This window comes from Dendrobates tinctorius, unplaced genomic scaffold (assembly GCF_039654945.1).
Source record: "Dendrobates tinctorius isolate UK_male_01 unplaced genomic scaffold, ASM3965494v1 ptg000029l, whole genome shotgun sequence".
NCBI classification, from domain to species: domain Eukaryota; kingdom Metazoa; phylum Chordata; class Amphibia; order Anura; family Dendrobatidae; genus Dendrobates; species Dendrobates tinctorius.
Window position 1 is genome coordinate 28613009 of NW_027361697.1, and position 72089 is coordinate 28685097.

Sequence of the window (72089 nt, forward strand, 5' to 3'; positions counted from 1 at the left end):
CTTGCCGAAATATCTCGAATCGCTTTAGCCATTTATCCCAAGATACTGCCAGGTTTGCTTGGGACTGATGCACATCAAAAGCAGGAAATGCGGGTAGACAAGCCATAGTGAGTGCTGATAGCCTTGTAGACTGTTCGTGGGACTGAAATACCTGTGGCTGATGAATGAACGCTTCCTCGTCGCCAGTTGTAGTGTCGTGATGTCGGCGATAAAGAATTCAGAGACATACACGGATGTGCTAGTGCTTGGCTGCCAGGCCGTGCTTTTCTTTATTCCTTACTTCCTCCTTCCTCTCCACGTCCCTCCCCCGACTCCTCCTCTCCCCTACATCACTGTTACTAGGCAAAGAAAGCAAACAAGGGCAACAGCCCACAAACAGCAGGAGATGTGACAACATCACAGTGACCACTTCCATTGACTATATAATAGGTACAAGTTCTAACCGTAAAAGTGACATCTGAATGGTTCCCAGGGGCTGCTCTGCGGTGAGAATAGAGTAACTTTCGAAGTACCTGCCATTCGCTATACACTTTAAACACCAGATGGTGCCATACTATGTAAATAAATGTGATCAATCTTCACTCGATCATGATTCTAACTCCATGTATAATGAACATATTGTGCATTAATTTGTGACCTATTCATTGGAAGTAATATGAATTGGTGAGTGTGCAAACTCTTTTAAAGACTAAGCATTTTTTTCATCCTCCCCTTCGAAGAGCTTCAGCTTTTACTTTTTGTTTTTCCTATTAATAGAACGTTTTTTGCTTCCGATAATGAGGTTTTTTTTTTCCCCATTGACATAAGTTTATGGTGGATGTAATTTAGTAATTGTGTGACTTTTACTATTTTATTTTCCTTACATTTACTGCACTAGGTGGGCAACATCTAATTTATTGTCTAATTCATAAACTTTTTTTCTGTGAGGGAGAATGAAGAGGGAGGAAAATGAAATCAAAGCAACCATTTTTTTTTGTCACTGATGCCATATTACAATAACATACTTTTCATATTTAATCTTTTTTTTTTTTTAAATGATTGCATACCTAGTGATTTTATTTAGACCCCTGGGTACCATGTTGTGAGGTTCTCATGGGTTGACAGAGGAAACTTTCTCACTCTGTCATCCGCTTTAGACGCCATGGTCACAATTGACCGCAGCATCTAAGAGTTAAAAGTAACTATGTACCCTCTTACTGAAAAGTAGCCATACAGTTGTCATGTACAGTCACCCCATCTGGTGCCTGCAGTTTTCTTCCCACTGCTTCTTCCACTAAATCCTCCTACAACCAATAGGATGAGGAGCTAAGTGGTTCTTCTGAACTATGCCTCACCTGCTACTTTTTTTGAGAGGGATGCATGGCTCGGACTTACAACAGTGTGGTGGCCATCTTGGAGGCAGGAGGACATGAACGCCAGTCTGAGTAGAGCAGGGGTCTCGAACACACGACCCGCGGGCCACATACGGCCCCTGAGGGAGGCGGTGCCCCATATGTCTCATGCTAAAGAGGAGTGCGCTGCTCCGTAGTGACTAGACTAGAACAACCTCTTGACATCAAAACATACCATCTCGTGACTCCTCCCTTCCATGTGACTGATCACATGACTGTGTCATCACTGCAGGTCCTGTGGGAGCAGTTTGCACCTTTCTCGCAGCGCGTGTGAGAGGACTCCAGGTACACTTTATACAGCACTGTGTGCTGGCGCCGACTGTGGACTGCTCTATGTTAGGCTGGTTTCACATTAGCGCTTTTGTGCGCAGCGCATCGTGCGCACCCGTGTGCATGCACACTGCGCACCTATGTTCAACATGACATGCGCATGGTCTTGCGCACACTTGCGTTTTCGTGCGCATGTGGTTTTTTGTCTTTCGCGCTAGTCGCGCCAGACGCAACATGTTGCATTTTTTGGTGCGCCCTGTCTCGGCAAAAAAAGCGCATGCGCACGCTTGTGCACAGAATGCGCAAAAACAACACATTGAAGTCTATGGGAACGCATGCATGCGCATGGTCTTGCGCACGCTTGCGTTTTTTTGTGCATGTATATTTGAGGTAAACAAGTCTGGAATGTGGTCTAGACAATGGAAAAAATGTCACACCTAAAAACGCATGCGCATAAAAAATGCAAATGCATGCAAAAACGCATGTAAAACGCATCAGCGTACGCTTGACGCTAAAAAACGCGCGTTTGTTTTGCGTTTTTTATGCGCACGATGCGCTGCGCAAAAAACCGCTAATGTGAAACTATCCTTATATAGCGGGGCGGCTATGGAGGGGGTAATAACTGCACACTTGTGTAACCCGCGCTGCACTGTGTCACGTGTGCTGCTTCTGCAGAGCTGTGCTGCTGCTCACTGTCGGGAATAGTGACTAGGTGTAAAGTTCTGTCTGTGGGTTGAGCAGGAGCAAATCAGCCTCTCATCACAGCAGGCTCACTGCTGACTGCTGCCTGCAGGGGTTGTAATACCGCTCTATAGGCGACGATTGTCCGATCAGTGGGGTCTGTCGGCATTGTTTGTATGTGTGTGCTGTGGTCATAAAGGTACAGAGCCCCCATACCTGTGTTGTAAATGCCCCTACATACAGGTACAGAGCCTCCATACCTGTGCTGTAAATGCCCCTACATACAGGTGTAGGGAGGAGGGCCCCCGCAGAGTGTCCGGGTTGGAACCAATGGGACCGCCATCTAGGTTGCTAAGGGAACAGTACCCAGGGAACGAAGGAGGAGAGTGGGCTGCTGAGAGTGACAGGACGGCAAGGGGAGGGGCGTGAATAAAAGGGACAAGGAGCGCGCAGGGGATTCAGTTGGCTGAACAGCAGACACGAATCAAGAGACTATGGGACTTTGGGAGAACCAGAGTGACAGACGTTGATCTGAGAAGAAACCAGCGGCAGAGCGGAGACTTTCAGTGGCCTGCGGAGAGTAAGCGACAAACCTACCAATCAGAGACTTGCACTTTACTCCAATCAGGGGTTGCTCACTGCTCACGGTCTTCCGCAGCTATTACCGCTGTGCTTCAGCCTGTTGCGGCTGGGCCGCCGCCCTTTGCAACCGCTGCCACTTCACTCCAGCCCGCGTCTGCAGCCTGCCTGCTGCCGCCCCGCCTCAGTCTGCGACTGCGGCCTCTTCATCGGCCACAGTGGACGTCACCCCGCCGCAGTCGGCAGTTGAGGCCTACTCCCCGCCTACAGGGGAACTCTTCGCCTAGGCCTAGGCCGTGCACGTGGCTGGCCAACCGCCACTCCTGGGAACTGCGACACAACACTGCTGGGAGACTGGAGTCTCATTAAACTCGCTCACAAGCCGAACTCCGCTGTGTCTACAGGGGGTCACCTAATCAAAGGACTCCTTCTGGGCCTGTTGTGCCCCAACTCCTCCTGGGGCATGGGGCACCCGAAGACTACGACAGATCTTCAGCAGCTGGGTCCAGCAGCTGCGACGCCCACGCAGCCTCATCAGAGATGCCGAGGGACGTCAGGACGGATAAGTGACACTGTAGAAAATAAGGACCCGTAGTCGGCCATATCTCAGCCCTATAGCAACCGGCTGTTGCCGGATTAGTCGTGTTCTCATTTAGAGTGCTTGTTTGTGCATAGTCCCTGCAAGGACAATATCTGTTATAGTTTTGGTTTGGTTGCTTAGCATAGCCCTAGCGGCTCAAATTTATAAAAGTTTCTTTAGTCAAAGTTCAACCCAGTCTCGCGTCTCGTCACTGAATCCTGCATACCTTCTGGTACCTACACAGGTACAGAGCCTCCATTCCTGTGCTGTAAATGCCCCTACTTAAAGGTACAGAGCCTCCATACCTGTGCTGTAAATGCCCCTACATACAGGTACAGAGCCCCCATACCTGTGCTGTAAATGCCCCTACATACAGGTACAGAGCTTCCATACCTGTGCTGTAAATGCCCCTACATACAGGTACAGAGCCTCCATACCTGTGCTGTAAATGCCCCTACATACAGGTACAGAGCCTCCATACCTGTGCTGTAAATGCCCCTACTTACAGGCACAGAGTCTCCATACCTGAGCTGTAAATGCCCCTAAATACAGGTACAGAGCCCCCATACCTGTGCTGTAAATGCCCCTACATACAGGTACAGAGCCCCCATACCTGGGCTGTAAATGCCCCTAAATACAGGTACAGAGCCCCCATACCTGTGCTGTAACTGCCCTACATACAGGTACATAGCCCCCATACCTGTGCTGTAAATGCCCCTACATACAGGTACAGAGCCCCCATACCTGTGCTGTAAATGCCCCTACATACAGGTACAGATCCCCCATACCTGGGCTGTAAATGCCCCTACATACAGGTACAGAGTCTCCATACCTGAGCTGTAAATGCCCCTACATACAGGTACAGAGCCCCCATACCTGTGCTGTAACTGCCCCTACATACAGGTGTAGGGAGGAGGGCCCCCGCAGAGTGTCCGGGTTGGAACCAATGGGACCGCCATCTAGGTTGCTAAGGGAACAGTACCCAGGGAACGAAGGAGAAGAGTGGGCTGCTGAGAGTGACAGGACAGCAAGGGGAGGGGCGTGGATAAAAGGGACAAGGAGCGCGCAGGGGATTCAGTTGGCTGAACAGCAGACACGAAGCAAGAGACTATGGGACTTTGGGAGAACCAGAGTGACAGACGTTGATCTGAGAAGAAACCAGCGGCAGAGCGGAGACTTTCAGTGGCCTGCGGAGAGTAAGCGACAAACCTACCAATCAGAGACTTGCACTTTACTCCAATCAGGGGTTGCTCACTGCTCACGGTCTTCCGCAGCTATTACCGCTGTGCTTCAGCCTGTTGCGGCTGGGCCGCCGCCCTTTGCAACCGCTGCCACTTCACTCCAGCCCGCGTCTGCAGCCTGCCTGCTGCCGCCCCGCCTCAGTCTGCGACTGCGGCCTCTTCATCGGCCACAGTGGACGTCACCCCGCCGCAGTCGGCAGTTGAGGCCTACTCCCCGCCTACAGGGGAACTCTTCGCCTAGGCCTAGGCCGTGCACGTGGCTGGCCAACCGCCACTCCTGGGAACTGCGACACAACACTGCTGGGAGACTGGAGTCTCATTAAACTCGCTCACAAGCCGAACTCCGCTGTGTCTACAGGGGGTCACCTAATCAAAGGACTCCTTCTGGGCCTGTTGTGCCCCAACTCCTCCTGGGGCATGGGGCACCCGAAGACTACGACAGATCTTCAGCAGCTGGGTCCAGCAGCTGCGACGCCCACGCAGCCTCATCAGAGATGCCGAGGGACGTCAGGACGGATAAGTGACACTGTAGAAAATAAGGACCCGTAGTCGGCCATATCTCAGCCCTATAGCAACCGGCTGTTGCCGGATTAGTCGTGTTCTCATTTAGAGTGCTTGTTTGTGCATAGTCCCTGCAAGGACAATATCTGTTATAGTTTTGGTTTGGTTGCTTAGCATAGCCCTAGCGGCTCAAATTTATAAAAGTTTCTTTAGTCAAAGTTCAACCCAGTCTCGCGTCTCGTCACTGAATCCTGCATACCTTCTGGTACCTACACAGGTACAGAGCCTCCATTCCTGTGCTGTAAATGCCCCTACTTAAAGGTACAGAGCCTCCATACCTGTGCTGTAAATGCCCCTACATACAGGTACAGAGCCCCCATACCTGTGCTGTAAATGCCCCTACATACAGGTACAGAGCTTCCATACCTGTGCTGTAAATGCCCCTACATACAGGTACAGAGCCTCCATACCTGTGCTGTAAATGCCCCTACATACAGGTACAGAGCCTCCATACCTGTGCTGTAAATGCCCCTACTTACAGGCACAGAGTCTCCATACCTGAGCTGTAAATGCCCCTAAATACAGGTACAGAGCCCCCATACCTGTGCTGTAAATGCCCCTACATACAGGTACAGAGCCCCCATACCTGGGCTGTAAATGCCCCTAAATACAGGTACAGAGCCCCCATACCTGTGCTGTAACTGCCCCTACATACAGGTACATAGCCCCCATACCTGTGCTGTAAATGCCCCTACATACAGGTACAGAGCCCCCATACCTGTGCTGTAAATGCCCCTACATACAGGTACAGATCCCCCATACCTGGGCTGTAAATGCCCCTACATACAGGTACAGAGTCTCCATACCTGAGCTGTAAATGCCCCTACATACAGGTACAGAGCCCCCATACCTGTGCTGTAACTGCCCCTACATACAGGTGTAGGGAGGAGGGCCCCCGCAGAGTGTCCGGGTTGGAACCAATGGGACCGCCATCTAGGTTGCTAAGGGAACAGTACCCAGGGAACGAAGGAGAAGAGTGGGCTGCTGAGAGTGACAGGACAGCAAGGGGAGGGGCGTGGATAAAAGGGACAAGGAGCGCGCAGGGGATTCAGTTGGCTGAACAGCAGACACGAAGCAAGAGACTATGGGACTTTGGGAGAACCAGAGTGACAGACGTTGATCTGAGAAGAAACCAGCGGCAGAGCGGAGACTTTCAGTGGCCTGCGGAGAGTAAGCGACAAACCTACCAATCAGAGACTTGCGCTTTACTCCAATCAGGGGTTGCTCACTGCTCATGGTCTTCCGCAGCTATTACCGCTGTGCTTCAGCCTGTTGCGGCTGGGCCGCCGCCCTTTGCAACCGCTGCCACTTCACTCCAGCCCGCGTCTGCAGCCTGCCTGCTGCCGCCCCGCCTCAGTCTGCGACTGCGGCCTCTTCATCGGCCACAGTGGACGTCACCCCGCCGCAGTCGGCAGTTGAGGCCTACTCCCCGCCTACAGGGGAACTCTTCGCCTAGGCCTAGGCCGTGCACGTGGCCGGCCAACCGCCACTCCTGGGAACTGCGACACAACACTGCTGGGAGACTGGAGTCTCATTAAACTCGCTCACAAGCCGAACTCCGCTGTGTCTACAGGGGGTCACCTAATCAAAGGACTCCTTCTGGGCCTGTTGTGCCCCAACTCCTCCTGGGGCATGGGGCACCCGAAGACTACGACAGATCTTCAGCAGCTGGGTCCAGCAGCTGCGACGCCCACGCAGCCTCATCAGAGATGCCGAGGGACGTCAGGACGGATAAGTGACACTGTAGAAAATAAGGACCCGTAGTCGGCCATATCTCAGCCCTATAGCAACCGGCTGTTGCCGGATTAGTCGTGTTCTCATTTAGAGTGCTTGTTTGTGCATAGTCCCTGCAAGGACAATATCTGTTATAGTTTTGGTTTGGTTGCTTAGCATAGCCCTAGCGGCTCAAATTTATAAAAGTTTCTTTAGTCAAAGTTCAACCCAGTCTCGTGTCTCGTCACTGAATCCTGCATACCATCTGGTACCTACACAGGTACAGAGCCTCCATTCCTGTGCTGTAAATGCCCCTACTTAAAGGTACAGAGCCTCCATACCTGTGCTGTAAATGCCCCTACATACAGGTACAGAGCCCCCATACCTGTGCTGTAAATGCCCCTACTTACAGGTACAGAGCCTCCATACCTGTGCTGTAACTGCCCCTACATACAGGTACATAGCCCCCATACCTGTGCTGTAAATGCCCCTACATACAGGTACAGAGCCCCCATACCTGTGCTGTAAGTGCCCCTACTTACAGGTACAGAGCCCCCATACCTGTGCTGCAACTGCCCCTACATACAGGTACAGAGCCCCCATACCAGTGATGTAAATGACCCTACATACAGGTACAGAGCTTCCATACCTGTGCTGTAAATGCCCCTACATACAGGTACAGAGCCTCCATACCTGTGCTGTAAATGCCCCTACATACAGGTACAGAGCCTCCATACCTGTGCTGTAAATGCCCCTACTTACAGGCACAGAGTCTCCATACCTGAGCTGTAAATGCCCCTAAATACAGGTACAGAGCCCCCATACCTGTGCTGTAACTGCCCCTAAATACAGGTACAGAGCCCCCATACCTGTGCTGTAAATGCCCCTACATACAGGTACAGAGCCCCCATACCTGTGCTGTAAATGACCCTACATGCAGATACAGAGTCCCCATACCTGTGCTGTAAATGCCCCTACATACAGGTACAGAGCCTCCATACCTATGCTGTAAATGCCCCTACATACAGGTACAGAGCCCCCATACCTGTGCTGTAAATGCCCCTACATACTGGTACAGAGCCCCCATACCTGTGCTGTAAATGCCCCTACTTACAGGTACAGAGCCCCCTTACCTGTGCTGTAACTGCCCCTACATACAGGTACAGAGCCTCCATACCTGTGCTGTAAATGCCCCTACATACAGATACAGAGCCCCCATACCTGTGCTGTAAATGCCCCTACATACAGGTACAGAGCCTCCATACCTGTGCTGTAAATGCCCCTACATACAGGTACAAAGCCCCAATACCTGTGCTGTAAATGCCCCTACATACAGGTACAGAGCTCCCATGCCTGTGTTGTAAACGCCCCTACTTACAGGTACAGAGCCCCCATACCTGTGCTGTAAATGCCCCTACATACAGGTACAGAGCCCCCATACCTGTGCTGTAACTGCCCCTACATACAGGTACAGAGCCTCCATACCTGTGCTGTAAATGCCCCTACATACAGGTACAGAGCCCCCATACCTGGGCTGTAAATGCCCCTAAATACAGGTACAGAGCCCCCATACCTGTGCTGTAACTGCCCCCACATACAGGTACATAGCCCCCATGCCTGTGCTGTAAATGCCCCTACATACAGGTACAGAGCCCCCATACCTGTGCTGTAAATGCCCCTACATACAGGTACAGATCCCCCATACCTGGGCTGTAAATGCCCCTACATACAGGTACAGAGTCTCCATACCTGAGCTGTAAATGCCCCTACATACAGGTACAGAGCCCCCATACCTGTGCTGTAACTGCCCCTACATACAGGTACAGAGCCCCCATACCTGTGCTGTAAATGCCCCTACATACAGGTACAGAGCCTCCATACCTGTGCTGTAAATGCCCCTACATACAGGTACAGAGCACCCATACCTGTGCTGTAAATGCCCCTACATACAGGTACAGAGCCTCCATACCTGTGCTGTAAATGCCCCTACATACAGGTACAGAGTCTCCATGCCTGAGCTGTAAATGCCCCTACATACAGGTACAGAGCCCCCATACCTGTGCTGTAACTGCCCCTACATACAGGTACAGAGCCCCTATACCTGTGCTGTAAATGCCCCTACATACAGGTACAGAGCCCCCATACCTGGGCTGTAAATGCCCCTACATACAGGTACAGAGTCTCCATACCTGAGATGTAAATGCCCCTACTTACAGGTACAGAGCCCCCATACCTGTGCTGTAACTGCCCCTACATACAGGTACAGAGCCCCCATACCTGTGCTGTAAATGCCCCTACATACAGGTACAGAGCCCCCATACCTGTGCTGTAAATGCCCCTACATACAGGTACAGAGCCCCCATACCTGTGCTGTAAATGCCCCTACATACAGGTACAGAGCCCCCATACCTGTGCTGTAAATGCCCCTACATACAGGTACAGATCCCCCATACCTGGGCTGTAAATGCCCCTACATACAGGTACAGAGTATCCATACCTGAGCTGTAAATGCCCCTACATACAGGTACAGAGCACCCATACCTGTGCTGTAACTGCCCCTACATACAGGTACAGAGCCCCCATACCTGTGCTGTAACTGCCCCAACATACAGGTACAGAGCCTCCATACCTGAGCTGTAAATGCCCCTACATACAGGTACAGAGCCCCCATACCTGTGCTGTAAATGCCCCTACATACAGGTACAGAGCCTCCATACCTGTGATGTAAATGCCCCTACATACAGGTACAGAGTCTCCATACCTGAGCTGTAAATGCCCCTACATACAGGTACACAGCCTCCATACCTGTGCTGTAAGTGCCCCTACATACAGGTACAGAGCCCCCATACCTGTGCTGTAAATGCCCCTACATACAGGTACAGAGCCCCCATACCTGTGCTGTAAATGCCCCTACATACAGGTACAGAGTCTCCATACCTGTGCTGTAAATGCCCCTACATACAGGTACAGAGTCTCCATGCCTGAGCTGTAAATGCCCCTACATACAGGTACAGAGCCCCCATACCTGTGCTGTAACTGCCCCTACATACAGGTACAGAGCCCCTATACCTGTGCTGTAAATGCCCCTACATACAGGTACAGAGCCCCCATACCTGGGCTGTAAATGCCCCTACATACAGGTACAGAGTCTCCATACCTGAGCTGTAAATGCCCCTACTTACAGGTACAGAGCCCCCATACCTGTGCTGTAACTGCCCCTACATACAGGTACAGAGCCCCCATACCTGTGCTGTAAATGCCCCTACATACAGGTACAGAGCCCCCATACCTGTGCTGTAAATGCCCCTACATATAGGTACAGAGCCCCCATACCTGTGCTGTAAATGCCCCTACATACAGGTACAGAGCCCCCATACCTGTGCTGTAAATGCCCCTACATACAGGTACAGATCCCCCATACCTGGGCTGTAAATGCCCCTACATACAGGTACAGAGTATCCATACCTGAGCTGTAAATGCCCCTACATACAGTTACAGAGCCCCCATACCTGTGCTGTAACTGCCCCTACATACAGGTACAGAGCCCCCATACCTGTGCTGTAACTGCCCCTACATACAGGTACAGAGCCTCCATACCTGAGCTGTAAATGCCCCTACATACAGGTACAGAGTCCCCATACCTGTGCTGTAAATGCCCCTACATACAGGTACAGAGCCTCCATACCTGTGCTGTAAATGCCCCTACATACAGGTACAGAGTCTCCATACCTGAGCTGTAAATGCCCCTACATACAGGTACAGAGCCTCCATACCTGTGCTGTAACTGCCCCTACATACAGGTACAGAGCCCCCATACCTGTGCTGTAAATGCCCCTACATACAGGTACAGAGCCCCCATACCTGTGCTGTAAATGCCCCTACATACAGGTACAGAGTCTCCATACCTGTGCTGTAAATGCCCCTACATACAGGTACAGAGTCTCCATGCCTGAGCTGTAAATGCCCCTACATACAGGTACAGAGCCCCCATACCTGTGCTGTAACTGCCCCTACATACAGGTACAGAGCCTCCATACCTGTGCTGTAAATGCCCCTACATACAGGTACAGAGTCTCCATACCTGAGCTGTAAATGCCCCTACATACAGGTACAGAGCCTCCATACCTGTGCTGTAACTGCCCCTACATACAGGTACAGAGCCCCCATACCTGTGCTGTAAATGCCCCTACATACAGGTACAGAGCCCCCATACCTGTGCTGTAAATGCCCCTACATACAGGTACAGAGTCTCCATACCTGTGCTGTAAATGCCCCTACATACAGGTACAGAGTCTCCATGCCTGAGCTGTAAATGCCCCTACATACAGGTACAGAGCCTCCATACCTGTGCTGTAACTGCCCCTACATACAGGTACAGAGCCGCTATACCTGTGCTGTAAATGCCCCTACATACAGGTACAGAGCCCCCATACCTGGGCTGTAAATGCCCCTACATACAGGTACAGAGTCTCCATACCTGAGCTGTAAATGCCCCTACTTACAGGTACAGAGCCCCCATACCTGTGCTGTAACTGCCCCTACATACAGGTACAGAGCCCCCATACCTGTGCTGTAAATGCCCCTACATACAGGTACAGAGCCCCCATACCTGTGCTGTAAATGCCCCTACATACAGGTACAGAGCCCCCATACCTGTGCTGTAAATGCCCCTACATACAGGTACAGAGCCCCCATACCTGTGCTGTAAATGCCCCTACATACAGGTACAGAGTCTCCATACCTGAGCTGTAAATGCCCCGTACTTACAGGTACAGAGCCCCCATACCTGTGCTGTAACTGCGACTACATACAGGTACAGAGCCTCCATACCTGTGCTGTAAATGCCCCTACATACAGGTACAGAGCCCACATACCTGTGCTGTTAATGCGCCTACATACAGGTACAGAGTCTCCATACCTGTGCTGTAAATGCCCCTACATACAGGTACAGAGCCCCCATACCTGTGCTGAAAATGCCCCTACTTACAGGTACAGAGCCCCCATACCTGTGCTGTAACTGCCCCTACATACAGGTACAGAGCCCCCATACCTGTGCTGTAAATGCCCCTACATACAGGTACAGAGCCCCCATACCTGTGCTGTAAATGCCCCTACATACAAGTACAGAGCCTCCATATCTGTGCTGTAAATTCCCCTACATACAGGTACAGAGTCTCCATACCTGAGCTTTAAATGCCCCTACATACAGGTACAGAGCCCCCATACCTGGGCTGTAAATGCCCCTACAAACAGGTACAGAGCCCCCATACATGTGCTGTAAATGCCCCGTACTTACAGGTACAGAGCCCCCATACCTGTGCTGTAACTGCGACTACATACAGGTACAGAGCCTCCATACCTGTGCTGTAAATTCCCCTACATACAGGTACAGAGCCCCCATACCTGTGCTGTAAATGCCCCTACATACAGTTACAGAGTCTCCATACCTGTGCTGTAAATGCCCCTACATACAGGTACAGAGCCCCCATACCTGTGCTGTAAATGCCCCTACTTACAGGTACAGAGCCCCCATACCTGTGCTGTAACTGCCCCGACATACAGGTACAGAGCCCCCATACCTGTGCTGTAAATGCCCCTACATACAGGTACAGAGCCCCCATACCTGTGCTGTAAATGCCCCTACATACAGGTACAGAGCCTCCATATCTGTGCTGTAAATGCCCCTACATACAGGTACAGAGTCTCCATACCTGAGCTTTAAATGCCCCTACATACAGGTACAGAGCCCCCATACCTGTGCTGTAAATGCCCCTACTTACAGGTACAGAGCCCCCATACCTGTGCTGTAACTGCCCCGACATACAGGTACAGAGCCCCCATACCTGTGCTGTAAATGCCCCTACATACAGGTACAGAGCCCCCATACCTGTGCTGTAAATGCCCCTACATACAGGTACAGAGCCTCCATATCTGTGCTGTAAATGCCCCTACATACAGGTACATAGTCTCCATACCTGAGCTGTAAATGCCCCTACATACAGTTACAGAGCCCCCATACCTGTGCTGTAAATGCCCCTACTTACAGGTACAGAGCCCCCATACCTGTGCTGTAACTGCCCCTACATACAGGTACAGAGCCCCCATACCTGTGCTGTAAATGCCCCTACATACAGGTACAGAGCCCCCATACCTGTGCTGTAAATGCCCCTACATACAGGTACAGAGCCTCCATATCTGTGCTGTAAATGCCCCTACATACAGGTACAGAGTCTCCATACCTGAGCTTTAAATGCCCCTACATACAGGTACAGAGCCCCCATACCTGTGCTGTAACTGCCCCTACATACAGGTACAGAGCCCCCATACCTGTGCTGTAAATGCCCCTACATACAGGTACAAAGCCCCCATACCTGTGCTGTAAATGCCCCTACATACAGGTACAGAGCCCCCATACCTGTGCTGTAAATGCCCCTACATACAGGTACAGAGCCCCCATACCTGTGCTGTAAATGCCCCTACATACAGGTACAGAGCCCCCATACCTGGGCTGTAAATGCCCCTACATACAGGTACAGAGTCTCCATACCTGAGCTGTAAATGCCCCTACTTACAGGTACAGAGCCCCCATACCTGTGCTGTAACTGCCCCTACATACAGGTACAGAGCCCCCATACCTGTGCTGTAAATGCCCCTACATACAGGTACAGAGCCCTCATACCTGTGCTGTAAATGCCCCTACATACAGGTACAGAGTCCCCATACCTGTGCTGTAAATGCCCCTACATACAGGTACAGAGCCCCCATACCTGTGCTGTAAATGCCCCTACATACAGGTACAGAGTCTCCATACCTGAGCTGTAAATGCCCCGTACTTACAGGTACAGAGCCTCCATACCTGTGCTGTAAATGCCCCTACATACAGGTACAGAGCCCCCATACCTGTGCTGTAAGTGCCCCTACTTACAGGTACAGAGCCCCCATACCTGTGCTGTAAGTGCCCCTACTTACAGGTACAGAGCCCCCATACCTGTGCTGTAAATGCCCCTACATACAGGTACAGAGCCCCCATACCTGGGCTGTAAATGCCCCTACATACAGGTACAGAGCCCCCATACCTGTGCTGTAAATGCCCCTACATACAGGTACAGAGCCCCCATGCCTGTACTGTAAATGCCCCTACATACAGGTACAGAGCCCCCATACCTGGGCTGTAACTGCCCCTACATACAGGTACAGAGCCCCCATACCTGTGCTGTAAATGCCCCTACATACAGGTACAGAGCCCCCATACCTGGACTGTAAATGCCCCTACATACAGGTACAGAGTCTCCATACCTGAGCTGTAAATGCCCCTACTTACAGGTACAGAGCCCCCATACCTGTGCTGTAACTGCCCCTACATACAGGTACAGAGCCCCCATACCTGGGCTGTAAATGCCCCTACATACAGGTACAGAGTCTCCATACCTGTGCTGTAAATGCCCCTACATACAGGTACAGAGCCCCCATACCTGTGCTGTAAATGCCCCTACATACAGGTACAGAGCCCCCATACCTGTGCTGTAAATGCCCCTACATACAGGTACAGAGCCCCCATACCTGTGCTGTAAATGCCCCTACATACAGGTACAGAGCCCCCATACCTGTGCTGTAAATGCCCCTACATACCGGTACAGAGCCCCCATACCTGAGCTGTAAATGCCCCTACTTACAGGTACAGAGCCCCCATACCTGTGCTGTAACTGCCCCTACATACAGGTACAGAGCCCCCATACCTGTGCTGTAAATGCCCCTACATACAGGTACAGAGCCCCCATACCTGTGCTGTAAATGCCCCTACATACAGGTACAGAGCCCCCATACCTGTGCTGTAAATGCCCCTACATACAGGTACAGAGCCTCCATACCTGTGCTGTAACTGCCCCTACATACAGGTACAGAGTCTCCATACCTGTGCTGTAAATGCCCCTACATACAGGTACAGAGCCCCCATACCTGTGCTGTAAATGCCCCTACATACAGGTACAGAGTCTCTAAACCTGAGCTGTAAATGCCCCGTACTTACAGGTACAGAGCCCCCATACCTGTGCTGTAACTGCGACTACATACAGGTACAGAGCCCCCATACCTGTGCTGTAAATGCCCCTACATACAGGTACAGAGCCCCCATACCTGTGCTGTAACTGCGACTACATACAGGTACAGAGCCCCCATACCTGTGCTGTAGATGCCCCTACATACAGGTACAGAGCCCCCATACCTGTGCTGTAAATGCCCCTACATACAGGTACAGAGACTCCATACCTGTGCTGTAACTGCCCCTACATACAGGTACAGAGTCTCCATACCTGTGCTGTAAATGCCCCTACATACAGGTACAGAGCCCCCATACCTGTGCTGTAAATGCCCCTACATACAGGTACAGAGTCTCCATACCTGAGCTGTAAATGCCCCGTACTTACAGGTACAGAGCCCCCATACCTGTGCTGTAACTGCGACTACATACAGGTACAGAGCCCCCATACCTGTGCTGTAAATGCCCCTACATACAGGTACAGAGCCCCCATACCTGTGCTGTAACTGCGACTACATACAGGTACAGAGCCCCCATACCTGTGCTGTAAATGCCCCTACATACAGGTACAGAGCCCCCATACCTGTGCTGTAAATGCCCCTACATACAGGTACAGAGCCTCCATACCTGTGCTGTAACTGCCCCTACATACAGGTACAGAGTCTCCATACCTGTGCTGTAAATGCCCCTACATACAGGTACAGAGCCCCCATACCTGTGCTGTAAATGCCCCTACATACAGTTACAGAGTCTCCATACCTGAGCTGTAAATGCCCCGTACTTACAGGTACAGAGCCCCCATACCTGTGCTGTAACTGCGACTACATACAGGTACAGAGCCCCCATACCTGTGCTGTAAATGCCCCTACATACAGGTACAGAGCCCCCATACCTGTGCTGTAACTGCGACTACATACAGGTACAGAGCCCCCATACCTGTGCTGTAAATGCCCCTACATACAGGTACAGAGCCCCCATACCTGTGCTGTAAATGCCCCTACATACAGGTACAGAGCCCCCATACCTGTGCTGTAAATGCCCCTACATACAGGTACAGAGCCCCCATACCTGTGCTGTAAATGCCCCTACATACAGATACAGAGTCTCCATACCTGTGCTGTAAATGCCCCTACATACAGGTACAGAGCCCCCATACCTGTGCTGTAAATGCCCCTACATACAGGTACAGAGTCTCCATACCTGTGCTGTAAATGCCCCTACATACAGGTACAGAGCCCCCATACCTGTGCTGTAAATGCCCCTACATACAGGTACAGAGCCCCCATACCTGTGCTGTAAATGCCCCTACATACAGGTACAGAGTCTCCATACCTGTGCTGTAAATGCCCCTACATACAGGTACAGAGTCTCCATACCTGTGCTGTAAATGCCCCTACATACAGGTACAGAGCCCCCATACCTGTGCTGTAAATGCCCCTACATACAGTTACAGAGTCTCCATACCTGAGCTGTAAATGCCCCGTACTTACAGGTACAGAGCCCCCATACCTGTGCTGTAACTGCGACTACATACAGGTACAGAGCCCCCATACCTGTGCTGTAAATGCCCCTACATACAGGTACAGAGCCCCCATACCTGTGCTGTAACTGCGACTACATACAGGTACAGAGCCCCCATACCTGTGCTGTAAATGCCCCTACATACAGGTACAGAGCCTCCATACCTGTGCTGTAAATGCCCCTACATACAGGTACAGAGCCCCCATACCTGTGCTGTAAATGCCCCTACATACAGGTACAGAGTCTCCATACCTGTGCTGTAAATGCCCCTACATACAGGTACAGAGCCTCCATACCTGTGCTGTAAATGCCCCTACATACAGGTACAGAGCCCCCATACCTGTGCTGTAAATGCCCCTACATACAGGTACAGAGTCTCCATACCTGTGCTGTAAATGCCCCTACATACAGTTACAGAGTCTCCATACCTGAGCTGTAAATGCCCCGTACTTACAGGTACAGAGCCCCCATACCTGTGCTGTAACTGCGACTACATACAGGTACAGAGCCCCCATACCTGTGCTGTAAATGCCCCTACATACAGGTACAGAGCCCCCATACCTGTGCTGTAACTGCGACTACATACAGGTACAGAGCCCCCATACCTGTGCTGTAAATGCCCCTACATACAGGTACAGAGCCCCCATACCTGTGCTGTAAATGCCCCTACATACAGGTACAGAGTCTCCATACCTGTGCTGTAAATGCCCCTACATACAGGTACAGAGCCCCCATACCTGTGCTGTAAATGCCCCTACATACAGGTACAGAGCCCCCATACCTGTGCTGTAAATGCCCCTACATACAGGTACAGAGCCCCCATACCTGTGCTGTAAATGCCCCTACATACAGGTACAGATCCCCCATACCTGGGCTGTAAATGCCCCTACATACAGGTACAGAGTATCCATACCTGAGCTGTAAATGCCCCTACATACAGGTACAGAGCACCCATACCTGTGCTGTAAATGCCCCTACATACAGGTACAGAGCCCCCATACCTGTGCTGTAACTGCCCCAACATACAGGTACAGAGCCTCCATACCTGAGCTGTAAATGCCCCTTCATACAGGTACAGAGCCCCCATACCTGTGCTGTAAATGCCCCTACATACAGGTACAGAGCCTCCATACCTGTGATGTAAATGCCCCTACATACAGGTACAGAGTCTCCATACCTGAGCTGTAAATGCCCCTACATACAGGTACACAGCCTCCATACCTGTGCTGTAAGTGCCCCTACATACAGGTACAGAGCCCCCATACCTGTGCTGTAAATGCCCCTACATACAGGTACAGAGCCCCCATACCTGTGCTGTAAATGCCCCTACATACAGGTACAGAGTCTCCATACCTGTGCTGTAAATGCCCCTACATACAGGTACAGAGTCTCCATGCCTGAGCTGTAAATGCCCCTACATACAGGTACAGAGCCCCCATACCTGTGCTGTAACTGCCCCTACATACAGGTACAGAGCCCCTATACCTGTGCTGTAAATGCCCCTACATACAGGTACAGAGCCCCCATACCTGGGCTGTAAATGCCCCTACATACAGGTACAGAGTCTCCATACCTGAGCTGTAAATGCCCCTACTTACAGGTACAGAGCCCCCATACCTGTGCTGTAACTGCACCTACATACAGGTACAGAGCCCCCATACCTGTGCTGTAAATGCCCCTACATACAGGTACAGAGCCCCCATACCTGTGCTGTAAATGCCCCTACATATAGGTACAGAGCCCCCATACCTGTGCTGTAAATGCCCCTACATACAGGTACAGAGCCCCCATACCTGTGCTGTAAATGCCCCTACATACAGGTACAGATCCCCCATACCTGGGCTGTAAATGCCCCTACATACAGGTACAGAGTATCCATACCTGAGCTGTAAATGCCCCTACATACAGTTACAGAGCCCCCATACCTGTGCTGTAACTGCCCCTACATACAGGTACAGAGCCCCCATACCTGTGCTGTAACTGCCCCTACATACAGGTACAGAGCCTCCATACCTGAGCTGTAAGTGCCCCTACATACAGGTACAGAGTCCCCATACCTGTGCTGTAAATGCCCCTACATACAGGTACAGAGCCTCCATACCTGTGCTGTAAATGCCCCTACATACAGGTACAGAGTCTCCATACCTGAGCTGTAAATGCCCCTACATACAGGTACAGAGCCTCCATACCTGTGCTGTAACTGCCCCTACATACAGGTACAGAGCCCCCATACCTGTGCTGTAAATGCCCCTACATACAGGTACAGAGCCCCCATACCTGTGCTGTAAATGCCCCTACATACAGGTACAGAGTCTCCATACCTGTGCTGTAAATGCCCCTACATACAGGTACAGAGTCTCCATGCCTGAGCTGTAAATGCCCCTACATACAGGTACAGAGCCCCCATACCTGTGCTGTAACTGCCCCTACATACAGGTACAGAGCCTCCATACCTGTGCTGTAAATGCCCCTACATACAGGTACAGAGTCTCCATACCTGAGCTGTAAATGCCCCTACATACAGGTACAGAGCCTCCATACCTGTGCTGTAACTGCCCCTACATACAGGTACAGAGCCCCCATACCTGTGCTGTAAATGCCCCTACATACAGGTACAGAGCCCCCATACCTGTGCTGTAAATGCCCCTACATACAGGTACAGAGTCTCCATACCTGTGCTGTAAATGCCCCTACATACAGGTACAGAGTCTCCATGCCTGAGCTGTAAATGCCCCTACATACAGGTACAGAGCCTCCATACCTGTGCTGTAACTGCCCCTACATACAGGTACAGAGCCGCTATACCTGTGCTGTAAATGCCCCTACATACAGGTACAGAGCCCCCATACCTGGGCTGTAAATGCCCCTACATACAGGTACAGAGTCTCCATACCTGAGCTGTAAATGCCCCTACTTACAGGTACAGAGCCCCCATACCTGTGCTGTAACTGCCCCTACATACAGGTACAGAGCCCCCATACCTGTGCTGTAAATGCCCCTACATACAGGTACAGAGCCCCCATACCTGTGCTGTAAATGCCCCTACATACAGGTACAGAGCCCCCATACCTGTGCTGTAAATGCCCCTACATACAGGTACAGAGCCCCCATACCTGTGCTGTAAATTCCCCTACATACAGGTACAGAGTCTCCATACCTGAGCTGTAAATGCCCCGTACTTACAGGTACAGAGCCCCCATACCTGTGCTGTAACTGCGACTACATACAGGTACAGAGCCTCCATACCTGTGCTGTAAATGCCCCTACATACAGGTACAGAGCCCACATACCTGTGCTGTTAATGCGCCTACATACAGGTACAGAGTCTCCATACCTGTGCTGTAAATGCCCCTACATACAGGTACAGAGCCCCCATACCTGTGCTGAAAATGCCCCTACTTACAGGTACAGAGCCCCCATACCTGTGCTGTAACTGCACCTACATACAGGTACAGAGCCCCCATACCTGTGCTGTAAATGCCCCTACATACAGGTACAGAGCCGCCATACCTGTGCTGTAAATGCCCCTACATACAAGTACAGAGCCTCCATATCTGTGCTGTAAATTCCCCTACATACAGGTACAGAGTCTCCATACCTGAGCTTTAAATGCCCCTACATACAGGTACAGAGCCCCCATACCTGGGCTGTAAATGCCCCTACAAACAGGTACAGAGCCCCCATACCTGTGCTGTAAATGCCCCGTACTTACAGGTACAGAGCCCCCATACCTGTGCTGTAACTGCGACTACATACAGGTACAGAGCCTCCATACCTGTGCTGTAAATTCCCCTACATACAGGTACAGAGCCCCCATACCTGTGCTGTAAATGCCCCTACATACAGTTACAGAGTCTCCATACCTGTGCTGTAAATGCCCCTACATACAGGTACAGAGCCCCCATACCTGTGCTGTAAATGCCCCTACTTACAGGTACAGAGCCCCCATACCTGTGCTGTAACTGCCCCGACATACAGGTACAGAGCCCCCATACCTGTGCTGTAAATGCCCCTACATACAGGTACAGAGCCCCCATACCTGTGCTGTAAATGCCCCTACATACAGGTACAGAGCCTCCATATCTGTGCTGTAAATGCCCCTACATACAGGTACAGAGTCTCCATACCTGAGCTTTAAATGCCCCTACATACAGGTACAGAGCCCCCATACCTGTGCTGTAAATGCCCCTACTTACAGGTACAGAGCCCCCATACCTGTGCTGTAACTGCCCCGACATACAGGTACAGAGCCCCCATACCTGTGCTGTAAATGCCCCTACATACAGGTACAGAGTCCCCATACCTGTGCTGTAAATGCCCCTACATACAGGTACAGAGCCTCCATATCTGTGCTGTAAATGCCCCTACATACAGGTACAGAGTCTCCATACCTGAGCTGTAAATGCCCCTACATACAGTTACAGAGCCCCCATACCTGTGCTGTAAATGCCCCTACTTACAGGTACAGAGCCCCCATACCTGTGCTGTAACTGCCCCTACATACAGGTACAGAGCCCCCATACCTGTGCTGTAAATGCCCCTACATACAGGTACAGAGCCCCCATACCTGTGCTGTAAATGCCCCTACATACAGGTACAGAGCCTCCATATCTGTGCTGTAAATGCCCCTACATACAGGTACAGAGTCTCCATACCTGAGCTTTAAATGCCCCTACATACAGGTACAGAGCCCCCATACCTGTGCTGTAACTGCCCCTACATACAGGTACAGAGCCCCCATACCTGTGCTGTAAATGCCCCTACATACAGGTACAAAGCCCCCATACCTGTGCTGTAAATGCCCCTACATACAGGTACAGAGCCCCCATACCTGTGCTGTAAATGCCCCTACATACAGGTACAGAGCCCCCATACCTGTGCTGTAAATGCCCCTACATACAGGTACAGAGCCCCCATACCTGGGCTGTAAATGCCCCTACATACAGGTACAGAGTCTCCATACCTGAGCTGTAAATGCCCCTACTTACAGGTACAGAGCCCCCATACCTGTGCTGTAACTGCCCCTACATACAGGTACAGAGCCCCCATACCTGTGCTGTAAATGCCCCTACATACAGGTACAGAGCCCTCATACCTGTGCTGTAAATGCCCCTACATACAGGTACAGAGTCCCCATACCTGTGCTGTAAATGCCCCTACATACAGGTACAGAGCCCCCATACCTGTGCTGTAAATGCCCCTACATACAGGTACAGAGTCTCCATACCTGAGCTGTAAATGCCCCGTACTTACAGGTACAGAGCCTCCATACCTGTGCTGTAAATGCCCCTACATACAGGTACAGAGCCCCCATACCTGTGCTGTAAGTGCCCCTACTTACAGGTACAGAGCCCCCATACCTGTGCTGTAAGTGCCCCTACTTACAGGTACAGAGCCCCCATACCTGTGCTGTAAATGCCCCTACATACAGGTACAGAGCCCCCATACCTGGGCTGTAAATGCCCCTACATACAGGTACAGAGCCCCCATACCTGTGCTGTAAATGCCCCTACATACAGGTACAGAGCCCCCATGCCTGTACTGTAAATGCCCCTACATACAGGTACAGAGCCCCCATACCTGGGCTGTAACTGCCCCTACATACAGGTACAGAGCCCCCATACCTGTGCTGTAAATGCCCCTACATACAGGTACAGAGCCCCCATACCTGGACTGTAAATGCCCCTACATACAGGTACAGAGTCTCCATACCTGAGCTGTAAATGCCCCTACTTACAGGTACAGAGCCCCCATACCTGTGCTGTAACTGCCCCTACATACAGGTACAGAGCCCCCATACCTGGGCTGTAAATGCCCCTACATACAGGTACAGAGTCTCCATACCTGTGCTGTAAATGCCCCTACATACAGGTACAGAGCCCCCATACCTGTGCTGTAAATGCCCCTACATACAGGTACAGAGCCCCCATACCTGTGCTGTAAATGCCCCTACATACAGGTACAGAGCCCCCATACCTGTGCTGTAAATGCCCCTACATACAGGTACAGAGCCCCCATACCTGTGCTGTAAATGCCCCTACATACCGGTACAGAGCCCCCATACCTGAGCTGTAAATGCCCCTACTTACAGGTACAGAGCCCCCATACCTGTGCTGTAACTGCCCCTACATACAGGTACAGAGCCCCCATACCTGTGCTGTAAATGCCCCTACATACAGGTACAGAGCCCCCATACCTGTGCTGTAAATGCCCCTACATACAGGTACAGAGCCCCCATACCTGTGCTGTAAATGCCCCTACATACAGGTACAGAGTCTCCATACCTGTGCTGTAACTGCCCCTACATACAGGTACAGAGTCTCCATACCTGTGCTGTAAATGCCCCTACATACAGGTACAGAGCCCCCATACCTGTGCTGTAAATGCCCCTACATACAGGTACAGAGCCCCCATACCTGTGCTGTAAATGCCCCTACATACAGGTACAGAGCCTCCATACCTGTGCTGTAACTGCCCCTACATACAGGTACAGAGTCTCCATACCTGTGCTGTAAATGCCCCTACATACAGGTACAGAGCCCCCATACCTGTGCTGTAAATGCCCCTACATACAGGTACAGAGTCTCTAAACCTGAGCTGTAAATGCCCCGTACTTACAGGTACAGAGCCCCCATACCTGTGCTGTAACTGCGACTACATACAGGTACAGAGCCCCCATACCTGTGCTGTAAATGCCCCTACATACAGGTACAGAGCCCCCATACCTGTGCTGTAACTGCGACTACATACAGGTACAGAGCCCCCATACCTGTGCTGTAGATGCCTCTACATACAGGTACAGAGCCCCCATACCTGTGCTGTAAATGCCCCTACATACAGGTACAGAGACTCCATACCTGTGCTGTAACTGCCCCTACATACAGGTACAGAGTCTCCATACCTGTGCTGTAAATGCCCCTACATACAGGTACAGAGCCCCCATACCTGTGCTGTAAATGCCCCTACATACAGGTACAGAGTCTCCATACCTGAGCTGTAAATGCCCCGTACTTACAGGTACAGAGCCCCCATACCTGTGCTGTAACTGCGACTACATACAGGTACAGAGCCCCCATACCTGTGCTGTAAATGCCCCTACATACAGGTACAGAGCCCCCATACCTGTGCTGTAACTGCGACTACATACAGGTACAGAGCCCCCATACCTGTGCTGTAAATGCCCCTACATACAGGTACAGAGCCCCCATACCTGTGCTGTAAATGCCCCTACATACAGGTACAGAGCCTCCATACCTGTGCTGTAACTGCCCCTACATACAGGTACAGAGTCTCCATACCTGTGCTGTAAATGCCCCTACATACAGGTACAGAGCCCCCATACCTGTGCTGTAAATGCCCCTACATACAGTTACAGAGTCTCCATACCTGAGCTGTAAATGCCCCGTACTTACAGGTACAGAGCCCCCATACCTGTGCTGTAACTGCGACTACATACAGGTACAGAGCCCCCATACCTGTGCTGTAAATGCCCCTACATACAGGTACAGAGCCCCCATACCTGTGCTGTAACTGCGACTACATACAGGTACAGAGCCCCCATACCTGTGCTGTAAATGCCCCTACATACAGGTACAGAGCCCCCATACCTGTGCTGTAAATGCCCCTACATACAGGTACAGAGCCCCCATACCTGTGCTGTAAATGCCCCTACATACAGATACAGAGCCCCCATACCTGTGCTGTAAATGCCCCTACATACAGATACAGAGTCTCCATACCTGTGCTGTAAATGCCCCTACATACAGGTACAGAGCCCCCATACCTGTGCTGTAAATGCCCCTACATACAGGTACAGAGTCTCCATACCTGTGCTGTAAATGCCCCTACATACAGGTACAGAGCCCCCATACCTGTGCTGTAAATGCCCCTACATACAGGTACAGAGCCCCCATACCTGTGCTGTAAATGCCCCTACATACAGGTACAGAGTCTCCATACCTGTGCTGTAAATGCCCCTACATACAGGTACAGAGTCTCCATACCTGTGCTGTAAATGCCCCTACATACAGGTACAGAGCCCCCATACCTGTGCTGTAAATGCCCCTACATACAGTTACAGAGTCTCCATACCTGAGCTGTAAATGCCCCGTACTTACAGGTACAGAGCCCCCATACCTGTGCTGTAACTGCGACTACATACAGGTACAGAGCCCCCATACCTGTGCTGTAAATGCCCCTACATACAGGTACAGAGCCCCCATACCTGTGCTGTAACTGCGACTACATACAGGTACAGAGCCCCCATACCTGTGCTGTAAATGCCCCTACATACAGGTACAGAGCCTCCATACCTGTGCTGTAAATGCCCCTACATACAGGTACAGAGCCCCCATACCTGTGCTGTAAATGCCCCTACATACAGGTACAGAGTCTCCATACCTGTGCTGTAAATGCCCCTACATACAGGTACAGAGCCTCCATACCTGTGCTGTAAATGCCCCTACATACAGGTACAGAGCCCCCATACCTGTGCTGTAAATGCCCCTACATACAGGTACAGAGTCTCCATACCTGTGCTGTAAATGCCCCTACATACAGTTACAGAGTCTCCATACCTGAGCTGTAAATGCCCCGTACTTACAGGTACAGAGCCCCCATACCTGTGCTGTAACTGCGACTACATACAGGTACAGAGCCCCCATACCTGTGCTGTAAATGCCCCTACATACAGGTACAGAGCCCCCATACCTGTGCTGTAACTGCGACTACATACAGGTACAGAGCCCCCATACCTGTGCTGTAAATGCCCCTACATACAGGTACAGAGCCCCCATACCTGTGCTGTAAATGCCCCTACATACAGGTACAGAGTCTCCATACCTGTGCTGTAAATGCCCCTACATACAGGTACAGAGCCCCCATACCTGTGCTGTAAATGCCCCTACATACAGGTACAGAGCCCCCATACCTGTGCTGTAAATGCCCCTACATACAGGTACAGAGCCCCCATACCTGTGCTGTAAATGCCCCTACATACAGGTACAGATCCCCCATACCTGGGCTGTAAATGCCCCTACATACAGGTACAGAGTATCCATACCTGAGCTGTAAATGCCCCTACATACAGGTACAGAGCACCCATACCTGTGCTGTAACTGCCCCTACATACAGGTACAGAGCCCCCATACCTGTGCTGTAACTGCCCCAACATACAGGTACAGAGCCTCCATACCTGAGCTGTAAATGCCCCTTCATACAGGTACAGAGCCCCCATACCTGTGCTGTAAATGCCCCTACATACAGGTACAGAGCCTCCATACCTGTGATGTAAATGCCCCTACATACAGGTACAGAGTCTCCATACCTGAGCTGTAAATGCCCCTACATACAGGTACACAGCCTCCATACCTGTGCTGTAAGTGCCCCTACATACAGGTACAGAGCCCCCATACCTGTGCTGTAAATGCCCCTACATACAGGTACAGAGCCCCCATACCTGTGCTGTAAATGCCCCTACATACAGGTACAGAGTCTCCATACCTGTGCTGTAAATGCCCCTACATACAGGTACAGAGTCTCCATGCCTGAGCTGTAAATGCCCCTACATACAGGTACAGAGCCCCCATACCTGTGCTGTAACTGCCCCTACATACAGGTACAGAGCCCCTATACCTGTGCTGTAAATGCCCCTACATACAGGTACAGAGCCCCCATACCTGGGCTGTAAATGCCCCTACATACAGGTACAGAGTCTCCATACCTGAGCTGTAAATGCCCCTACTTACAGGTACAGAGCCCCCATACCTGTGCTGTAACTGCCCCTACATACAGGTACAGAGCCCCCATACCTGTGCTGTAAATGCCCCTACATACAGGTACAGAGCCCCCATACCTGTGCTGTAAATGCCCCTACATATAGGTACAGAGCCCCCATACCTGTGCTGTAAATGCCCCTACATACAGGTACAGAGCCCCCATACCTGTGCTGTAAATGCCCCTACATACAGGTACAGATCCCCCATACCTGGGCTGTAAATGCCCCTACATACAGGTACAGAGTATCCATACCTGAGCTGTAAATGCCCCTACATACAGTTACAGAGCCCCCATACCTGTGCTGTAACTGCCCCTACATACAGGTACAGAGCCCCCATACCTGTGCTGTAACTGCCCCTACATACAGGTACAGAGCCTCCATACCTGAGCTGTAAATGCCCCTACATACAGGTACAGAGTCCCCATACCTGTGCTGTAAATGCCCCTACATACAGGTACAGAGCCTCCATACCTGTGCTGTAAATGCCCCTACATACAGGTACAGAGTCTCCATACCTGAGCTGTAAATGCCCCTACATACAGGTACAGAGCCTCCATACCTGTGCTGTAACTGCCCCTACATACAGGTACAGAGCCCCCATACCTGTGCTGTAAATGCCCCTACATACAGGTACAGAGCCCCCATACCTGTGCTGTAAATGCCCCTACATACAGGTACAGAGTCTCCATACCTGTGCTGTAAATGCCCCTACATACAGGTACAGAGTCTCCATGCCTGAGCTGTAAATGCCCCTACATACAGGTACAGAGCCCCCATACCTGTGCTGTAACTGCCCCTACATACAGGTACAGAGCCTCCATACCTGTGCTGTAAATGCCCCTACATACAGGTACAGAGTCTCCATACCTGAGCTGTAAATGCCCCTACATACAGGTACAGAGCCTCCATACCTGTGCTGTAACTGCCCCTACATACAGGTACAGAGCCCCCATACCTGTGCTGTAAATGCCCCTACATACAGGTACAGAGCCCCCATACCTGTGCTGTAAATGCCCCTACATACAGGTACAGAGTCTCCATACCTGTGCTGTAAATGCCCCTACATACAGGTACAGAGTCTCCATGCCTGAGCTGTAAATGCCCCTACATACAGGTACAGAGCCTCCATACCTGTGCTGTAACTGCCCCTACATACAGGTACAGAGCCGCTATACCTGTGCTGTAAATGCCCCTACATACAGGTACAGAGCCCCCATACCTGGGCTGTAAATGCCCCTACATACAGGTACAGAGTCTCCATACCTGAGCTGTAAATGCCCCTACTTACAGGTACAGAGCCCCCATACCTGTGCTGTAACTGCCCCTACATACAGGTACAGAGCCCCCATACCTGTGCTGTAAATGCCCCTACATACAGGTACAGAGCCCCCATACCTGTGCTGTAAATGCCCCTACATACAGGTACAGAGCCCCCATACCTGTGCTGTAAATGCCCCTACATACAGGTACAGAGCCCCCATACCTGTGCTGTAAATTCCCCTACATACAGGTACAGAGTCTCCATACCTGAGCTGTAAATGCCCCGTACTTACAGGTACAGAGCCCCCATACCTGTGCTGTAACTGCGACTACATACAGGTACAGAGCCTCCATACCTGTGCTGTAAATGCCCCTACATACAGGTACAGAGCCCACATACCTGTGCTGTTAATGCGCCTACATACAGGTACAGAGTCTCCATACCTGTGCTGTAAATGCCCCTACATACAGGTACAGAGCCCCCATACCTGTGCTGAAAATGCCCCTACTTACAGGTACAGAGCCCCCATACCTGTGCTGTAACTGCCCCTACATACAGGTACAGAGCCCCCATACCTGTGCTGTAAATGCCCCTACATACAGGTACAGAGCCGCCATACCTGTGCTGTAAATGCCCCTACATACAAGTACAGAGCCTCCATATCTGTGCTGTAAATTCCCCTACATACAGGTACAGAGTCTCCATACCTGAGCTTTAAATGCCCCTACATACAGGTACAGAGCCCCCATACCTGGGCTGTAAATGCCCCTACAAACAGGTACAGAGCCCCCATACCTGTGCTGTAAATGCCCCGTACTTACAGGTACAGAGCCCCCATACCTGTGCTGTAACTGCGACTACATACAGGTACAGAGCCTCCATACCTGTGCTGTAAATTCCCCTACATACAGGTACAGAGCCCCCATACCTGTGCTGTAAATGCCCCTACATACAGTTACAGAGTCTCCATACCTGTGCTGTAAATGCCCCTACATACAGGTACAGAGCCCCCATACCTGTGCTGTAAATGCCCCTACTTACAGGTACAGAGCCCCCATACCTGTGCTGTAACTGCCCCGACATACAGGTACAGAGCCCCCATACCTGTGCTGTAAATGCCCCTACATACAGGTACAGAGCCCCCATACCTGTGCTGTAAATGCCCCTACATACAGGTACAGAGCCTCCATATCTGTGCTGTAAATGCCCCTACATACAGGTACAGAGTCTCCATACCTGAGCTTTAAATGCCCCTACATACAGGTACAGAGCCCCCATACCTGTGCTGTAACTGCCCCTACATACAGGTACAGAGCCCCCATACCTGTGCTGTAAATGCCCCTACATACAGGTACAAAGCCCCCATACCTGTGCTGTAAATGCCCCTACATACAGGTACAGAGCCCCCATACCTGTGCTGTAAATGCCCCTACATACAGGTACAGAGCCCCCATACCTGTGCTGTAAATGCCCCTACATACAGGTACAGAGCCCCCATACCTGGGCTGTAAATGCCCCTACATACAGGTACAGAGTCTCCATACCTGAGCTGTAAATGCCCCTACTTACAGGTACAGAGCCCCCATACCTGTGCTGTAACTGCCCCTACATACAGGTACAGAGCCCCCATACCTGTGCTGTAAATGCCCCTACATACAGGTACAGAGCCCTCATACCTGTGCTGTAAATGCCCCTACATACAGGTACAGAGTCCCCATACCTGTGCTGTAAATGCCCCTACATACAGGTACAGAGCCCCCATACCTGTGCTGTAAATGCCCCTACATACAGGTACAGAGTCTCCATACCTGAGCTGTAAATGCCCCGTACTTACAGGTACAGAGCCTCCATACCTGTGCTGTAAATGCCCCTACATACAGGTACAGAGCCCCCATACCTGTGCTGTAAGTGCCCCTACTTACAGGTACAGAGCCCCCATACCTGTGCTGTAAGTGCCCCTACTTACAGGTACAGAGCCCCCATACCTGTGCTGTAAATGCCCCTACATACAGGTACAGAGCCCCCATACCTGGGCTGTAAATGCCCCTACATACAGGTACAGAGCCCCCATACCTGTGCTGTAAATGCCCCTACATACAGGTACAGAGCCCCCATGCCTGTACTGTAAATGCCCCTACATACAGGTACAGAGCCCCCATACCTGGGCTGTAACTGCCCCTACATACAGGTACAGAGCCCCCATACCTGTGCTGTAAATGCCCCTACATACAGGTACAGAGCCCCCATACCTGGACTGTAAATGCCCCTACATACAGGTACAGAGTCTCCATACCTGAGCTGTAAATGCCCCTACTTACAGGTACAGAGCCCCCATACCTGTGCTGTAACTGCCCCTACATACAGGTACAGAGCCCCCATACCTGGGCTGTAAATGCCCCTACATACAGGTACAGAGTCTCCATACCTGTGCTGTAAATGCCCCTACATACAGGTACAGAGCCCCCATACCTGTGCTGTAAATGCCCCTACATACAGGTACAGAGCCCCCATACCTGTGCTGTAAATGCCCCTACATACAGGTACAGAGCCCCCATACCTGTGCTGTAAATGCCCCTACATACAGGTACAGAGCCCCCATACCTGTGCTGTAAATGCCCCTACATACCGGTACAGAGCCCCCATACCTGAGCTGTAAATGCCCCTACTTACAGGTACAGAGCCCCCATACCTGTGCTGTAACTGCCCCTACATACAGGTACAGAGCCCCCATACCTGTGCTGTAAATGCCCCTACATACAGGTACAGAGCCCCCATACCTGTGCTGTAAATGCCCCTACATACAGGTACAGAGCCCCCATACCTGTGCTGTAAATGCCCCTACATACAGGTACAGAGCCTCCATACCTGTGCTGTAACTGCCCCTACATACAGGTACAGAGTCTCCATACCTGTGCTGTAAATGCCCCTACATACAGGTACAGAGCCCCCATACCTGTGCTGTAAATGCCCCTACATACAGGTACAGAGTCTCCAAACCTGAGCTGTAAATGCCCCGTACTTACAGGTACAGAGCCCCCATACCTGTGCTGTAACTGCGACTACATACAGGTACAGAGCCCCCATACCTGTGCTGTAAATGCCCCTACATACAGGTACAGAGCCCCCATACCTGTGCTGTAACTGCGACTACATACAGGTACAGAGCCCCCATACCTGTGCTGTAGATGCCCCTACATACAGGTACAGAGCCCCCATACCTGTGCTGTAAATGCCCCTACATACAGGTACAGAGACTCCATACCTGTGCTGTAACTGCCCCTACATACAGGTACAGAGTCTCCATACCTGTGCTGTAAATGCCCCTACATACAGGTACAGAGCCCCCATACCTGTGCTGTAAATGCCCCTACATACAGGTACAGAGTCTCCATACCTGAGCTGTAAATGCCCCGTACTTACAGGTACAGAGCCCCCATACCTGTGCTGTAACTGCGACTACATACAGGTACAGAGCCCCCATACCTGTGCTGTAAATGCCCCTACATACAGGTACAGAGCCCCCATACCTGTGCTGTAACTGCGACTACATACAGGTACAGAGCCCCCATACCTGTGCTGTAAATGCCCCTACATACAGGTACAGAGCCCCCATACCTGTGCTGTAAATGCCCCTACATACAGGTACAGAGCCTCCATATCTGTGCTGTAAATTCCCCTACATACAGGTACAGAGTCTCCATACCTGAGCTTTAAATGCCCCTACATACAGGTACAGAGCCCCCATACCTGGGCTGTAAATGCCCCTACAAACAGGTACAGAGCCCCCATACCTGTGCTGTAAATGCCCCGTACTTACAGGTACAGAGCCCCCATACCTGTGCTGTAACTGCGACTACATACAGGTACAGAGCCTCCATACCTGTGCTGTAAATTCCCCTACATACAGGTACAGAGCCCCCATACCTGTGCTGTAAATGCCCCTACATACAGTTACAGAGTCTCCATACCTGTGCTGTAAATGCCCCTACATACAGGTACAGAGCCCCCATACCTGTGCTGTAAATGCCCCTACTTACAGGTACAGAGCCCCCATACCTGTGCTGTAACTGCCCCGACATACAGGTACAGAGCCCCCATACCTGTGCTGTAAATGCCCCTACATACAGGTACAGAGCCCCCATACCTGTGCTGTAAATGCCCCTACATACAGGTACAGAGCCTCCATATCTGTGCTGTAAATGCCCCTACATACAGGTACAGAGTCTCCATACCTGAGCTTTAAATGCCCCTACATACAGGTACAGAGCCCCCATACCTGTGCTGTAAATGCCACTACTTACAGGTACAGAGCCCCCATACCTGTGCTGTAACTGCCCCGACATACAGGTACAGAGCCCCCATACCTGTGCTGTAAATGCCCCTACATACAGGTACAGAGCCCCCATACCTGTGCTGTAAATGCCCCTACATACAGGTACAGAGCCTCCATATCTGTGCTGTAAATGCCCCTACATACAGGTACAGAGTCTCCATACCTGAGCTGTAAATGCCCCTACATACAGTTACAGAGCCCCCATACCTGTGCTGTAAATGCCCCTACTTACAGGTACAGAGCCCCCATACCTGTGCTGTAACTGCCCCTACATACAGGTACAGAGCCCCCATACCTGTGCTGTAAATGCCCCTACATACAGGTACAGAGCCCCCATACCTGTGCTGTAAATGCCCCTACATACAGGTACAGAGCCTCCATATCTGTGCTGTAAATGCCCCTACATACAGGTACAGAGTCTCCATACCTGAGCTTTAAATGCCCCTACATACAGGTACAGAGCCCCCATACCTGTGCTGTAACTGCCCCTACATACAGGTACAGAGCCCCCATACCTGTGCTGTAAATGCCCCTACATACAGGTACAAAGCCCCCATACCTGTGCTGTAAATGCCCCTACATACAGGTACAGAGCCCCCATACCTGTGCTGTAAATGCCCCTACATACAGGTACAGAGCCCCCATACCTGTGCTGTAAATGCCCCTACATACAGGTACAGAGCCCCCATACCTGTGCTGTAAATTCCCCTACATACAGGTACAGAGTCTCCATACCTGAGCTGTAAATGCCCCTACTTACAGGTACAGAGCCCCCATACCTGTGCTGTAACTGCCCCTACATACAGGTACAGAGCCCCCATACCTGTGCTGTAAATGCCCCTACATACAGGTACAGAGCCCTCATACCTGTGCTGTAAATGCCCCTACATACAGGTACAGAGTCCCCATACCTGTGCTGTAAATGCCCCTACATACAGGTACAGAGCCCCCATACCTGTGCTGTAAATGCCCCTACATACAGGTACAGAGTCTCCATACCTGAGCTGTAAATGCCCCGTACTTACAGGTACAGAGCCTCCATACCTGTGCTGTAAATGCCCCTACATACAGGTACAGAGCCCCCATACCTGTGCTGTAAGTGCCCCTACTTACAGGTACAGAGCCCCCATACCTGTGCTGTAAGTGCCCCTACTTACAGGTACAGAGCCCCCATACCTGTGCTGTAAATGCCCCTACATACAGGTACAGAGCCCCCATACCTGGGCTGTAAATGCCCCTACATACAGGTACAGAGCCCCCATACCTGTGCTGTAAATGCCCCTACATACAGGTACAGAGCCCCCATGCCTGTACTGTAAATGCCCCTACATACAGGTACAGAGCCCCCATACCTGGGCTGTAACTGCCCCTACATACAGGTACAGAGCCCCCATACCTGTGCTGTAAATGCCCCTACATACAGGTACAGAGCCCCCATACCTGGACTGTAAATGCCCCTACATACAGGTACAGAGTCTCCATACCTGAGCTGTAAATGCCCCTACTTACAGGTACAGAGCCCCCATACCTGTGCTGTAACTGCCCCTACATACAGGTACAGAGCCCCCATACCTGGGCTGTAAATGCCCCTACATACAGGTACAGAGTCTCCATACCTGTGCTGTAAATGCCCCTACATACAGGTACAGAGCCCCCATACCTGTGCTGTAAATGCCCCTACATACAGGTACAGAGCCCCCATACCTGTGCTGTAAATGCCCCTACATACAGGTACAGAGCCCCCATACCTGTGCTGTAAATGCCCCTACATACAGGTACAGAGCCCCCATACCTGTGCTGTAAATGCCCCTACATACCGGTACAGAGCCCCCATACCTGAGCTGTAAATGCCCCTACTTACAGGTACAGAGCCCCCATACCTGTGCTGTAACTGCCCCTACATACAGGTACAGAGCCCCCATACCTGTGCTGTAAATGCCCCTACATACAGGTACAGAGCCCCCATACCTGTGCTGTAAATGCCCCTACATACAGGTACAGAGCCCCCATACCTGTGCTGTAAATGCCCCTACATACAGGTACAGAGCCTCCATACCTGTGCTGTAACTGCCCCTACATACAGGTACAGAGTCTCCATACCTGTGCTGTAAATGCCCCTACATACAGGTACAGAGCCCCCATACCTGTGCTGTAAATGCCCCTACATACAGGTACAGAGTCTCCAAACCTGAGCTGTAAATGCCCCGTACTTACAGGTACAGAGCCCCCATACCTGTGCTGTAACTGCGACTACATACAGGTACAGAGCCCCCATACCTGTGCTGTAAATGCCCCTACATACAGGTACAGAGCCCCCATACCTGTGCTGTAACTGCGACTACATACAGGTACAGAGCCCCCATACCTGTGCTGTAGATGCCCCTACATACAGGTACAGAGCCCCCATACCTGTGCTGTAAATGCCCCTACATACAGGTACAGAGACTCCATACCTGTGCTGTAACTGCCCCTACATACAGGTACAGAGTCTCCATACCTGTGCTGTAAATGCCCCTACATACAGGTACAGAGCCCCCATACCTGTGCTGTAAATGCCCCTACATACAGGTACAGAGTCTCCATACCTGAGCTGTAAATGCCCCGTACTTACAGGTACAGAGCCCCCATACCTGTGCTGTAACTGCGACTACATACAGGTACAGAGCCCCCATACCTGTGCTGTAAATGCCCCTACATACAGGTACAGAGCCCCCATACCTGTGCTGTAACTGCGACTACATACAGGTACAGAGCCCCCATACCTGTGCTGTAAATGCCCCTACATACAGGTACAGAGCCCCCATACCTGTGCTGTAAATGCCCCTACATACAGGTACAGAGCCTCCATACCTGTGCTGTAACTGCCCCTACATACAGGTACAGAGTCTCCATACCTGTGCTGTAAATGCCCCTACATACAGGTACAGAGCCCCCATACCTGTGCTGTAAATGCCCCTACATACAGTTACAGAGTCTCCATACCTGAGCTGTAAATGCCCCGTACTTACAGGTACAGAGCCCCCATACCTGTGCTGTAACTGCGACTACATACAGGTACAGAGCCCCCATACCTGTGCTGTAAATGCCCCTACATACAGGTACAGAGCCCCCATACCTGTGCTGTAACTGCGACTACATACAGGTACAGAGCCCCCATACCTGTGCTGTAAATGCCCCTACATACAGGTACAGAGCCCCCATACCTGTGCTGTAAATGCCCCTACATACAGGTACAGAGCCCCCATACCTGTGCTGTAAATGCCCCTACATACAGGTACAGAGCCCCCATACCTGTGCTGTAAATGCCCCTACATACAGATACAGAGTCTCCATACCTGTGCTGTAAATGCCCCTACATACAGGTACAGAGCCCCCATACCTGTGCTGTAAATGCCCCTACATACAGGTACAGAGTCTCCATACCTGTGCTGTAAATGCCCCTACATACAGGTACAGAGCCCCCATACCTGTGCTGTAAATGCCCCTACATACAGGTACAGAGCCCCCATACCTGTGCTGTAAATGCCCCTACATACAGGTACAGAGTCTCCATACCTGTGCTGTAAATGCCCCTACATACAGGTACAGAGTCTCCATACCTGTGCTGTAAATGCCCCTACATACAGGTACAGAGCCCCCATACCTGTGCTGTAAATACCCCTACATACAGTTACAGAGTCTCCATACCTGAGCTGTAAATGCCCCGTACTTACAGGTACAGAGCCCCCATACCTGTGCTGTAACTGCGACTACATACAGGTACAGAGCCCCCATACCTGTGCTGTAAATGCCCCTACATACAGGTACAGAGCCCCCATACCTGTGCTGTAACTGCGACTACATACAGGTACAGAGCCCCCATACCTGTGCTGTAAATGCCCCTACATACAGGTACAGAGCCTCCATACCTGTGCTGTAAATGCCCCTACATACAGGTACAGAGCCCCCATACCTGTGCTGTAAATGCCCCTACATACAGGTACAGAGTCTCCATACCTGTGCTGTAAATGCCCCTACATACAGGTACAGAGCCTCCATACCTGTGCTGTAAATGCCCCTACATACAGGTACAGAGCCCCCATACCTGTGCTGTAAATGCCCCTACATACAGGTACAGAGTCTCCATACCTGTGCTGTAAATGCCCCTACATACAGTTACAGAGTCTCCATACCTGAGCTGTAAATGCCCCGTACTTACAGGTACAGAGCCCCCATACCTGTGCTGTAACTGCGACTACATACAGGTACAGAGCCCCCATACCTGTGCTGTAAATGCCCCTACATACAGGTACAGAGCCCCCATACCTGTGCTGTAACTGCGACTACATACAGGTACAGAGCCCCCATACCTGTGCTGTAAATGCCCCTACATACAGGTACAGAGCCCCCATACCTGTGCTGTAAATGCCCCTACATACAGGTACAGAGTCTCCATATCTGTGCTGTAAATGCCCCTACATACAGGTACAGAGCCCCCATACCTGTGCTGTAAATGCCCCTACATACAGGTACAGAGTCTCCATACCTGTGCTGTAAATGCCCCTACATACAGGTACAGAGCCTCCATACCTGTGCTGTAAATGCCCCTACATACAGGTACAGAGTCTCCATACCTGTGCTGTAAATGCCCCTACATACAGGTACAGAGCCCCCATACCTGTGCTGTAAATGCCCCTACATACAGGTACAGAGCCCCCATACCTGTGCTGTAAATGCCCCTACATACAGGTATAGAGCCCCCATACCTGTGCTGTAAATGCCCCTACATACAGGTACAGTGTCTCCATACCTGTGCTGTAAATGCCCCTACATACAGGTACAGAGCCCCCATACCTGTGCTGTAAATGCCCCTACATACAGGTACAGAGCCCCCATACCTGTGCTGTAACTGCCCCAACATACAGGTACAGAGCCCCCATTCCTGTGCTGTAAATGCCCCTACATACAGGTACAGAGCCCCCATACCTGTGCTGTAAATGCCCCTACTTACAGGTACAGAGCCCCCATACCTGTGCTGTAAATGCCCCTACATACAGGTACAGAGTCTCCAAACCTGAGCTGTAAATGCCCCTACATACAGGTACAGAGCCCCCATACCTGTGCTGTAAATGCCCCTACATACAGGTACAGAGCCCCCATACCTGTGCTGTAAATGCCCCTACATACAGGTACAGAGCCCCCATACCTGTGCTGTAACTGCCCCAACATACAGGTACAGAGCCCCCATACCTGTGCTGTAAATGCCCCTACTTACAGGTACAGAGCCCCCATACCTGTGCTGTAAATGCCCCTACATACAGGTACAGAGTCTCCAAACCTGAGCTGTAAATGCCCCTACATACAGGTACAGAGCCCCCATACCTGTGCTGTAACTGCCCCTACATACAGGTACAGAGCCCCCATACCTGTGCTGTAAATGCCCCTACTTACAGGTACAGAGCCCCCATACCTGTGCTGTAACTGCCCCAACATAAGTTTAAGCCTAGCAGTATTATAGTACAGTAATATAGAATTGTTATGGTAGTTCAAATACACAATTTTTAACAATAATTTTGTACTGTATTAAGTTGGAAAGGAATGCGGCCCGCCAGCTTAAATTTTTTTTTATATGCGGCCCATTTACTCTGCCGAGTATGAGACCCCTGGAGTAGAGGGTGGCAAATGTAGGGATGACTATACATGACAAATATATAGTGCCAGGGTGGAGGGTAACTTTGACTCTGACCCAATTTATCTAGACTGGTGTTTTGTATGCTAGTCTGGGTGACGTGCGCATTGGAGTAAGATCCGTTTCTATGGACTGAGGTGTTTGCTTCTTTATGCATTTAATAAAAAACAAATCTGAACTGAGAAAAGTAAGTTAATGTGTATGCACAATGTAAGTGCATATTAACACATGACCATTAACCAGAGAAAACAAAACACAAAAAACACAAATATCTCGAACTAAAAAGTAAAAAATATTCTGCAAATAATGCATAAAGGTAATAATAATAATAATAAGGGTATTTAGTAAACATAATTTTGATCAAAATAATGTACAAGCCATCCCGCCACGTCACGGCAACCCTTGTGGAACAGTCCCTACTCTAGTATTTAAAACCTTTTCACTTGCCAAGTGGCGTGAATGTGAATAAGGGTCGAGCGGCTGAACCACTAGTAACAGCTTAGGCCAGACTGGATGGCTTTCCCAGCTCAGAAACAGGGCGGTCACACCCATATATGCACTGAATGCACAATGAAATGAATAAAAAACAAATCTGAACTGAGAAAAGTAAGTTAATGTGTATGCACAATGTAAGTGCATATTAACACATGACCATTAACCAGAGAAAACAAAACACAAATATCCCGAACTAAAAAGTAAAAAATATACTGCAAATAATGCATAAAGGTAATAATAATAATTTCTGAGCTGGGAAAGCCATCCAGTCTGGCCTAAGCTGTTACTAGTGGTTCAGCCGCTCGACCCTTATTCACATTCACGCCACTTGGCAAGTGAAAAGGTTTTAAATACTAGAGTAGGGACTGTCCCACAAGGGTTGCCATGACGTGGCGGGATGGCTTGTACGTTATTTTGATCAAAATTATGTTTACTAAATACCCTTATTATTATTATTATTACCTTTATGCATTATTTGCAGTATATGTTTTACTTTTTAGTTTGGGATATTTGTGTTTTTTGTGTTTTGTTTTCTTTATGAATTTGTCACATTTTTTGACTGCTGTGTTGCACTGATAAAAGGAATACAGGATGGCAAATATTTCTATTGCTACAACCGTGACATAAAATAAGATACATTTATTGGTGTGATTTGACATGGTCCAGTCACATGCTCCATCCTCTCTTCAGAAAGTTGTCAGAGACAGTTGAGACTGGCATAAAAACTCTAAAACTGTGAAATTTTTTGCAACATTTCAAGTTCTTATTGCTGTTTTTTTGTTTTTAGTTAAAACTGGTTGATGGATCAAGATGGGTGGTAAGGCCACAAACTGTGCGTGGCAAACCTCCATCCATACTCAAATCCTGAAGTCAAGTAATGGTCTGTTTACTTGGATTGAGTGGATGCACAATACTGATTGGTGGATGTTTGAAAGTTTTCACAGATTGACAGCCATTTAAATATCTGTTTACACAGGCAGACCAAAATAAACAAAGTGCACTGAGCGATTTGTGCTAATACATGCTATAGATCTCTATTGCAGTTCTATGGATTGGAGTATTATACTATATTAGATCGCTTAGTAGGCATACACTGCCAAAGTTCTCAGCAGCACACGTACTGTGTACACAGGATGATGCATCTTCAAGAACGATGCTTCTTTGCACTTTCCACTTAGGTGATCAGCAGCTTCCTTTTTATTATATAGCAATATAATCAATAAACGAGCATTTTTATCAACTCTCAATCCCATTGTCATGGTTAGGACATGGTTAATGTCCTGTTCTCACAGGGTTAACTTTTGCCGGCCCCTCTTTGGATCTGGGAGGGGTATTTATACTCACTCCAGACTAGCATTCTCTGTCAGCTATACTGTTATTCTGGCTGTGTGTCTGACCGACCCCCCTGGTGTGCGTGTATTCTGCATTGCTTGTTTGATTCCCATGTATGACCCGGCCTGTCCCCTCACTCTGAACTCCGTCTCACGTTTTAGGTACTATTGTCTTCTCTGGTTCTGACCTCCTGGCTTGACTATTGTTACTCCGCTACCGTTTGCCCCTATTGTACCGTCTATTGCCCATTCTGGTTTTCTGATCTATTGCTACGTCCTGACTATCCGCTCTGTCTAACCCTTTGGTACTGTCCTGCTATTTCGTGCATTGACCCTGGCTTGATCTGGTTTCCGCCCCTGTCTATGCCCCTTGGTAACTTGTCCCGTAGTTACCTTTTCTAGGAGTTTCCCTGCAGCTCCTAGCTCTGTGGAGCTTAGGCCATGCCCCCAGCAGTCACATGCTTCAGGTCCTGATAGTTTGAAGCACGCATTGTCACCCCTGCTGTCCTGCTCCACAGGTATCTTTGAGCACTGTTTTTGTACTCAGGACATGCGCACTGGCTCAGTGAACGAGTGTAGTGCGGTGTTAATGACCCATTTTTCTTGCAGTGTAAATGCAGCTCGAGACTAAGGTCACCCGACAGTATTAAAAATAGTTCAGAGTTGCATCCAGAAAAGTGAGATGATTTTTTTTTCTCACTTGGCATCTTTGTGCAATCTGCTTTTCTAAAGCAGCCGATTCCCTTAATTTACAGGACCATTTACAGTTCCTATGTTACAGAATTACAATGTACCCATAAAAATCAGTTGCTATTCTTTATCACTGTATGCAATGCAATTCTGATTAATTCTTTTCCTTCACATCCATAGAGTTAAATGGGTGAGTCTCCTGCTGTGTTTTTTTTTTTGGGCGCGGGGGGTTCACATGCAGATTCAGTCTGTGAAAAAGATCATACATCTGCACTCCCCCGTTGAATAACATTGGTCCGAATATAATCTGTTTTTTTTTTCACGGACTGCATTTAGACTGAAAATTCGGTGTGCGCCTGAGCCCTCGGACAATTGGAAGGAAGTGTGATTTTAGGAACAGACTACAGAGGGCTTGCTCGTTTGCAGTCTGTAACGATGGAGTCACAATGGTCTACATTAAATTAGGTCTTGTATAAAGGCTGTAAACGCAAGTGGCAGGCTAAATTCAAAGTTTTCTATATGTTCATCTCAAATTTACTGGATCAAATGCAAAAAATTGTTTTTATAGTTGTACAAGGGGTTCATTCTGTCATTCCAAAAAATGTGATAGATTTAAAAATAAGATGTACTCAATTGTTTTTCTATTTTTAATACCATTTTAATTATTCATCCAGCCCACAAAATAGCAGGAGCATCACTACTAATTGAGAAGATACTAAAGAGACATGTTTTCAGCATTTTTCTTGAGTCACTGACATTATGATATTAAAATTGCTAAAAGGACTTTTGTACAGTTTAATATTGCATTATGAATTTCTAAGAAATGAAATCATGTTTGTCTAACCTCTTGAGAATTGAGCTCATATTCAGACAAGCTCTGCGCCAGGAGGTGTGGAGCCCTATGTGGACCTTCCTCCCTTCCCATAGGTGGTGTCTTCAATGGTTTCATCTATCATGTGCTGCATTAAAAATTAGATGACACAGGCCAGATTGTTAGGCACTTGCATCATACAAAAAGTCTGTATTGTCCATAAAGGACACGGGCAATACATCCTTAATACTTTATAAATGTTCTTTTAAGAAGGGAAAATACTTCACCTTCAACACCAACTCTCACGCAAAAAATACTATGGATCAAAATCTCCTTTTTAGTAATATACAAGAAGTATTGTTTCTCCTTGTGGAGGATGACATGCTAAGCACGCCGAGATGAGGAGACTTAAAGCCTCAATACTCCTCTGGGAGCCAAACCAGATCTCACACTTTGCACTGACAAGGGGCAGTACCCCGAAACAGTGTCTGCAAATTGAGATTCTGATTTGGCTTTTATCCTAAGTCATGTAACAAGGCTCATTAAAGGGTTGACATTGACTTTTAGGACTGCTACTTCCAATAGGTGGCACTCCTCATCTCGGCATGCTTAGCATGTCATACTTCACAAGGAGAAACAATACTTCTTGGATATTGGTCAGACGCCTCTCACACAGCCAAACCAGATCTCACACTTTGCACTGACAAGGGGCAGTACCCCGAAACACAGTGTGTGCAAATTGAGATTATGGTTTGGCTTTTATCCTAAGTCGTGTAACAAGGCTCGTTAAAGGGTCGACATTGACTTTTAGAATTGCTACTACCAATAGGTGGCCCTAGAGTTCTAGTCTTCTTCCTCTCTGAAGAGACAATTTGCTTTTTAGTAATGTCATTTAATATTGTGTGCAGAAGTTACATTATGTTAACTGCTTTTTAGGACTTGGTCTGTCTATGAATGTTGAAAAACAAATTTTATCTTTATACATGTCCATGCATACAGTGACTATCATTACTTTTTGGAAGTCATTGGGCCTCATGCACACGTGACACAAGGAGAGAGCCTGCATTGTGGCATACAGCCCATAACTAATATCCAATCTGTTTACCAGCATGCCATCTATATAACCGAGAAAGATTTCCAGTTTGTCAAGGAGCGTTTCCGGCTGATTCATTAATTACTCCAAGTATTTCAAGGAATATCCAGAAAAAAAGGGGGGTGCAGATCTAAGTGCAGAGTTTTAATTATGTCAGATAGAAATAAAAAATTCTAACCTTTTTGGTGTCTTGTTGCTCAGCGCATAACCCTGTGTTTGGGTACTGGAGTAATCGTCTGGATCTGCTGGCCTGTAGCTCAAAACAGGTGGAACGAACTACCCTGTAGGAGATTCATCAGAGAATGCAGAAAAGGATTTCCAGTTTGTCAAGAGGGCTTCCGGCTGATTCATTAATTACTCCGAATATTTAAAGGTATATCCAGTTTATTATTAGACATAAAAACACAACGCGTTTCGGCTATACATAAAATTAGCCTTCCTTGACAAACTGGAAATCCTTTTCTGCATCTATATAACCGAGGCATGTACTTTAATGAAAAATGATGAAATGCTCAGCAAAGTCGTTACTACATAGATAAGTAAACAACAGTAGAACCCCCCCCCAAAAAAAAAGCAGAAGTTTCCCCACAATCTGGTAACTTTTCAAAAAGAGCTGAAAAGGTTTATAAGAAAAGAAGCCATACACACCATGTTGCAATTTTTAGACTAACATTTTTTAAATAAGCAACATGTAATTTCCTTTAGACTTCACAAATACTTCCTGCTTTGTATTGGTATGTTGCATGAAATCCAAATAAAATGAGTTTGCTTGTGGATGTAATGTGATCAAATATGGATACATTCATGGAATACTTTTTTAAGTCAATGTATATACTGTAATACCACATTATTGCAGTATGTAGTAAAAATGACTGCCTCCTATGAATGACAGCCACCGGCTGGTCATCATAGGAGTGCAGACATGTTAGACTCTGGGGGCTTTCAGCAAATCCCCAGCCGGCATGGCAACTAACCAGCAAGCCACGGGGTGGGGAAATGGGCGCTTGGAATGGCACGTCCTCAAACATTGCATTCTAAAGGCTGCTGTCAGAGGTTGACAATGGCATTTAAAGGGAATCTGTCACCAGGTTTTTGCTACCTCATCTGAGAGCAGCATAAAGTAGAAAAAGAGACCCCGATTACAGCGATGTATCACTTAGTTTACTGGATGCAGCAGTTGTGACGCAATCAGAGATCTTAGATGTAGCACGTAGAAAAGCTGAATGTATATAGTCTGTTGACAGTGAGCTGCTTATCACAGGAAGGGGCGAAGTTGGACCAAGAGGCATGCACCAGCTAGCTATTGCAATGATGTCATTCCTACAGCTTGATAAGTGACACATTTTTGAATTCAGCATTTTAACTCCTACCTCATTCTGTCCTCAGATTACATAACAAAAACCTACTGGCAGGTTCCCTTTAAGGACTTAACAGAAGTGGTCAGAGCTTGCCTCCACCTGCTGCTGTTAGAGGAAGATTTTGACTGAATAATACAGCCATCATCTGCTGGAAATAATGCAGGCTCGGCTTACTGGGCCTGTTTTAAAGAAATATATTCAACATATAGCATAATGGCATGTTATGTATATATCAGGATTCAGGAAGAGGTTAATATACTTATCCGCTAAGGAGTCCACTATTTTAAAAAATCTTTGGATTACTTTTCTTTGTAGTTGGGAATCCAGAATAAATATTTTAGGTCCTCAGATGTAATAATGTTAATTCTTATCATTTTACATGTTTCTTATGCAGAGTCCAGACAGAAAAAATGTTATGTTAATTATTTTCAAATCCTAGTTAAATGCAATGGACTAGAAAGGGCAGCATGCTGCTGACTCCATCATTTGGGAAGAAGCATTAATTTAAAACGTTAACTTTCAGAATACAAAAGGTAGTTTGTTCAAACACTTCTCCCCTGGGTGTTATGAAAAGGCTTTAAGGCGTGAACTCTTGAATCTGCCAAGAAGAATTTTGAAAACCAGATGCAATGCTGACCTTGTTAGTGCATTCGAAAATATAACTGTTAAATGTTAATAAACCACATATTCTGTATTTGAGGTGGTAATGGAATTTGGACTGCCTTTCGCATCTTAGGCAAGGTTCTTCCTCAGCAGGGTTTGGTCACCTTTGTAAGATGCCAGTGGATCTGTTGGATCTGTTGAGAAAAGGTTATTACATAATTGACAGGGCAACCATAAATTCAAATGGAAAAATATGTGAAAATAGACAAGACTCAAGTTCAGGCATTGTAAAAATAATTTGGAGAGTAAAAAATACTTTATGCAATCTCTTTGCCATTTGCGTAGGTAATGTGTGAGGGTGTGGTGGCTAGCACTTAAAATTGGACATTACACTTGACCATATTGCTTTTGGATAAACCTAACTCAAACAGTATATATTGAGCAAATTCATTTTTAGTTTGCTAATTTTAGCCTGTATAGTAAAATTGTTAAAGCCACGTGCAATATTGGATATCATTCATAATGCTTTTACGTAACCTACTAATACTTTTTATGATTGACTTATGGAAAGAGCACTTAACTTAGGCAAAAGGACATAGTTTCAACACATTGAGGATTTAGATAACAGGGACTCCAGACACTGCTCCGTATAATATTGTGTGTTCATAATATTAGTGCATCCAGTTATTCAAATGCAGGCATACAGATATGTTTCCTGTATTAGCATAAGTAAAAATTTCATATTCTCTCAGCATGCCCCACACCCCAGAAAGCATTGTTTCAAGGATCAAGCAAACTATCATACAGTAATACACAGAAGCATATGGCCTTCAATATGGTTTTATACCATGGACCTACATGACATTCTGAATATTGATTGCGATACACCTTTGGGTAACTAAATCCATATTTTGTTCAACCGCAAAATGAGGGCACTTCTCCACATCAAGTGTTCTTGAATTTTAAGGTATTTCTACATTTTATTTAAAAAAATTAAGCCGTAAACCCCCAAAAATATTTTTGGGACACTGGTTCACAAACTAGTGAAGAAGAAGAAATAATATAAGCTTCAATAATATTGTGTATATATGTGTGTGTGTATATATATATATATATATATATATATATATGTGTGTGTGTATATATATATATATATATATATATATATATGTTTGTGTATATATGTGTGTATGTGTATATATATATATATATATATATATATATAGTAGTGCACCGGTAGCACCGTATGCAGTGAGGAGGCAGTGACCCACAAAGTTCAAACACAAAACTCCCTTTAATGTGTTTCCTCACAGCATTAAAGTCCAACTCACACAAGTGCATATAAAACTCAGTGTCCATTTCACGCAAGTGCATACTGATACTATTATCAATGCTCATTTCCCAGCACTACACACTACATTGCATCTTTCCATTTGCACAGTCACTAAACACGCTGGACCACCCTTTGTCTCGTTACTGTGGGCAACTGCAGCGCTGTGTCAATGTCTCTTACTCACAGCTTTTCACAAGACGCATCCTCCTTCAGTTTACACAATCACTAAACATGCTGGACCTCCCTTTGACCGGTTTCTGTGGGCGACTGCACAGCTATGTCAATGGCTCTTTACTCACAGCATAACACAGTCCATGATATCCTCTGGATCACAGCCAAGATCCATATCCTCCAGATCGCAGTTGTTAAACACACCAGTCATCCTCTGACCAGTTACCGTGGACAACTGCAGTGCTGTGGATGCCAAGTTATACAGCTGCCCTGGCTACTGCTGGCTCTGATGGCCTGTGTTGCCTCACACAGGTATAGCTCTGCAAAACCAACTGCTCTGTACAATAGCACACCCCAGACTGACACTGATATTACACCTGACAGGCCCATACCCTTTCCTGCAGGGCTTTTAATAAAGGAGCCTGTGGCCTTCAGCCACATGGAAAACCCAGCCTAGAATGAAACGGACTGCATGACTACCATCCTGCATTCTGTTTTATAACACAACATCCCAGAGCAGGTTTTCCCTACATCTGCCTTGGACACTAGCATTTTCAAGGCTAGCACTTATTTTATTTTTAGTCTGCATTGCAGTCACAGCTATGCTCGTGACTGCTATGCACTCCTATTGCCTTCATAAGTCTCCTTGCACATCCTGGGGAATACACACAGTGACCCCTACCTGTGACATTGGTCACTGCTTCACCATTGAATTCATAGCTATGCCTGCGACTGCAATGACCCCTCATGGCCTTAATATGCCTCCGTGCGTATCATGGGGAGAACACAGTGACCCCTACCTGTAACACGGGTCATATATATATATATATATATTGTGGGGATGTGGCTCACTTAGGTGCAGCGGGAGACAAATATGAGACAGGTTCTTCAACAGTGCTTGCGGTTTATTCACGGCATAAACGCACAAGGCAACGTAACACCAAACAAATAGCCTTTTAGCTCAGGCAAAATAACACAATGTCCGTAGTTGTAGACTCAGAGCAGGAGTCTCAGCACACATGGGAGGCTTAGTCCTCCCCACACACAACTCCCTGGTTCAGGAGCAGGTCACATTATAAGGCTGTAGCCACACCCACATTCCCAGCAGCTGACTGGTCACATGACTGTGACCTCACCACAGGTCCTTCAAACAAAAACAATAACAATATCTGGTACGCTTTACTTCTGCCTTACATTATGGAGATAAGCCATTTATGAGACACATATCTCCCATCAATTACACGACCCTTAGCCCTGCCACATACCTCCCCCCTCTGCCTAAAGCCGTGGGGCTTGACACTTTCACCTACCAGGCAAGGGATTCTGGAGAGGGCATCGGCATTCCCATGTAGCTTCCCGGCCCTATGCTCTACATGGAAACTGAAGTCTTGTAGGGCTAAGAACCAGCGGGTGACCCTAGCATTCTTGCCCTTGGTTTCCCTCATCCACCTGAGTGGGGCATGGTCGGATATTAACCTAAACTTCCGTCCCACCAGGTAGTACCGTAATGTGTCCACTGCCCATTTTATGGCCAAACACTCCTTCTCTACAACTGAGTAATTTCTCTCACAAGAAGTCAACTTCCTACTCAAGTAGAGAACAGGATGCTCCTCCCCACGTATCTCTTGGGAAAGGACAGCTCCTACCCCGACATCTGAGGCATCTGTCTGGAGGACAAATTCACGTTTAAAGTCTGGGGCCACCAAAACGGGCTGCTTACAAAGAGCTCCCTTCATTTCTTGGAAGGCTGACTCTGCTTCTTCGGACCAGCTGACCATCACTGACTTTGTCCCTTTAAGCAGATCAGTTAGAGGTGCAGCCATTGTGGCGAAGTTTGGGATAAACCTCCTGTAATATCCCACAATCCCCAGGAAGGCTTTAACTTGCTTCTTTGACAGTGGTCTCGGCCATGTTTGAATTGCCTCCACTTTATTGATTTGGGGTTTGATCTCGCCACGCCCCACTACATATCCGAGGTACTTGGCTTCTTCTCTCCCCCAGGCACACTTCTTCGGGTTTACTGTAAACCCCGCCTCTCTTAGAGCGTCAAACACTGCTTGGACCTTTTCCAGGTGAGTCTCCCAGTCCGGGGTAAAGATGACGATATCATCCAGGTATGCGGCAGAGTATAGCTTATGAGGTGCAAGGATTCTATCCATCGCCCTCTGGAAGGTTGCTGGAGCTCCCTGTAGGCCAAACGGCATCCGGACATACTGGAAGCACCCGTCTGGTGTGGAGAATGCCGTCTTCTCCTTGGCTTCCTGTGCCATAGGGATCTGCCAATATCCCTTGGTCAGATCCAAAGTGGTTATGTACCTGGCAGGTCCAAGTCTCTCGATGAGCTCATCAACGCGTGGCATGGGATAAGCGTCGAACTTGGAGACCTCATTCAGCTTCCGGTAATCGTTGCAGAACCTCCATTCACCATCAGGTTTTGGGACCAGGACAATCGGGCTCGACCAGCTGCTCTTGGATTCCTCAATGACCCCGAGCTTCAACATACGCTGCACCTCCTTGGAGATTACCTCTCGCCGGGCCTCAGGAATATGATATGGTTTCACGTTCACCCGCACATGTGGCTCGGTCAGAATTTCGTGCTCCACCACCTTCGTGCTCCCCGGCAACTCTGAGAAGAGGTCGCGGTTTTTCTGGAGTAACTCCCGGCACTGCTGTTTCTGGGCCTTCGACAGAGTCTCCGCTATGGTAACGGCTCCAACCTCCCCTTCTAGGTTGCCCAGCAAGCATGGAGTTACCCCTGGCTCTCTATCTTGCCATGGCTTGATAAGGTTAATATGGTAAACCTGGTATGGCTTCCGTCTTCCGGGTTGGTGGATCTTGTAGTTTACGTCTCCCAGCTTCTCCACCACCTCATATGGCCCTTGCCACTTGGCCAAGAACTTACTTTCCACCGTCGGGATTAGCACAAGAACTCGGTCTCCCGGATTGAACTGCCTCACTCTGGCTGACCGGTTGTAGACCCTGGCCTGAGCCTCTTGTGCCTGGCGGAGATGTTCTTTAACAATGGGCATCACCTTCGCAACCCTCTGCTGCATCAGTGCCACATGCTCAATGACGCTTCTGTGGGGCGTGACTTCGGCTTCCCAGGTTTCCTTGGCTATATCTAGGAGACCTCGTGGATGCCGGCCGTACAGAAGCTCGAAGGGGGAGAACCCCGTGGAGGCCTGGGGAACTTCACGGATAGAAAACAGTAAATACGGTAGGAGACAATCCCAGTCTCTACCATCTTCCTCTATGACTTTTCTCAGCATGCTCTTCAGTGTCTTGTTAAACCTCTCAACAAGGCCATCTGACTGCGGATGGTACACTGAAGTCCTTAACTGGGAAATTTGCAAGACTCTGCACAATTCTCTCCTCACTTTGCTCATAAAAGGTGTCCCCTGGTCGGTCAGGATCTCCTTCGGCAAACCCGTCCGGGAAAACACATGGACCAGCTCACGGGCTATACTCTTCGCGGAGGAGTTTCTCAGGGGAATGGCCTCAGGATAGCGTGTGGCATAGTCCAGGATGACTAATATATACTGATGCCCCCGAGCTGATTTAACTAAGGGACCGACCAAGTCCATGGCAATTCTCTCAAATGGCACCTCAATAATGGGCAGTGGCACAAGAGGGTTCCGAAAATGAGATGTGGGGGCAGTTAACTGACATGTCGGGCAGGACCTGCAATAGTTTACTATTTCCCGGTGACACCCAGGCCAATAGAACCTCTGTACAACCCGTTCCTGGGTTTTTTCCACCCCCAGGTGTCCCCCCAAGATGTGTGAATGGGCCATGTCCAACACTTTTCGTCTATAGGGGCCTGGTACTATTAACTGCTCTGCCACCTCCTCCCTTATTTTCGTGACCCGGTACAACAATTCCCCACTCAACATAAAATGGGGAAACCTTGTGTCTGCTCCTGGCTCTTGTGCAACCCCATTAATGACGGTGACATTGTTAAAGGCTTCCCTTAGTGTGGGGTCCCTATGTTGGGCAGTCCCAAAATTCTCCCCGGCCACCCCTAACTCCGGGATGTCAGGTACAGGGGACCCTTCCTCTTCATCCCCAACAAGGACACATAAAGGAAAGTCGTCTGCCTCTGGTGGTGGCGATACCTCAGTGGGTTGGATTGGTTCCCTGCTCTTGCTAGCACACTCAGAACCCCTCCCCCACAGATCCCAAAACAGACAGAAATCCCGGCCAATAATTATGGGATGCAACAAGTCTCGAACAACACCAACTTCATGCGACTCGGTGCCATGCGCCATTTCAATCTTCACCCTAGCCATAGGGTAGTCCTTTGCATCGCCATGTATGCACCGAACACCAATCTTTTTACCCGGGAGTATGTTTAGAGGAAAACTGGCCCTCACAAGGGTCACCAAGCTCCCGGAGTCCAGAAGCGCCATTGCTGCTCGACCGTTCACCTTCACGGGACACGCTTGTGGCCCCTTGTTAGGTAGCGAGTTCACACTGCAAGCTGGATATGCGTAGTATGAACTACGGCGTCCCATGCTGCAGTCCATCTGCTCGGTGGTCTGGGGACAACGGGCCGCTATATGTCCTGGCTCATGACATTTCCAGCAAATAACACCCGAGAGGACCTTGGGCACCGCCTCCCCCACCCCTTTTGACCTTGGACGCACCACGCCTTTTTGTGACTCCGCCCCCTGCTGGGACGCCCAATACGGAATGGGCTGCTTCCCCAGGGAACCTTCCATCCCCTGGTATCTCTCGACCAGCCCAACCAGTTCATCAGCATTTTGGGGATCACCCTGGGCAACCCAAGTCTGTAGAGGTCTCGGCAGAGAATGCACAAACCGATCCATCACAACTCGCTCTACCATCTGTGCCGGGGAAGCCGACTCTGGCTGCAGCCATTTCTGGACCAGGTGCAACAGGTCAAACATTTGGGAGCGCGGGGGTTTGTCCCGGTGATAGGCCCAACGATGCACTCTCTGTGCCCTGGTAGTCATTGTTACCCCCAAGCGGGCGAGAATTTCCACTTTTAATTTGGGATACTCTCTGGCATCTTGTACCGTCAGGTCAAAGTACGCCTTCTGGGGCTCCCCCGTTAGGTATGGGGCCAGTACCTCCGCCCACCGCTCTGGCTGAAGTTTTTCCCTCTCAGCCACCCTTTCAAACACCGTCAGGAAGGCCTCAACATCATCCTCAGGGGTCATTTTCTGTAATGCGCGTCTTACCGCCTTCTCGACGTCGGTGGCATCAGCCCGACCTGGGGTTGGGGCGCTCGTCCTGCCCTCCTGGATGGCGGTTGCCAGAAGCTGCATCTGCTGCCGTTGTTCCTGCTGGCTCTGCTGGAACTGCTGCCGCTGCTCCTGCTGGCCTTGCTGGATCTGCTGTAACAACAGCTTGTTGGTTTCCTGCTGCAGTGCCTGGGACTGGACCAGGTGTTTCAGCAGGTCCTCCATGATTCCCGGCAGTACTTGTTGCCCCGCTGCAAACTTCACCCAGGACATGCAGCAACTGTCTCAAGTCTCTGCTGGGACCGCTGCCCGCACGTGTACCACCAATTGTGGGGATGTGGCTCGCTTAGGTGCAGCGGGAGACAAATATGAGACAGGTTCTTCAACAGTGCTTGCGGTTTATTCACGGCATAAACGCACAAGGCAACGTAACACCAAACAAATAGCCTTTTAGCTCAGGCAAAATAACACAATGTCCGTAGTTGTAGACTCAGAGCAGGAGTCTCAGCACACATGGGAGGCTTAGTCCTCCCCACACACAACTCCCTGGTTCAGGAGCAGGTCACATTATAAGGCTGTAGCCACACCCACGTTCCCAGCAGCTGACTGGTCACATGACTGTGACCTCACCACAGGTCCTTCAAACAAAAACAATAACAATATCTGGTACGCTTTACTTCTGCCTTACATTATGGAGATAAGCCATTTATGAGACACATATCTCCCATCAATTACACGACCCTTAGCCCTGCCACAATATATATATATATATATATATATATATATATATATATATATATATATATACAGATAGCAGCAGAAACTTGAGCAGATTTTGGGTGCAATACTTCCTAAGTAATGTGGTTGTCCAATGCAAAATATAAATGGAAAAAAAATCAGGCAGCACTCCAGTTCAACGAAAAATTGTGGACTTTAAATCCAGCGCCAAGTGGTGCAACGTTTCAACCTCACAGCACGGTCTTTGCTTGACAAAGACCGTGCTGCGAGGTCAAAACGTTGCACCACTTTACGCTGGCTTAAAGTCCACAATTTTTCTTTGAACTGGAGTGCTGCCTGATTTTTTTTTCCATGTATATATATATATATATATATTTATATATTATGATGTGTGTTGAGATGTGTAGGCTGATCAGTTAGTCAGGGCCTTCCATCTAAAATGGAAGATCAGTTCACACACAGGTGAAGGTGACAATGATTCAGTTCACATACACTCACTGGCCACTTTATTAGGTACACCATGCTAGTAAGGGGTTGGACCCCCTTTTGCCTTCAGAACTGCCTCAATTCTTCGTGGCAGAGATTCAACAAGGTGCTGGAAGCATTCCTCAGAGATTTTGGACCATATTGACATGATGGCATCACACAGTTGGCGCAGATTTGTCGGCTGCACATCCCTGATGCGAATCTCCCGTTCCACCACATCCCAAAGATGCTCTATTGGATTGAGATCTGGTGACTGAGGAGGCCATTTGAGTACAGTAAACTCATTGTCATGTTCAAGAAACCAATCTGAGATGATTCGAGCTTTATGACATGGCGCATTATCCTGCTGAAAGTAGCCATCAGATGTTGGGTACATTGTGGTCATAAAGGGATGGACATGGTCAGCAACAATACTCAGGTAGGCTGTGGCGTTGCAACGATGCTCAATTGGTACCAAGGGGCCCAAAGAGTGCCCAGAAAAAATTCCCCACACCATGACACCACCACCACCAGCCTGAACCGTTGATACAAGGCAGGATGGATCCATGCTTTCATGTTGTTTACGCCAAATTCTGACCCTACCATCCGAATGTCGCAGCAGAAATCGAGACTCATCAGACCAGGCAACGTTTTTCCAATCTTCTACTGTCCAATTTCGATGAGCTTGTGCAAATTGTAGCCTCAGTTTCCTGTTCTTAGCTGAGAGGAGTGGTACCCAGTGTGGTCTTCTGCTGCTGTAGCCCATCTGCCTCAAAGTTCGACGCACTGTGCGTTCAGAGATGCTCTTCTGCCTACCTTGGTTGTAACGGGTGGCAATTTGAGTCACTGTTGCCTTTCTATCAGCTCGAACCAGTCTGCCCATTCTCCTCTGACCTCTGGCATCAACATGGCATTTCCGGCCACAGAACTGCCGCTCACTGGATTTTTTTTCTTTTTCGGACCATTCTCTGTAAACCCTAGAGATGGTTGTGCGTGAAAATCCCAGTAGATCAGCAGTTTCTGAAATTCTCAGACCAGCCCTTCTGGCACCAACAATCATGCCACGTTCAAAGGCACTCAAATCACCTTTCTTCCCCATACTGATGCTCGGTTTGAACTGCAGGAGATTGTCTTGACCATGTCTACATGCCTAAATGCACTGAGTTGCCGCCATGTGATTGGCTGATTAGAAATTAAGTCTTAACACACAGTTGGACAGGTGTACCTAATAAAGTGGCCAGTGAGTGTATATACTGTGATGTGACTGGTGGTCACGTGATTAATGAAAGGTATGTGTCACTGGGATTGCAGCTCCCTGTGATGTTTTCTTAAGTAGTTGTTGTTCACATTTGGGTCCGGGCTACCCATGTACCACACACTGTAGTGAGGGGGGGGCTCATATTACCCCATTTTGGCTGAAGATAGGTGTGTTGTTGTGAATCTGCAGGACCTGTGTTGAGGTCAAGAACATGTGACTAGCCATCTGATTGGTAACTGGGAGTGGTTACAGGCTATCTAAGGAAGGTACTCCAAGCAAAAATCATCACGGAAGGTGCCGTGAGGACCAAAGAAGTGAAAAACAATGAAATAAATAAAATATAATTTTTATTGATTACAGATTAAAAATAACATAAATTATATTAAAAAGACAGGACTAAGGTCTCCAACATGGGGGGTAGGAAAAAAACAGCAAAGGATATATGGTATCTCCAGAGTGTACAAAATAGCTATTTGGAGTATATCCAAAATTCAGAACGAATCAGAAAAAATCCCACCGAAGCCAGTAAAAGGTAAAATATTAAAGGCCTATATTCCAACAGCAGTTATAAAAAACTTGCAAAGATGGGTGCTGTAAGCACTACAAAAAGAAGAAAATGGCCTGGTATACCGAATGGCTAGGGAGGGAAATAATAAACAGGAGTTATATCCAAAAAAGGGGGGAGGCACAGCATAAATAATGACCAAAATGCAAATGGTGCAATGTAAGGAATAGGATTTTACCTGTTGCTGACCACAGTGAAATGAGGCCGATGGAAGGGCTGTAAGCTGGTGAACCTAATACCCCCACCGCCGCCCGACAGCACTGTTTCGCATGAGTTGCTTCTTCCCGGGGCGTTCTAACAGGTAAGGTATACATAAATACTGCTACACCAGCCCCATATGTAGTTTTTGGTGACCTATGCGCACGCGCCCGGTTTGACGGCCTGCTCTGACTTCCGGGAGCGCTCATACATGTGACCGCAGTGTATTTCACTGTGGAGCACAGAGCGCGGTCCTGGAAAGTCCCTTTTGCCTAAGGGGGCGGAACTGGTTGCGCGCGCCATTCACAGGTCCTATTCCATTTCCGGTATTTCACCGGAAGCCAAATACCTAATGGCAGGTCCTGTGCACACAACTCTGGTCACGTGACCGGTTATACTGACCCACGGTAGTTATAAAGATTGCAGGAACACCCTTACCTGTTAGAACGCACCGGGAAGAAGCAACTCATGCGAAACAGTGCTGTGGGGCGGCGGTGGGGGTATTAGGTTCACCAGCTTACAGCCCTTCCATCGGCCTCATTTCACTGTGGTCAGCAACAGGTAAAATCCTATTCCTTACATTGCACCATTTGCATTTTGGTCATTATTTATGCTGTGCCTCCCCCCTTTTTTGGATATAACTCCTGTTTATTATTTCCCTCCCTAGCCATTCGGTATACCAGGCCATTTTCTTCTTTTTGTAGTGCTTACAGCACCCATCTTTGCAAGTTTTTTATAACTGCTGTTGGAATATAGGCCTTTAATATTTTACCTTTTACTGGCTTCGGTGGGATTTTTTCTGATTCGTTCTGAATTTTGGATATACTCCAAATAGCTATTTTGTACACTCTGGAGATACCATATATCCTTTGCTGGTTTTTTCCTACCCCCCATGTTGGAGACCTTAGTCCTGTCTTTTTAATATAATTTATGTTATTTTTAATCTGTAATCAATAAAAATTATATTTTATTTATTTCATTGTTTTTCACTTCTTTGGTCCTCACGGCACCTTCCGTGATGATTTTTGCTTGGAGTATATTTATTGAAGTGACTATTGCCTTTTTGATTTAGGATCATGGGTATATCTAAGGAAGGTGTGTTGCACAGGTGTGAGAGAGAGTGCTAGGAGTCTGTCAGTGTGGACAGAGCTCCCATGTTCTAGGCTCGGATGTCTCAGTCGTATAGCCTGGGGAAGCCGTGCCAGCGAGTCCGAGCCAAAAGGAGCTGACGGTCTTGAAAACCATGTGATACTGACCGAAGTCAGAAAGAGACTGTGTGTGAACTGATATCTATCGGATGCCTCTGAGGATAAGAAGAATCCGAGAACCTGTGTGTCGATCCAACAGGTAACGGTCTTGACAACCGTGTGTTATACTGACCGGGGTCAGTGGAAGACTGTGTGAGAAGTGGCTATAGGGTGCCTCTGTGGATAAGAGGTACCCGAGAACCTGTGTGGCCGACACCAGCAGGTAACGGGCAGGTGTCCGTGTTATACTGACCGGGGTCAGTGAGAAGTATTTTCAGTGAGAGACTGTATCTGTATTCATGCACTAAAGCTGAATATTTAACGGACAGTGCAAATGGCTGCTGGAACTGTCTTAGTAATAAACTGAATGGCTTAATTTTAACCCTAAGCTTGCCAGTGTTTACCTCAAAGACCTGCAAAGTGAGTAATCCCCGTCCACTCACATGGTGGAATGTTACAATACATATATTTCGGTGTTGATGTACAGTATGTAATATCAATGATCACATATGCATAGCTAAAGTGTGCAACGGGCTGGGTGGTGGAGCCACTGTGTCGGGGACCAAGGAAAACCCAGAGGACCGTATCTAGGTGCCTCACCTAATCTGACCTCGGCTACACAAAGGAATGTGTTACCATGATCCGAGAAGAAACAAAGGAGGTGGACCATGTGATACACCAGGACCTTGGGTTCATTCAAATAAAGAGACAAGATGATCCGCACCACCCAAACCAATGCGGCCCCACCAGGAATATACAATATCACAAAAGCTGTCTGCATGGAAAGATGGGCAATCAGGCTGGACTCTCGGGTGCTCAATCAGATAAAGCAGTGAAATAGATGCTTCTTGTTGAGAAAAAAGAGAGAGATGGCATTCACCGGTCTCAGTTGTCCATATTTTTATTGAAGACGGTTAAAACATGTTGCCGAGGGGGAATGGGATCAGGAGTATGCGAGCGACAACAGCCGTTTCACGCTGTTGCGCTTCTACAGGTCTAACCTTGGGTTCATAGCAGCTGAACCCCTAGAGATGGGTAGCTCTGATGGCCCAAAGGAGGATACAGTAGATGCAGTCAGGCGTTATAAGAACACAGTAACCATGGATGGAGACAGGACTCGCTGATGTACTGTACACTGGTAGTTGTGGATGAACTGGCAGATGTGGAGATGAACACTGGCAGATGCAGGATGGATCAGCAGGCGTAGAGATGAGTATTGGCAGATGCAGCTGGATCGGCTGATCTGGAGATGAGCACTGGCAGGTGCAGCTGGACGGGCTGAAATAGAGATGAGCACAGACAGGTAGACACAGCTGACAGAGAGGCAGGCGAGTACAGATAGTGGACAGGCAGGTATACAGGAATACAAAAACTAGGACCTGAGAACTAAAGAGTGTTTAGGAACAAACTTACAATGTTGTACAGGTACCTTCCTTCAGGTGGAGATGCCATAGATAATGAGTGTTTCCCAGCTATTGGGTGGGGACACTTTAGGACAGTGCGTGCTGTCCCTTTAAGAGAACGGTACCATGCGCACCATAAGCACACTGCCCGGGGATCTGCATGCAGTGCACAATCCCCAGGCATCAGCAGCCAAAGCAGAAATTGAGAGACAGCGCCGCAGTGGTAAGTTGGTGTCGCTGCTGGGGAAGAGGGACAGCAAGTAGCAATGCAGACACTACAAAATTTTCAGTATAGATATATTATGCAGTTTAGAATAATCTCATCCAGATTCTACTCTCCCAGGGAAACGATCGTCACATCAGACATGACGAAGGAAGCCTTTCCGTAACGCGCATCGGGGTGCGCGTGTCTATGGGAACTGGAAACCCTTAATGGTATATTGCCCTTCATATTTTAACCTCTGGTTACCTTCTCTTGCACTATTGGCACTTTATTGTTTCAATAGTATTGATCTAATCATGGATTTTCTGCACATTGTGTGTTTATTTTTATATCTTTATACTGAATATGCACTTTAGTTATAATTTTGTGATTTAGTCACACACACTGGTTATTTTATTATTTATTTAATTTACTTACCTGTACTTGGAGTCTATTATAATGGCTGTTATTACCCTTTGAGGGCTACTAGCTTTCAATATGGCATTTTTTCTATATTCTTATACTTTGGTCCTGTATACGTGCACATTGATTATATACTGTATATGTGTGTATATATATATATATATATATATATATATATATATATATATATATATGTTATCTCTCTTGCCAATATATATTGAGTTTATCAGGAATTACTATATTTTATTTCTTTTATAATTCTGCCTAGTGCTTGCGTTGTCTTTACCCTGAAAGTATGAGAAGCTTGGGGTCACTAAAGTTAGTTGAATCTAATGATCTGCCTGGTTTCAGAGCAAAGAAGAATATTTAGAATTGAGAGTTCTCAGTGCTTGATACCTTTTAATGGCTAACTGAAAAGATGGTAACAAATTGCAAGCTTTCGAGACTACTCAGGTCTCTTCATCAGGCTAGACTAAAGGCCCCTTTACATTTGCACCAGCGATCCCGACCACAATATGACCCGGTCAGGATCGCTGGTGTATCGCTATATGGTCGCTAGTGAGCTGCTACACAGGCAGATCTCACCAGTAATGTAGCGATGCTCGGCGGTCGTACTTACCTTTCAGACGAAGCGATGACCGCTGTCTTCCGCCCGCATCCATAGCTCGCTTGTCGGCGCCAGCAGGAAGCCGACGATGAGAAATGGACGTGGACGATCTCGCGCGATCAGCAATAGCCAGCAGGGGAGCCGGTCGGAGGTAAGTATCACACGTAGCGATATCGCTGCTGCGTCACAAAATCCGTGACGCTTTAGCGATATTGCTAGCGATATCGCTATGTGTAAAGCCCCCTTAATACAACATCACTTACAACCTCTAGAGCAAAAATGGCTACTTGCCTAATAGACTGGCAGAGGTGGCCAGTAACCTCATCAATGAGTAGTAAATTAGACAATTAAAAATCCCCAATTCTTAACAACCAAGGGATTTTTTTTATAACAAGTAAATTGCAAAATGGCTTGTTTTTACAATTGCATTAAGACAACCCCTTTAAGACAGCCATGTACTAAAACATTTGTGTCTCCATGTATCTAAAGTGTAGTGTTAACAAAATAGTGATAGCAGATGTAATTGCTCATCTTGTGTGTATCCTAGCAGACAGGCTCTACAAATCCCTCTGATAACATATTCAGTAAGGGTGCTTTCCAACTTCCAGTCTGCAGAGAGGTAACTTTTAGATGTGTCCCACTTGACCTTTGCCCGCTGAACGCTTACCAAAAAATAATTAGAAAGATAACCAGAATGACTAAATCCTTAGGATGAAACTAATTGTAAAAGAGATATCTTGTGGCACGCTATCTACTCGAGCAGGCTGTACTCAGACTTTGGTTAAACACAACATTCATTGTCATAAACTCAGTCTCCATTTAACATGCAAAACATAGGATTGTGCGATAAATCAATCTCTTGTTATCTCTGTCCTATCTTTCCTTTTTTTATTTTTGGGCCTTGCTTGGTGTCACTCCTTTATTGCTGACTCATTCTTATGGAAAAACCTACTTTTTTCAGACTTCTGTGTTCTCTCGAACAATTGAATCTGGAAGGTTTTGTCCTATTTTATGTTCACATTTGCAGATACATAAGAAGATTCGATCTACCTGGTCCGGGGTCCAGTTCGGTATTTTGTGGCAACAGGACCAGGGCAGTTTTCACTTCTGCAAGGTCAATTTACTGCCCGACATCCTGGATGCCTCCACCACTTAGAAGTAGCAAACGTCATGACATCGAAGGAGACTGGTAAGAGGCAATAGCGCCCAGGATGCCGAACAGAGAATTACACACTGTCCGGCTACTAGAAAGAAGCAACCTGGAGGGCAGGCCAAAGTAGTTTGTCTCTACTTAACTCCTTCCTTCATATCAAAACAGGTTTTTAATACATCACTTCATCTTGATAGTCTAAAATTCTGCAAAAAAATGTTCGTTGCTAGGTAGCTAAACAAAAAGTGTGCCTGGCAGCTTTATTGCCTAAATTAAAGAGATTTCTAAAAATAAAAAAATCAACCAAAATGGTAGAAAACAAAGCAATAATTAGAGGCGAGTGGATCAATTCGAGGAGGATCGAGTTTGAGTCGAATGTTCTAAAATTTGAGTTTTCACACAAATTGAGACACTTTTGAGATTTGATTTGTTCAAAATAATAAAAAAAAAAAAACACTTACCATTAATGACGGAACAAATGTAGATTTGTGTGGCCATGCTCCCTTCCATCACAGTGCCCTGAAGTTGATATCTAAAGAATTATCATACTTTGTATAACTGTGGTCAGTCAGAGATCAGTGGTCACAGTTGTTTGCACTTTTGGGGGAAAATTCAGCAAACCCTGCAAGTTTAAATTTTAAAAAGATCCACTGTAGCATTTAAATATACTTACGCTGGTACTGGGGAATTACCCCAGTGCCTGCACGGTGTCATGCCGGCGCTCGCCGCTGCCGCCGCTCCCACGTGCTCCCCTCGGCCCCCCGCTCACCGCTCCTTGCGCTGCGCTGCTCTCCCAGCCTTCCATCCTGCAGCCTGGGAGACCCAGCATGGTGTGCCCTCTCCCCCTTGCCTCCATCTTGCTCCAGCCCCGTGCATGCACCTTAGGTCGCGGGTGCGCACTCCTCTCTCCTCTTAACCCCTTAAGCATCTTCCCAGAGGAGTGAGCACTCCAATCAAGCACCAGCACAGGGTATATCAGGCAGCTCCTCCATCATGGAGGCACCTGATTATCGTGTGCATATTGTATGCTACTCTGGCCCGTCCTGACTACCTGTCCCTGACTACTTGCTCCGTGCTCCATCCTGACTACCTGCTCCTGACTATTCGCTCCGTGCTCCGTCCTGACTCCTGCTCCATGCTCCGTCCTGACTCCTGCTCCGTGCTCCGTCCTGACTCCTGCTCCGTGCTCCGTCCTGACTCCTGCTCTGTGCTCCGTCCTGACTCCTGCTCCGTGCTCCGTCCTGACTCCTGCTCTGTGCTCCATCCTGACTACCTGCTCCATGCTCCGTCCTGACTACCTGTCCCGTCCAGTCTACCATTCCCGTCTTGCTCCCAGTTCCATTACGTTCTTGAATCCTTGCCATCGGCCAGGTCATCTGTCTTGGTAGCCTCGTCTCCCCAGGCCCGGTTGGGTTCACTCGTTCCACTTGAGCCGTCACTCTTGGTACCAGCTGTTGCAGTATTTGACTCCCTCGGGTCTGCCCCTAAAGATCCCTGTATAGGGGTCGGCACCACCTGGTCCGCTCACTCTTGGGAGCTTCAGTGCCACGACCCAGAGGGTCAAGTCTTGCCGAACGTCATTCCCTAGACGTCACACACGGTCTCTTCTTATTTCCTGCATCCATGATATGTCAGTTCTGCAAATGTAATGCAGAATCAGCGATCACATGCCGGCATCGCTGTGAGTGGCGAATGGCTGCAAAAGTCATGTGCACAAGTTCACATGTCACCGCTGCCGAAAGTAAGAGATTGTTAGCGACCAAACAGTGTGGCGTTGCCACGAAGGGGGTAAGTAAAGGATATTGCTGTTTTTCTTAAAATCACTTAATAGGATTTTCAAGTATTTTATCAACCTGAAAAAATAAATATTGGTACCTACTGCGTGCCATGTAAGTGATGTGGTTGTCACAATGCTACAGCATAGTAGTAAATAACACCACAGTGAATATCTTGATTGTATATGTGTTCTTACATGAAATCGTTAACATATACAGTAAAAGCAAATCTCACAACTTCTAAAGATTCTTTGATTTTGCTTTTCACCATCTTAGAGATATCTTAACCCCAGATATGACTACTTTCTCGGGGACCAGCAATCAGCACTTTGTAGTTAAATTAAGCCTAGAATAAATATGAAGAAGTCAGAGAGTCTGGTGACTGATTCAATAGCAGCAGATTGTTAGGAACACTAATGTGCTTTTAAAAAATGTTTTGAACTAAAGCCAAGCATATTTCTTTTGTTTAGACTGAAATAAATTGCTCTAACACTTGAGTAAAATGTTTTATGTTTCATTGCAAAGTTTAAAAGCCTGTTTTTTTTTCTTTTAAGAAACTTTGAAATCCTGGATGAGCAAATTGTGGAACTCCATATGTTTCAGAACAACATTACTCATGATTGCTTTGCACCATGAGTGATCCAGTTCTGCGATGACTCATATTCTGTAGGTTGCCCGTCATGGTGCAAGAGATTATTTGTTAGAGTCAGTTGACATTAGAACCTTGGGCTTAACCCAAGGGAGAGATTACAGGTGCATAACAAAAAGGATACAATTCATTTTTTACCCTACGGAAAACTCCAGATTAATACCCAATTCCCATAACAGTTTGTGGTCCTCTCCTAGGAGAAGCCTCTGTTTCTAACATTGCCATCTGCCTGCCATTGTCAATTATACTCTAACCAGAGACGAGGTGAATTTGAGAGAGGAGTTCATGTGTACATGGGAGCGGATTGTGGTAAGGTGATACTGATATCCTGTAGTGGCAGGAACGTATTGAACACAGAAGTCTGTGCAGGAAGTAATTGAAAAGGGAGTCTGCTTTAATTCCAAATTTACGCATAATGTTGCCTATTCCCACATCACCATAATTATCTCCTATGTTGCGTAGGGAGCTAGAGCTTTCTGATGAAGGCTCAGTCGTCGTGGAGAAGATGATGAAACTACATTAAAATTGGTCTGAGACTGTAATTATTTTCATAAGTTTTTCATTATCTCAAGAACAATGATAATAAAAGCTTCTGGTAATTTAACCAGTAAAAGCCCATCCCCGACACTGCAGCATTGCAAATTTTGCTTTTGAAATGAGGCCCGACAACTGAAGTTTTAAGGGTTGATCCGGCACCATTCATTTTAGCATTTGCAGGTGAGTAGTGCTAATGGCGTCCTATTGGCAAGTGCGTGCCAGGATTTGGGCATGGCGAGCAGGTATCGTGATCCCATTCTGGGAGGCACCTGTTAATGAGACACCATCAGCGCCAATCAACTTTCAATGCAAAAGTGAGTGACCCTTTAACTGTGCAGTGTTTAAGTATTAAGAACATGTGGGTCCAATTTTCATTTTTTGGCGTCTGGTATTTGTTGCTTTTTTTTTTTTTTTTACTTTAGCTTCTTTAAAATGGTGAATACCGTTCTTGAACTTTGCACAATATTTAAAAAGTGCTTTTTAATTATGGAAGGTCTTTGATTTGTTACATAACTTTTTAGAGCAAAAATTAATGTGTTGCAAAATGGGGTAAAACTGTGTGCCAAAATAAATGGCATACATAAAATCACTCTAAGGTGTCGTCATGACACTGCTATGGGTTTGCATACACAGTCATCTACAGATTATCTGGTCTTCCTAATTCTTTCAATGTTTAGTGAATACTACAGACTCTACTTTATTGAGAGAATTGAGAGAAGCAGGGAGAAAAGCTAGTTGGCACATGACGGTAAGTATGAAAATTGCAGATGAGAGGTCATGTGATTACCATGGAAATCGGCAGGCAGAGCCAAATCCTGACAGTGAATGTATTACACACTGGCTTGGGCATGCTACAATACATTAATTTTATAATTAAAGGGGTTGTCCAGGTTTGTGATGAAAATCTACAGTCACTCTGTGACTGTAGACTGCTGAATCCTCCTTGCGCAGGCATGTCAGGATTCTTCCATGCCTGTGTCAAGAGCATGCGCTCATGTGACCATAAGTATACAATTTGCATTCTTTTGGTCACATTCCTACTAAATGTGCATGGCCTCACTCAATACAAGTAAATGGAGTGTGGCAGTGCATATCTAGTAGACATATGACCAAAATAAATCACATATTTGTGGTTACTTGGCTTCCTGCTTTCACTGTAAGCACCAGAAAATCCTGATTGCCTGCAGTGAGCACACTGTGTGGATTCCGAAGTCTGCAGTCACTTGGTCCTCTCTTCACATTGTCCCATCACACTGCATTGCTTGATCTCTATACAATGCCCCCACCGCACACTCCATCCTACCTCTTCAAACTGTCCTCTGTATACCATACCCTCACACTTTCCCACATGCTTCTCTCTATCCATACTGCTCCCACACACTACCCATTCCCTATACTGTGTGCGCTGACACTTTTCTCTCTCAATACTATCTACTCACCTTTTTCCCTCCCATACATTTCTCCCCCATACTGTCCACTCATTTCTCCCATCCGCTACTGACGCCTCACTCATTTTTCCCCCTATTGTGCCTCACCTTAAACACCGCTTCATACGGTCTTCTTACATAGTTCTTCCCTCCTTCCCCAGACTGTCTTCCCATATTGTTTCCACACACACTCCAACCTCTACACACACTCATACTCTCCCCCAAAACTGTTCCCTCAAGCTCCTCCCCACCACATCCTATACAGTTCTTTCACAAGATTCCCCATGACAATAAAACTTCATTTTTTTTAGCTCCAAGAAATAGCTTACCATTCTGATGCTCACCACCTATGCAGTGCAGAAGAGTCATCAGCAGCATGATCACATGACCTGATCATGCTTTTGATGTGTCACCATGACCGGGAAGTGCCAGTGATCAGGGAATACATGAGTACAAAATTTATTCAGACAATCGGCATGTTACAACCTCAAGCTGACAGCTGGCTCAGAAAATGGCCGAATCACACTCTGGGGAGCGTCAAAATGCAGCCACCTGAGGGATACTGCAGACCACTAGATCAGGCCATCTAACGGCTCCCCTGTGCAAGCTGGGCCCTGGGTAAAGGCCTCACTTGTTCACCCTCGATACGCTAATGCTAAAAGCTAGACAGAAAAAGGGTGAAAATGCAATAAATTTGGTCCAAAGTACACAATGTTATGTTTCAGTTTAAAAAAGCAATCATGCCTAGGTGTCATGGAAAGACTAGAGAAGTTGTAGCCCATGACGAGTGATCCAGTCTCTCCAGTAGGGTGTTCCAAACAAACTGGTCCTCAGATTCACTTTGTGGTGCTCATGGAAAAGGCAAAATAAGCTTTCTATGCATATATTTAAGGGGAAAAAACTATTCCAACATTCAGAAAAATGTATTTGTAAGGTGAGAGGGGGTCAATTCCAAGTACCCATACTGCAGGATTACGCTGTAATATATGCACTGTTGGGAGAAATGTTATGCCTTTACATGTTAAAGCCTGTCATGTGTTGAAACTAAGGAACATCTGGTGAACTGTTTTGTGTTTGCTGATGACAGCAGGAATGACATTGTTGGATTTCCTCCTGCAAGACGAGCAACATCTCAGCCATATTCTTGGTGCCCTATATCTGAATTGGGTGAACATTGTGGTGTACGAAGCAATGCTCTGAAATGTCAATAAGTGGGATTTGAAAAACACCCCAAATTTCTGGTGTTTTTGGTGCCTAAAGAGACATAAGAGATTGGGAGACCTGCTTTGATACTGAGCAAAGGTTTGGACAAAGACTGCAACTGAGGAGCACTCTGTTAGACAGCATTAGAGTGCCTTGGAATGAAGGGAGTCTGAAGTTGGATAGGAGTCCCATCTGGCTGCAGAATAATGGAGAAAACAAAGCCAATTCTTAAAGGGAATCTGTCATCAGGTTTTGCTACCTAATCTGCGAGAAAAAACACAAAAATTGAGCCTGACTTGAGTTGGTACACATGCAGAGCTTAAACGCATGTTCACATTGGCCACAAAACATATAAAACCTACAAGAGAAAAAGTGAGCAAAAGCCCTGCTGTAACTAAGTAAATAAAAGCAAAAAGCACACTTAAATAAGAGTTTTTAGTAATACTTTTTTTTAAATAAAAAAATAGCAAAAAAGCCATCCCACCACAACAAGCATGACAAGGTAACTCTGATCGGGACAGTCCTACACTGTCTAATATTAAAATCTTACCCATGTGTCAAAGTTGATGTTGTTGTGTGAATAGGGGCAGACAAAAGGACTAGGCCCAACCAGTGAAAAACCAGTCTGGTGAAGCGTTTCACCAGAGTTAAGGTTTTAATATTAGATAGTGTAGGACTGTCCCGATCAGAGTTACCTTTTCATGGTGGGATGGCTTTTATGCTATTTTTTGATAAAAAAAAAAAAAGTATTACCTAAACTCTGTTATTTAAATGCACTTTTTGCTTTTTATTTACTTAATTACAGCAGGGTTTTTGCTCACCTAATCTGAGAGCAACATAATGTAGGGGAGAGAATCTGATTCCAGTGATGTATCACTTACTGGGCTGCCTAGTGGTTCGTCCCGCAGGGCCTTAGGTTACTCGGTACCGGGCCCTTTAACTTCAGTGGGGGATGTCACGTGGCAGTGACCTGGTCCACAGCCCTGGGCATCCAGTAATAAAATAGAGGAAAGTTGTGTGATGTTTCAGTGTGACGCCACCCGTGGTGTTCGGCAATGAGTGGCCGACGCTGCGGTTTTGGTCCTCTGGGGCTGATGGCGACGCAACAAAGATGGTTCAGCTTCCCAAGGGTTGAGCAGGGGCCCCAGGGCAAAGATATATTTGATTAATTGTTCAGGTGGCGGTGAACGTTGGGATGCAGAGAAATAAGAGAAGGACACAGAGAGGTGCAGTTTTCTTTACCTTTTACTTGTGAGTGGTTGCAGTCCGGGGTACCACATACAGGTGATGGATCGAGTCCAGCTGTTGGGATCCACCCTGCCAGGTGGGGTTTGGGACCTTCCATCTGCGCTTTGTTTTCGGGTCCTTGCTGTTTGTAACTAAGCTGTGACCCTCTCTTGCGTGATGGTTTCTAACTTGTATGGCTGACAGCGTGAGCCTATATCACGGGTACTGTCCTTTTTCACTGTCAGCCCCGGGGCTCTTGATCTGCTGCTGTGCCTTCAGGTGTTCAATGTCGCCCAGGAACTTGCAGTCCCCTGTACTTACACATTCGGTAGTCAGGGTGGAGCGCTCTGCGGGGCATGGGGGTACTCGGTACCAGGCCCGTCGACTTCCATGGGGGACGGTGTCACGGCGGCAGCGACCCAGTCCATGGCCCAGAGGCGTCCAGTGATAAAATAGGGGAAAGTTGTGTGGTACTTTTGTGGTAAAAATAAAGATAATGTTTATAGATGGTGAAATACGTGACGCCACCTGTGGCATTCTAGTCAGAGGTGACCAGCGCTGCGGTGTTGCTTCTCTGGGATGGATGTTGGGCGCAGCTATGATGTTGCAGTCCTCCACAGGTAGGGCTGTAGTCCCAGGGCAAAGATGTTAAATAAATAGTAAAAGTGGCTGTAAACGTTGGGGTGCAGATAAATGAAAGAAAGACACAGAGAGGTGCAGTTTCTTTAACTTTTACTGGTAATAGGTTGCAGTCCGGAGTACCACATACAGGTGATGGAATGAGTCCGGCTCGCCTGAAGGCATTCAGGGAATCCACCTTGCCAGGTGGGGATTTAGGACCTTCCTTTCTGTGCTATGTGTGTGGGTCTCCGCTGTATATAAATATGCTGCGACCCTCTATTCGTGATGGTTTCACTAACCTGTACGCCTGTCAGCGTGAGCCTATTCCACAGGTACCGTTCTCTTCACCGTCGGCCCCGGGCTCCTTATCCACTGCCGTGCCCTCAGGTGATTAATGTGCATAGGAATTTACAATCCCCTGTACTTTCAGATTCGGCTATCAGGGCTTACAGCTCCTGTCAGCCTAGGACTCTGATGTCCCTTTTCTCTTTATTAGCGCTTCACTCAGGGGTCTGCTATATGCAGTATTTTAGCTTCCCTAGAGTCCCTCAGGCTGGTTTCACATTAGCACTTTTTAAGCGCACGCACGGCCGGGGGTAGCTCCGCCCCCGAGCCGGCTCTCTGCCCGGCGTGCCCGCCCCTTGCTTGTAGCGCCGCCTCCTAGCGGACAGCGGCGCCTGCGATCGGCGCACCCTATCTTTAGCATAGGGTGCGCAGATCGTGCGCAGGCCGTGCGCTAGTTGCGCTTTGACCTGCGCTGCGCACTTTTGACGGTGCGCCGTGCGCGCCAAAATCCGAAAAGTTCGATTTGTCCTTTCCCTCTTCACAGATCAGCTCTGCCTATCGAGCTCCTCTCAGATTAGCTCGCTGTCTTCATCTGACAGGATCTTCCAGAAAGATCTCTTTTACCTCACGTCCTCACGTTTAACTGTCATTATCCTTTCTCCTCACAGCTCACAGCTGTTTCGTTTCCATGACAACTCCCTCAGCTGACTTCTAGCTGACTCACCAACCCCCTCTGCTGGCCAGAATTTATAAGTCATCTCCCTTTTCTGACTTGCAGCAGGAAATTTGTGATTAAATCTATGCTGCCTGGCATGGGGGTCCCTTTTCTGCCTCCAAGCATGACTTTACCCATTAGAGGGAGGTAATGTCACTGTGACAACCGGACTCTGGGGTGTCACAAGGGCATACAGCTCCCACTCAGCCTCAGACTCTGATGTCCTCTTTTTATATCAGCGCTTCGCTCTGGGGTCAGCTATACGCAATTTTAGTTCCCCCAGAGTCTCTTGTCTGTGCTCCAGTCCTTTCCCTCCTCACAGATCAACTCCCCGTCGTCAACTGACTAACTGTTTTGTCATGAGCTCAGGCTGCTCTCGTTTCCATGACAACTCCCTGTTTACTCTCTCAGCTCACTTATTGCTGACTCACTATCCCCATCTGCTGGCCAGAATTTATATGGCAGCTCCCCTTTCTGACCTGCAGCAGGAATTGTCATGTAATCTATGTTACCTGGCATGGGGGCCCCTTCCTGCCTCCAGGCATGACTTTACCCCTTAGAGGGAGGCAATGTCACTGTGACAACCGGACTCTGGGGTGTCACACTAGTGTAGTAGTATTTTTTTATATCACCAGGAGGTTTTCACTAGAGGACTGCTACCAAGTAGTCCAACCCCACCACCCACCACTAATTATGAGCTTTCGGCTAATGCATCATGTACACAGAAGCTGCCAATCAGTGGTGTGGGCAGAGTTATACAGAACTCTGCATTCAGAGAAGTGGCAGATCTGCAGCAGATAAAGTTTTTGCATCAAAACTACAGCACTCAGTAAAGTAAGCGACTCATTGCTAGAATCAGAGTCTTTACCCATTCATCATGCTGCTCTCAGATGAGGTAGAAAAAAAACTTACAGTAGATTCTGCTTAAAACTGTTAGGGATCATGCAGACATCCGTGGATCGCTGGCAGTGGCTCTCCTGACCAGAGCTTGAAATCTTCATACATTTCTATGAGGTTGTCAAGCTCAGATCAGAAGACCCACTGCAAGTCAACACATAGCGGTCCGTGCTCGGCCCGATTTCCATAAAGCCATGAATGTGTGCAAGAGTCTTTGGCTGTGGACACCTGTGGAAGTGCCAGTGTATCCTCATGCAAGTGGCTAGTGCAGCTATATAATAAAGTTATCATTATTTGGGCTTCAGTTAGATTTATTCTGCACAATTATCATGATCGTGACTTCCCAGGAACGCTTGTTTCCTGATATTTGTCAGAGTAAAGAGGCTGCTATTCACCCAACAAGCAAGTAAAATGCTTGTTTCGTTGAGTGAAATTATTTTTAAGCTTGTGCAAAGGGCACGTGATTCCCAGGACAATAGCAACCAATACATGCAGAACTATTACTGATCGTTCTGCATAGGAAATGCCTGGCTAAATAGGCTATTAAACAACCAATGATGAGAAAATGTGACCTGACTGCCAGCTGATTAACGCACAAGTTGGGTGGTGTAAATCCTTTGATCCAAAACACTGATGTACAACGGTCCATGATTTTACATACAGGAAAAATCACCAACATCTGAATGAGATCTTAGTGGCTCATTTAGAGGATTGTGCCTTTGCAAATAAAGAGGAAGGGGAAATTTGTTCCATTTCTTAAACTGCTGCCAAATAGAAATAACTACAAAACCAACTTCAGTATAGAGCTTGATTGGTGCTGCTGATGTCATGCACATGGCTGTATTATGGATCTATGTAGTATAGATCTGTAATATCATACCTGTAAGCCAACACTGTACTTCTTTGTCTACAATTTAGCATAGAACCTCAAAGAAGTAATTTTTACCTATTTATACAGAATGGAAGTGTTCAATCTCTTGGCACATTATGTATTGTGGATCCTCACAGGGCACCATATGGTTGACTATCCAAGGAGTGCCCACAGCTTACAAAATCTGAGCCTCAGAGTAGGTGCACATGACAGTTGTCAGGCCTGTTGTGTCTGTTATGCTGCATGACCCCTGGAGCAGTGTGCACGTGCACCTCATCTCATGGCTGCCTGCCGTTGCTGGTGCGCACTCGTGCTCTACCTCATGGCTATATACCATTCTTGTGTGCACATGTGCTTCATCTCATGGCTGTGCGCTATCGCTAGTGTGCACGCGTACCTCACCATGGCTGCATGCCTTTGCTGTGCCCATGTGTGCTTTACCTCATGGCTGCATGCAATTGCTGTGTGCGTGCCCGTCTCTGCTCTGCCTACTCCAGTCCTCTCTATGGTCCAGGAGGACCTGATCCAGCAACCTTCTCTATGGTCCTGGAGGACCCGACCATGTGATCCTCTCTATGGTCCAGGAGGACCTGATCCAGCAATCCTCTCTATGGTCCTGGAGGACCTGACCCAGCAATCCTCTCTATGGTCCTGGAGGACTCGACCATGTGATCCTCTCTATGGTCCAGGAGGACCTGATCCAGCAATCCTCTCTATGGTCCTGGAGGACCCGACCATGAGATCCTCTCTATGGTCCAGGAGGACCTGACCCAACTATCCGCTCTATGGTTCTGGAGGATCTGACCCGGAGTTCTCCCCATAGTCCTGACCCAGAAGTCCAGGTGCTAATGCCCTATATCAGACCGCCCCTTCCTATGGTCGGGCACTGAGTATCGTTTTGCTTCCCTGCTAGGCTGTTTGGTCTGCTCGGTTGCTCCCTGTATTCTGGGTCCCTGCACTCTGCCCTGTTGTGCTTCTTCGCACATGCTCTGTGCTTGTACTTCATCTGGTGTCCTGTCTTTGTCTATTGTCTTGTACCTTGTCTCGTGTCCTGTATCTTGCCTCGTGTCCTGTGCCTTGCCTTGTGTGCTTTCTCTGTACTCTGTCTTTTTGCGCTCCTTCAGCACAAGCTCTGCTTCTCTCCTACACTCTGTCCTATCGAGCTCTCTTGCACAAGCCTGTTTCCGTACAGTGTCTCGCCGTGCGGTCCGTACGCGCTTTGGCCATGTACTCTGCTTTAAGCCTTATCTTTGTATTCCGACCTTCCCATGCTCCTTTAGCACAAGCCTGTCTTGTACTCTGTGCTTTGCCATATACCCTGCTCTGTGCTCTGGCATAGGCTCCGCTTTTCCCTTGTACCCGGCTCTGTGCCTCAGCATACGTTCCGCTACCTGTCTGTATTTTGCTCTATGTCTCTGACCCAGCTCTGGGCTCTAGTATACGCTCCGCTTTTCTTTCTTGTACCCGGCTCTGTGCTTCAGCCTACGGTCCTCTCCTTGTTCTGGGCTTTACTTTGCCTTGTTTCTCCACATGCCCTTTGCACGCGCCTGGTCTTGCCTCGTCCGCCTGTTTGTGCCTCAGCCGTGCTCGTCGGCCAGTGACTTAGCTGTGTCCGCCTGTTGTGCCTCAGCCGTGCTCGCCTCAGTCTTGCCCACCTGTCTGAGCCTCAGCCTGACCAGCTAGCCAGTGCCCCAGCCATGCCCTTTGTGCTTCCTTGCAATCACGCTATCTCTGCACTATGCTTTGCGTGCCCTCTTGGCACATGCAGGCCCTAGCCTGCTCCTTGGCATACCTCCCTGTGATTCTCTAAAGTACGCGCAGGTCCTGCCATGAATCCTGGCGTTCCTCCTAGCACGCACAGGCCCTATCCTGTACCCTGGTGTGCCCTGTAGCATGCACAGGCGCTAGCCTGAACCCTGGGGTGGCCTCTAGCATGCACAGGCCCTAGCATGAACCCTGGTGTGCCTCCTAGCACGCGCCCTGCCTTGCACCCTGCCTTGGACCTTGGTGTGTCCCCTAGCACACACCCTGCCTTGCACTCTGCCTTGGACCCTCGTGTGCCCCATAGCATGCTGCCTTGAACCCTGCCCTGGATCCTGGTGTGTCTCCTTGCATGCATCCTGCCTGGAACCCTGCCTTGGACCTTGGTGTGAAACATGTGATGGTGTCTCCGCAGCTTGTGTTTTGCATATTTTTACATATTTCCCATAAGGGATGGGGGCATTGCTCTAGAATCACTGCCTTGAGAAACATGTGATGGTGTCTCTGCAGTGTTGGATGTTGATCTCCATGAGTTCATTCATCCTCATTTTTCACAGTCTTCTACTAGGCGTTGCTCCTACTGGCCAGTTTCCTACTCCACACTGATGAGGGGCAATACCCCGAAACAGCTGTCTGTGGATGGATACCATGTTTTGGCATAGGTGGTTTCCTTCTTTGGAGACTGCCCTTCCCGTGGTTGTTCCTTCCCGGGGAAAGACCTGGCTAGTCATTGCTTGCGTTGAGAAACGTGATGGTGTCTCCGCGGTTTGTGTTTTGCATATTTTTACATATTTCCCTTAAGGGATGGGGGCATTGCTCTAGAATCACTGCGTTGAGAAACATGTGATGGTGTCTCCGCAGTGTTGGATGTTGATCTCCATGAGTTCATTCATCCAAAGTACTACATCTGGGCAATAAAAATGAAAAAAGCATATATAGAATGGGAGGAATAGGGCTAAGTGACAGCACATGTGAAAAAGACTTGGGTATACTAATAGATCACAGACTGAATATGAGTCAACAGTGTGATGCAGCAGCAAAAAAGGCAAATGCAATTCTAGGATGTATTAACAGAAGCATACAGTCTAGATCACGTGAAGTCATTATTTCCCTCTACTCCTCTTTGGTCAGACCTCATCTGGAATATTGTGTCCAGTTTTG